Raw genomic sequence first — 72089 nt, 5'->3', positions numbered from 1 at the left:
CATAAGTATACAAAGAGATATCTGTACATCTTTTGATTTGACTTGATTTAACAAAACACTTGAATTGTTGATGTGACTGTACAAGGGAGCACTTGATATTTAGTTCAAAATTTTTACTGTCATACTGATAATTTTATAAATTCCACCTAACCTTTTGACTATGAATGAATTAAAAATTAGTCAGCATTAAAGAACTCTTAAGTTAGCCACAGTGATGACAAGGAAGTTACAGTTAACAACCTGAGAACAATGGAGGAAACAGGTAAAACTTAAATATAGAAAGAACTGACTAAAATTATAGCAAAAAGACTTCCTGGTCAATTTTGCAAACTTTGTAGCTTTTCAAACCTCCCACAATGTCACCTGAACATATGTAAATGTAAGAATAAGTATGGGTATGGCCAAACAAAAATTGCCATAATTAAAAAGGAGAAAAAATTTCCATAGACTGGAAATGAAGTAACACATTTCTTAACATTCTGGGCTAGGTCAAGTATCAAAGGGCTGGGGGTGGGGCTAATGTAACAGAATTTGTGATTTATTTGGGGGACTCTCATGAAACATACATGAAGGCAAAAACAGAAACTATAATATAATTCAAGTGAAGTGAATTTTTGTTGATTGAGAACTCAAGCAAGATCTCTTATACATAAAGCAGATCTAGAATTGTATAATGCATTTGATGAAATAAAACCAGAAATAAATTAACCACATGGAATCAGGGTCCAATAATAGGTGAACCATGGAAAATCTGTCTTGGGAACTTTGTGTCATAAAAGGTCAAGGCCAAACATCTTTAAGACAATTATGTATTCCCTGGATGTCTAATAAAAGAATATCTGTCTGAAGATGACCTTGCAACCAAGAATCACAAAGTACTAGAGGAAAACCAAAACAAAGGGAAGGTAACACAAACTGAGCAAAATAATTATAACTCAGGACATAGATAAAAGTAAAACCAAGAATTAAATTAATCAATTTAATGTCTTCTGCAGACAAAAGGAGTGAAAACAACCAATAGAGAATAAAAAGTTATAATACAAAATTGTTATTAAACACAAAATATTTTAATAGATTTACTATCTAGCTGACTGGAGAGACTTGAGAAGTAAACTAGTGAGCTGTAAAATCAGTCAAAACTTTCTTGAGTAAAGATCAAAGAGATAAAAAGTTCAGAATATAAAACAAACTTAAATACATTAAAGATAGTTGTAAAATAATATAAGTAAATTTTTTTAGTTGGTACAAGTACAGAACCCCTGGTACAGAAACTCCCCAGGGCAGGAAGCCCCGGATGCCTAGCAAGGGGCAAAACTGGGAAAACAAGAACCTTGTCCCCAGGGGAACCTATCCACCCCCAGCATGTAGCTGGTCATGCAGTTTAGACCCCCCTGAACATTCCTCCCTAAAAATAACATCTAGGCCTCAGTTGTATTTCAGCTCCAGGCCCCCAAAAGTGGCAAAACCAGACAAGTGGTGCCCTGGCTGCCTCAGGACCAGACACAATGACAATGACCCCCTGCCTTGGCACTGACCAGTCAGTGGAGACCAGGACCCTGAAAGAGCACACCTGGAAAGCTGATGAATATTCTATTGAGACACTCCCCTGAGATTTCCACCTGCAAGAAAGAGATAAATGTACTCAGGACATTTGAATGACATTTCAAAATTTCCATAAAGATTAACCAAAAATTTTCCAGAAACTATTTGGTTTTATATATATAATGATTCTGTATAAAACTCCCCCTCCTAATCTAAAAGTAGTATCAAAATCAATTAAGGCTGGATTCAGATATTATTACTACCTTAAATTATAAACTTTGAGAAATTTAATTATTAGTACTCTTGTGTTAGAGATGAGAAATTCATTTTTGGTATATAGAATAGTGGCTCCCCAAAGATGTTCATATCTTAATCCCAGAACCTCTAGGTATGTCATGTTACATGGAAAAGGGGAATTAAGTTTGCATTAAGGGTATAGTCAGCTAACTTTAAGATAAAAATATTATCCTAGAATATCTGGGTGTGTTCAGGGTAATCAGAATGGTTATTAAAAGTGGAAGAGGGATGCAGAAAATGAGAATCAGTAAAGACAGTGTGAAGACAAAAACAGGGAGAGGGATCGTCAATTTGCATAGTCTATTGTTCTAGTTCTTTCCTGAGACCTGATAATATCTCCTATTTTTAGTTTATAAGATATTGTTATATTCTTACAATAAATTCTCAAAACCCACATTCTTTTGTTTCAAAGAGCTGAAGTAGAGTTCTGTCACACAATTCTAAATAAGTCTGAGCTCTCACACAATCTAGAGGGGAAAAAATAAAAAATGTGTAAATCAGTGACTGGAAGAAAACATTTAGAAAATATATATCTGACAAAGAACTTGAATCAAGAATACATAAAGTATTCCTACAACTCAACAATAAAATACATTACAATTAAAAAATATAAAAATGGGCAAAAAAATCAATAGACAATTCAAAAGAAGATACATGAATAGCCAAGAAGTGCATAAAGATACATATTATTTTGGTTATCATGGAAATGCAAATTAAACTACAGTGTGATAACATTATACACCTTAAAGAAAAGCTACATTTTAAATGCTTGTCAATTAATTTCGTTGTTGGTTGCAGACAATCATGTAGTGTTTGTCCTTTAGTGTCTGACTTATTTCACTTAGCATGATGTCCTTTAGGCCCATCCTAGAAGTGGTCCCAAATGGTAGGATTTCCTTCTCTTTCTAAGGCTTAGTAATATTCTATTGTATGTGTATACAATACATTTTCTTTATCCATTCATCAGTTGATGAACATTTAGTTTGTTTCCGTATCTTGGCTATTGAGAATAATACTATAATGAACATAGAAGAGCAAATATCTATTTGAGATCCCAATTTTAATTCTTTTGGACGCAAATTCAGAAGTGGGATTGCTGGATCACATGGTAGTTCTATTTTTAATTTTTTTATAAACCTCCTTACTGTCTTTTATAGTGGCTATACCAATTTACATTGCCACCAACAGTGTATAATGGTTCCCTCTTCTCACATCTTTGCCAACATTTATCTCTTCATCAGTGATAAAACATATCAACATGTTATACTCCCTAAAATTATTTACTGAGAGAGAGTCAACATCTGTGGTATTCTGCCAAGACTACATAACCTCAATTTAACCATGAGAAAACATCAGAGAGTGCAGATTTGAATAATAATCCCAAATTATTCTACAAAATAATTAACCAGTACTCATAGAAAGTCAAAGTCATGAAAAGCAAGGAAATACTGAAGACTTTTCACAGACTGAGGGAGACTAAAGGGGCACAACAACTAAACGCCATGCAGAATTTTGGATTGAATCTTAAAACAGAAAAATGGCATTACAGGATAAAACTGGTGAAGTGCTAATGAGGTCTGTAGTGTAGTTAATAATACCATATCAATGTTAATTTCCTGATTATAAATTTGTACTGTGGCTATGTAGGTTGTTAACATTTGTAGAAGCTGGGTGAAGGGTATACATGAATGTCTTGTTCAGTTTTTCAAACTTTCTGTACATTTAAAATTATTTCAAAATAATTTGAAGAAATAACCACAGAACCTATAACATGCTGGATTTTCAAGCATTTATGCTACACATTTTTTCCCCAGCTCGTATTTCAACTTGGCATTTTCCTGTTCCCCTTTCTAAAACTATGGGACATTGTAAAATGGGTGAATGGCCAATCTTATTTTTCTTAGAATTGAAAAGCCTTAGCTGTTGCCTTATTGCTAATTCTACATTGAACTGACAAGCTGCTGTTCAGGTCCATAAATATCTTAAATTTCTACGTCCCAAATATGACACCTCTGTGTTGCCCTCTAATTTCCCCACCCTTCACCCCCTCACTAACCCTTCACCAAAAAAAAAAAAAAGGGGGTGACCACGGAGTTGGTAGAATTTGTTATCCTCTGCGGAACAAAAACATCTTCTATTGCTGGTCTAAAATTAATGTTCTCAAAATGAAGCCTAAGTCTGGCTAGAAAGCCCCTGAAGTCAGATATGTCCAACAGCTCAACAAACAAAAGAGCAAGTAGATTCCGAACAAGTCGATGACCTGCCTGAGGAAGTTACTTCAAAAGGAGCGACTGTGGCCTGAAACGCACCCCTTCCCTACCAACTGCTTCCAGAGCAGAGCCGACCCTGCTTCTTGAAGTTCCCATCACTGCCCCAAGCCCTACTTTGTAAATGCAGTTTAAAAAGTCGTCTGCCAACTACTTTGTAAATATAGTGTGTCCCTGCTGTAGCGTGGCTCACATGCTGCTGTGAACGATCATCATTATGAACATGCCTCTGGGTGTCTAGGATGCACCTTTTTTCTGAGCGGCCCCATGTCTTCACCCCTTGTTTCTGCATAAGTACTTGAGGAATTGTTTATTTTGGTTTTTAGTTGAAGTTATAATAAATTAGAATCCATGTATTAATTTTTAAAAATTCATTCAAATTATAGGGCACTAAAGACAGTTTTGAGCCTGTTTTTAAAATATCTTGGAGATTTTTCTCAGTTTGAAAGGTTATGAAAAAGCGGTCCTCCAATGAATGAGAGCAGAAACCTTCTCCTGATATAACCCTTTGAACAAACTGTACCGCAGGTCAATTAGCTCCTTCTACCGCAGGAACGTAGAACAAATAGCCAAATAAACTTTACCGGACAGGGCGATGAAAAGTGAACTATAGGTGACACATCACGCCCAGGGAAAGGGCTGTTCATCTTCAACACCAGTTTATTCCTCCCAGCTGTTAATTCTGGGGCCTCGTGCTGATTTGCAGGACAGATGACACTTCCAGGAAAGGAAAATGATGGATATAAATCAACCCAGAGGCGGGCGGAGGGCAGCATCCCCTCTGGGGCTCACCTGCAGGAGTGAGGGAGAGCCCGGGGGGGGGGGGGGGGGGGGGGGGGGGGGGGAGGTGCCGAGGCCAAGCGTGGCTCCTCCCACAAATAGTCAGCCTTGACGCCAAGAGCCTTGCAGTAAACAAGTGTTTTCATAATCTCAGTAACACACGCATTAAACATTAAATACTCATAGAATTTCTCTAGGTTTCTATGGTGCTTTATGCCCATTGTTCACATACTATTAGTGTTAATGGCCAATTAACCAGAAGGAAAAGAAATTCCAACATGAAAATGGGTAGTAAATAATACACATTTAAGACTTCTTAAGATAAACTACTGAGGCTCTCTTGAGTACAGAAGCAATTTAGGAAAAAGCAAATTTGTTTTTTAAAAAGTTGAGAATAAATGCCTTGAGAATTTTGGCAACTTGGCAAAATAAATACTTGTGTAGCACCAAGCCTGGATGCTATAAAAGTGATGTTCAAGAGAAAATTATATCCAGTGTTTGAAAAGGAATTTCTCTGGTATAGGAATGTTAATAGTTATACTGTTAAATGATCTTTAAACTTAAATAACTGGCATGCCTTTAGCTCTAGGATATTCCTAAAACTGTTTTGATACCTTTAATTTTATATCCAATTTATACAAAGAATAAACCAATTTTTACTAAGCTGTATTTGGAAGACATCCAATTCCAAGCAAAGGATATAGTCCAATTTTTACTTAAGGGCTGTGCTTCTTACACTTATTCAAATAAATTGCTTTCAATTTTGGAACACTCTAAATTAAACCCATAATAGGGTAGCTTTAAAATTAAAAATAAATAAATGACTATAATAAGAGATTTACCTTACATTTTTAAAAGTTGCTATTTTTTCATCATTACATGTAACCTAAATATATGTAAAAGTTTATAATAAATTATATCATTGTCAGGCACAAAGCTAAAGCTTTTAAATCAAGGGGAACATGGAAATAAAAAGTAGATAAAAATGTGGAAAAGTAGGATCAGGTTGGTAAATATCCATGGTTTCTTGATATTTATCTTACACTGCTAAAACCTCAGGTTTTGAAGAAAAGAGTGGTGACAGGTAATAGGTCAAAATGAAAAGGTATTGAGTAGTAATGCAAGAAATTTTAAGCAAAAGTTATATATCTCTTTATTTCTTTAACTTATGGTTGGTTGTCTTTCCAGATTTGAAAAATATAGCTTAAATAGCTTTTCATATCCTTTCAAAACATTTTTTATATAGCATTTACTCCTAAGTAAGCTTTGTTTTCTGTATCCTTGCTATTACTTGTATTTTTTATATTTGACAAGCACTGATATTAATTTTAAAGTTAGAGTGCTCTCAATAGTGACTTGGGGTGTTTGAAGGAAAGATAATTTTAAAACCATCAACTGTTGAAGGTGTGGGAAGACTTTTTTTCCCCCCAGGATGTCACTCCTCAAAGACAATAACTATTAGGTGGATCAGGTACAGAAGCCAGGTACAGAAATCTGAGTACAGAGACACACCAGGGCAGAGTTCCATATTGTATCATTTCAACCACTCCTCCAGGTGTCACTTATCATGAGGTTCCCTTCACATAACTCCAGCATGAGGCGTCCACGGTCAGGAATCACAGGCCTAAGAAGACTGAACAAAAAATCAGGATCTTATTATGAACTTTGTACTAGTACCATCTCCAGAATTAGTATCATGTAGAAATGTCTATGTAGAAAAAAATAGACTAGATTATTTCTAAAATTTCTTCTATTTCTTAAAAGAGTGTGTATATGTGAATATATATAAAAAAAAATGATTGCAGAAACTTGGAATGATTCGTTATTTTAAAAGGGCCCTGTGAGTATATAGTAGATGGCTTAAAATATGATAAAGATTGCCAAGTAAATGAGAGCATTCTGTGTGTATGTGTGTGTATGAGAGAGTGTGTACTTCTAGAAAGCAAAATTAGGACTAATGGGTTCAGATTACAGAGGGGTAAGTGATACAGATTTCAACTCAATAAAGGAAAAAAACTTTCTACACTCAAAGCTGCTAAATGGAATGGGATAGGATGTTTGATGACGCAGTAAGTTCCAAGGCGTTTAAAGTGCTGGAGCTGATAAATCAGTTTAATGGGTGTTACAAAGCGATATATGCATTAGAAAAAGACTGGATTGCTTTCGAGGTCTCATTCAGCCTTAAAGTGATTGGATTCTAGATAGATCTAAAAATAATGGTGTAAAAATAAAATAATGAGTTTGTTTTCTAATTTGCTATGCAAAAACAAAGAAAAGAAAAATACCAGTGCTGGTGGCAAAGTGCGATTCTCTCCGTGGTGTGCTTGCACAGGAATGAGGTCAGCAATCAGGTCCCATGTTGGAACCTTTCTCAGATGGCCTTAGCCCCCCCTCCAAGTCAGTGGGGAGCTTTTGCAGCTTCCCTCGCTTTTGGCACTGAACACTTGCCTGTTTTATGCCTAAAGAGAAGAAGAGAGCTGCAATCAGAGTCACAGCGTGAGAGGTGACTCCAGGGACATTAAACCACCCCTTGCTGTTTCACAAATGAGACTTCGGGAAGTTTTATCGGGTTCATCTGATCCTTAGATAAGCACCTCACATGCAAACTCCTTCACTTTCTCAGCCCTTCACCAATTCATGGCACACCAGTTGCACCATTTCTAAATGTCTACAAACTTTACAGTAACCTCTAGTGAACTTTTTTAAAGTGAGAGTGTTTTAGGACTAATTAATGATACAGGAGGAATGCCTTGATTGTCCTCACATCGAGATCTATATGAAAATGCTTTAGAACCCCTGGGAAGTCATCAGTGTCATAAGCAAGGGGAGCATCTTCATTCCCGGCCCAGTGAGTGAAATGAAGTTGGACTTGAGTTGAATTGAAAGTCAAAGGCAAAGTCAAAATGCCTGGAAGAAAGGCTGGCTCAGAGCAATATCTTACAACAGGGAAGATTTACCTTAGTGCTTTCTGCTCACCCTCTCATATTCTTCAACAAATACCTATATACTGTAGACTACATTTAAGGCTCTAGTCCAGCCAGTATTCAAACCCTGATTCTCCTGCTTCTCTCCTCCTCTCTGAGGACAAGGACCTGGGGATTGCCCCGAAGCCTGTTGTTTAGGGAATTCACCACATAAAAAGAATTAACACGGCTACTTGCAGATTTAGGTCTTTTTAATCAAAGCGACTTTTAAATGAAACCAAAGGACCAAATATCTAAGAAAAAAGTTTTACTGTGGACCACCTGGATTTGCAGAGTGTGTTAGGTAGAGAGGATATGCTTTCCTTCTAAAACAGTTTCAAGGATAAATATTTCAATAAATCTTTGTTGAAAGAATGAATAAATAAAGAAAAACAACAACAAAAAAAACTATATAGCTGCCTCAGCAATAATGCTTTTTAAAAAGCCATCCTTAAAACAAAAATCCCTCTGTCATTCTTCAATCACACCCAAAGCATTATGGGAGTAATTGCCTGCATGCTCTCCCAAGTTTTTTCTACAATGAAGCACAAAATTACTAGAGCTCCTCAAATATTGGGCATTTGTATGCAGGTAAGACTATGAATCCAGCAAAGAAATCTGTAGGGAGGAAGAATAACTTACTTTCAAGGGAATTCAAAATGCAATATTGTATTTTCTGGAGTACTTGAAGAGCAGATGGTAATGGACAAATTTAAGTCTATAGAAAAAGCAAGTCATCTATCAAGGGAAACCAGCTTCCAGCATGTAAAATGTGCTGCCCTTTTATTTTTAGTGTGAGCTGTAATGTAATTCCCTGAAATAGCAGGGCTGCTCTCATAAACATCCTTGTAATTATGGGGGTTTTCTCAGTGTGGATAGCTACAAATAATCAAGGGATGCTTGCTGCTTTCGAAGGTCCTTTGCCATTAAAGGGAGTGAGGGAAGGAAAGAAAAGAAAGTAAAAAAGAGAAAGAACAAAATAAGATAAAGTCAGATGGTGTTCAAGTCATGCATTATGGAGTAGGAGCAAAGGGTCCTTAAGCGTTTGGTTAGGATAGGTCTTCCAAGAAGGTGACCTTTAAGCACAGGCCTGAATGAAGGGAAGGAGCAAAAATCTAGATAAAGAGTTTATCAAATAGAGGAAATATCAAGAGGAAGAATCCTAAGGTGAAAATGCCTCCTTTTCTAAACAGCCAAAAGGCTGGTGGGACTGGAGCTGGGCAAGCAGTGCAGGCGAAGGTGTTTATCAGAAAGCCTGGCAGGGCGAGGTGGTGCAGGGCTTGGGAGAGAATGCTGTGGTGTGAAGGCGTTATTTTAAGTGCCATAGACATTTATTAGAGGATTTTAAAATGTCACTCTGGCTTCTGTGAAGAGAAAGATATTTGAAGGTAGTTAATATGCCAGGTCAAATGGGCTTCTTTAATTATTGTGGCCAGTAAGGCTCTATGTTTGTGATGGAATCACCTTTTGTTCTATTTCCATAGAAACTCTTCCTACTGTACCAGGTCATGGGAATTATTTTTAATTTTGTATGTGTCTACTTTTTCTCAGGCAAATAGTCATATTGTGCTTTAGTCTATTGAAACATAACTTCTTTATATACTTCTGCCAATGTCAATGAAATATTTTAATCTTTTTCCTCTAGGATTTAAATGGGGTTTTCTGCCTGGTGTTATCAACATACATAATATGTACACTCTCTATTGAATTGTTACAGCCTTTGATAAAAAATCATAACTAGTTTTAAAATAACATTTAGATAACACTACCCAATACTACTCTCACCCCATATATGCTGCATAAAAATCCAAATTTCTAGAGAAGAATTCAGTTCATAATCATAAACTTCCAACAAATTTTTTTCACATTAAAAAATAAAGTTTTTTTTTTTCTTTTTCACAACATAGAAAAAGATCAGTCTGACATTCTTCATTTGAGACATAGTAATCTTCTAGGCAGTGCTGAAAATTGGCTTTGTTATTTTTCCACACTCTATTGTTGGAGGTTGGTGTGGCTCAGTTGGCTGGGTGTTGTCCTCTGCACTGAAGGATTGCCAGTTCCATTTCTGGTCAGGACACATACCCTTGTTGGGGGCTCGATCCCTGGTGAGGGGGCATGCAGAAGGCAGCTGATAGACGTTTCGCTCTCCCATGCATTGATATTTCTCTCTCTCCTTCTCCCTTTCTCTCTCTCTAAAAATCAATAAAAAGTCTAAAAAAATGAAATAAAAATAAATTTGATGAATTCATATATATTCTTCATGCCTCAAAATAGCCAAAGGTGTCTTAGTTTACTCATATCAAATGGACAATTATCATATACTATGGCAGAGAAATTATTAATATTTTAAATATATCTTTATTATTTTCAGAAAGAGGAAGGGAGGGGGGAGAGATAGAAACATCAATGATGAGAGAGTCATTGATCGGCTGCCTCCTGCACCCCCCCAATGGGGACTGAGCTTGCAACCCGGGCACGTGCCCTGACCGGGAATTGAACTGTGAACTCCTGGATCATAGGTCAATGTTCAACTGCTGAGCCACACTGGCCAGATGGCAGAGAAATTATTAATCCATTTTCTGTAACCTCTAGTGTCTCATGTCTAGCAATATACTCTGAAATTCTGAAAATTAATCCAAAAATTACAATAGAGTATGATGCCTGTTTGTATATGGAGCTCAGTGAATGCGCACCAGAAGAATTATATTTTAATTCAGTTCTAAAACTAGGATCAGCAAACTATGACCCATTGTTGGGCCACCTGTTTGTGTGAGTTTCACTGGAACACATCAATGCACCTTCATTTACGTATGTGTGTGGCTGGTTTACTGCTAAAATAGGAAGGTAGAGTGGTTGTAACAGAGACTCTCTGGACCACAAAACCTAAAATAATTACTATCTAGCCATTTTTTAAAAAGTTCACCCAATGATGATTAAGACCTTGATTAATGAGAGAATAGAAATGAGGTGAAGAACCAAGAGGGAATTAACATTTGCAAAGGCTCAAAGAGACAGCCGGAACATCTATAGACTATAAGTTTTTCCATAAAGTAGGAGTCAGGGTGAGAGAGGGTCAGAGGGTAGTGAAAAGATTAGATTAAATTGGAGAGATAAGTAAGCAACAAAAGATAAAAATATATTCTGTGCACCATGCAAAGATTCTGAGGGTGACTGGTACTTAAGTTCTCTTGAAGTCTTAGGTATGCTAATTTAATACTTCACCAATGTTTAAATAAACTTTGACTTTTTAGCTATCATTTATATTCTCCCACAAAAAAGTATTATTCAATTTGATTGTCTTTTTGCACCTACTTATTTGTAAGAAGTAGAGAAAACTTTATTAATAAATGTCCACATCTCAGAAAAAAATATATGTTTGGAATTCTTATTTCAAAGTAGCATTTAATTTGAAATTTTTGTGTAGATAAGAAATGACATATCCTGAAAATCAAATTAAACTGTAAGAACTGCTATACTTCACTTTAATAAATTATGCCAAAGAAACAAGACACAAAGATGAAAAATTCATGGCAAATAAAATGTTTAGAGTGTTTTAAAGTTATAGCTACTTAGGAGACATTTGACATAGTGTATAAATAGTTGCCAGCATAGAAAACTTTAATACAAATACCCTCTGTTTCATATTTCATACAGGTGACATCTCAGACAAGAGCAGCACAGTGTAAAGTGGCCTGCCCTCCCCACCTCCAAGGCCATGGAGCCATTGCTCCCACGCGCCTTCCCGCCCAGACCACTGCGTGGCAGGTAGAGGAGCGTCCGCAGCCCTCCCGGGGGAAGCTCTTGGGGCCTCGGTTATCACAGTCAGCTCCAGTTGCCTGAGCTCTCACCAGGGTGGGGTCTACGGAGACCCTCCTCCTTTTGAAGAAGCAGAGGTTGCCCTGCTTAACTTAACTTCTTAATATAACTTTGCTCTCCTGCTGCCATCTCCAGGCCAAGCAATCTTTACGATGATGTTGGGTTCCAGCTGCTTCTTCCACAGACCAATCTAATTTTTGTTCCATGTGATTTGTTCTCTGTACAAAGCTCTGAAACTCAAGGACCTCCAGAGTCCAGGCAAGATGCATGAATGAGTGAAGCGGGCTGGGCAGCAGTGGGAATGGTGAGAATGAAGGCCAACTGGAGAGGTGAGAGCTAGCCAACACATACTTGGTTTCCATGAAAAACAAGTAGAATGTTGGCCAGATACTCCTCAGGCCTGAATTCAACCAGCGGAATATTGGGTGGTAGCTTCTGCTCTTATTCCATTAGAGTAAGCTTCTTAGGGTGCTAAAGTGGATTTGAAATAAGTAGAAGACTGGGGATAATTTAGGGCTATTTTCATTCAGATTCAGGATATATGGGAATCAAGTCAATGTACACTTCCTATCTCCCTCTTGCAGTGGTGGGACCCCCAAAAGGAGTTGTGATTTCTCCTCCTGCTTCTAGAGACTTTATTCTGTGGAGACCCAGCGCATTCCATCTTCTTCTCATGCTCACTCCCACTCATGCTTTCCTTTCCTTTCTTTCTTCCTTTACCCCATGTACCTCTCCTGATTTCATAAGACATTTTCTTCCTTCCTGTCTGAACGCAGCTATGCTTTAAAAATAAAAACACCTGGATGGTTGTCTAATGCGTCTTGCTAGAAATAACAGTTCTGATCATGGCTCTTAGAAATTATTATCATTCCCTTCAAAAGTAAACAGGTAAAGGAATTCTGCCCTGACTTTTGTGAGAAATGTGTGTGTCAATGTCACTAAAGGTCAACCATGATTAACATAACACACTGAAGGTAACTTTGTAAAATATTCTAGAAGTCGTTTTGCTTTCATTTTTAATTAAGGGTAATTTTGATTATATATTCAAGAGTTGATATGTTCTAAAAACACTAAATTCTTAACAGGAAGTTAATAATAGTAATTAATTTTTTCTACTCTTCTTGTTCCATTATTGCAAACTATTTCACACTGCAGAATATCAGCAAAACAAATGGGTACACATTTTCCTTACTCAGAACCCACATATAGTTTTAACTAGAGACATGTAAGCTCTCTTCACAAAAATACAACAAAGGAAGATAACTTGTATATTTTTAAGTCATGTTTGGGAATATAGCATTCCAATGTCACAAAACAAGGAATGGCAATTTCTGGATATGCTTATATTTCCAATAGTACCTATTTTCTTTCAAGATACCTAGATATTTCAAATAGTACCTATTTTCTTTCAAGATACCTAGATATTTCAAATAGTACCTATTTTCTTTCAAGACCAACAACCCATATTGAATCTATAATGTCAAGTCATCTTATTTTTCTTTCTATCAGTCTCCAGTCTTCTTATTTCATTTTTTATGTAAATGACAAGACAAACATCGCCACCACCTCACCAACACACTGGTGCTGCACACACCAAATAACAACAGAGCAGGGAGGTGGTTTGCTTAAAGCTTAATGTAGTGGTAATTTCAAAGTTTCTGCCTGGGAGCCTCAGATGTGCAAAAGTAGTCCCAAGTGCCATTTATAAACAGGAGGTAGACAGAGGTCACACAAATTTCCTTACTACAGGAGATGTGAGGATCTTTTCCTCATAAGAAACATGAAATTGGAAAGAGCAGAGAAAGGCAAAGTGAAAGGACCAAATTCTCATGATAGGTAAGAGCTGCTTCAGGGTAAGTGTGGAATGACCCTTCTCCCATAGATTCCCTCACAGTCTTCTGGGTCAGCATTGTACCCAGCCCTGGTCACAGCAACTAGCTTCACGAAGCTGTCCCCTGCAGCATCTGCCATCAGCTGCACCCTGGAGCTCTGGTTTTCTGCCCTGACGCTCCCCTGACTACATGGCTAAAATGCTTATGAAAACCTGCCAGGCCCTCATGCAAGTATGGTGTGGATATGCGTGAAAGTGAGCACGCCATGGGGCCACCCTTAACCAGTGGGGGACGGGACTGCATGGATAGAGCCTCTGCTCTTCTGCTACTTGGGCAGACAATTCTGAAATATATTATTATTCAGCACTCTTAATCCAAAGAGATGCAGTCCCAGGTGCCTATAGCAAAGACACCTGGAGAATGCACTCCTGTGTGCTGTGCAGGCTTCGTCTTCTTTCATTTCACTCTTTCTCAGTCCAACCTTACTATTCCCTGGTAAACCTTTCCCAAATAACTGGCACCTAAGCCCAACCTGTGTCCACCTGGAGCCTAGCATAGTTAGCAGATAGTGTTCAGGAAATACTTGTTGAGTGAATGAACAGATGAATGGAACAAGGTGGGATAATGTACATAAAATAATTGGATATATAAATGTATACTTACTGCTTGAAACAGCCCAGGCTCTTCTAATACTTGAGTTGTAAGGAGAGCTAAAATATTCAAACAGCATTTTTCAAAGAATTCTGATGGCATTTTATATAAGTTCAGAGTTAGGAGGGACCCTGAGTTTTTCTAAGGCAAATCCATTTCCAAGATAGGAATTCCTCTCTGACAGTTTGGACAGATGTAATCCAAGTTTAGGGGCGTGTGTGTGTGTGTGTGTGTGTGTGTGTGTGTGTGAAAAGAAATGAAGTATGGGACTTCATAAAGGAGTACATTCTATTTTTTACATATATGCACATAATTTTTGTTTCTATCGGTATAATTTGCCTTGTAAAACTTCCAACAGTTTGTCTTCGTTTTTCCCTCCGGCTAATAAGCTTCAGTTATCCTATAGTCTTCTATTTTGACTGAAAGAGCCAAAATTTCTACCACCACGTTCCAAGGCTTCTCTTGACTAAACTTTCCACTGAAACCTTTCTAACGCCCATCAGATGACAGCATATCCCATTGCACTCGGACCCTCCATAAACTTCGTTGTCTCCTCTGATCATGCACCCACTTGTCAATGTTCTGAATGTCCGTTGTCAAGAACAAAACACTATTTTAGTTGTGTTCTGGTTACCAGTGCAATGGGATTGTTCTTTTATTCTGGAAATGGTGCTTCTCCTTTGTCATCTTGAAAATAATTCACTTCAGAAGTCAGTAGGACACACTACTCTTTCCCGATCTACCCAAATGTTAGAGTTCTTTTTGCAGGATGCAAAACTACAGCTATGAACATTCCTGATGCAGACCATTTGCCCTGGTGGGGTATTTACATGCATATATAAGAATATTAATAACAAGGTTCACACAGTTTTAAATATACCTAAGACACTATTAGTATAATAATTATTAGTAATTATACATATATTTATATATAATATAATATGTTATATATAATTATATATACAGGGGTGACCAAAAGTAGGTTTACAGTTATAACACAAATAAATGATACATAATTAATAAGTAATAATATAAGAATAAGCTGTTTTGCATATTCACAAAGGTAGTCTACTTTTGTCCATCCCTGTATTATAAGATATATAATTACTAATAAAACAACTGCTATTTCAGTATGAGGCTTGGTTGGAATTTGAGGGTTTAAGTGTCATGTAGAACCTAGTTTTTTTTGTTATTTTTTTAAATATATCTTTATTGATTTCAAAGGAAGAAAGGGAGAGAGAGAGAGAGATAGAAACATCAATGATGAGAGTCATTGATCAGCTGCCTCCTGCACACCCCCTACTGGGGATCGAGCCCGCAACCCGGGCATGTGCCCTGACCGGGAATCGAACCCCAATCCCTTGGATCCTAGGTCAATGCTCAACCTCTGAGCCATGCCAATCAAGCTAGAACATAGTTTTTTATTTTTCTAGTCTTCCATTAGTTGAATCAAAACTGAGAAACTATAAGAAATACAAATTCTACCATAAGCTTCAAACCTAACTTTTATCAACTTCCTTTTGAAATCATTTTTCTCCTCACATTTTAAAATATGGATTTTCATTTTACTGTATGAATTCCAGCAAGATATATTATAGATGGATATCATTTTTATAGCAAAGTATCCACATGTTTTTCTAATGTTACAACCAGGGATCTAGCTAGGGACTTGCCAACGCATTTGTTCTCAAATTTTATTTTTTTACTCAAAAACAATCATGCCTAGAAGCATAAACAAATAAGACTGATAGAAGCAGACCTGCTCGGGTAGAATGGCATCGTGGGCACCATCTCTCTCTTTCACTGTGGGTGCTTATCAGGGAGGGACCTGCATACAATTCCTAGGGCTTTTCAAAGCAGATTTTTAAAACCATTGTTTCAAGGTAGTAGAGAGAAAATGATGCAGCAGCAGCCTTCTGGAGTCTCAGAAATGGGAAGGAGGGTCAAAGAATGGAAAATGGAAAGACTTCAGAGAGACTAGAAGGAGCCTGACCTGAGAGCATTCTTGTTAAACTAGAAGTGCACACCCACCTGACATAAAAATTATTTTGTGTGTCTTCGCTTAATACACTTCAAACACAGGCTTTTTCTATTGGAAGGAAAAGAGTTTGTGTATGTTTTGACAATTGTAATTTTCAATTAGCTCCTATTTAAAATATCTGTCAGCTTCACTAAAATTTTCCGAAACAGGCCTCTCTTCCTTGTCACCTTTATTTCATCTATGGCTTAGTTAGGTATGATTTGATTTTGGTCAATCTAACGGTTTTAAATGTTACTGTTTTTAAAAATTTGCGTTTCCTTGATTGCTAGTGAGGTTGAGCGTCATTTTAAATGTTTATTATTCATTCAGGTTTCCATTTCTGTGAATTGTCCAATCATAATTGTCGACTCATCAATAAATTTTCAGATATTCACTAATCTTTGCATTTCTGACATGAACTTTTTATAAAATGCTAAATTCAGTTTATTAGTTTACATAAAATGCTTAAATCTATGCTTATAAATGAAGTTCATGTGTAATTTTCTTGAATTGCCACTGTTTGATTTTAGTGTAATATACATATAATAGTGATACCATTGTAATTAACCTAGTTATTAATAACAGGGACAGAGCAAAAGGAAGGCCAAATATTTTGGGCCTGTCATTTGGGCAGCTTTGCCAGGGACCTGCAGCTTTGCACTTGCCACGGAGCCACCAGTTCACTCCCCTCAGATCGCTGAGGGAAGGGACTGGGCAGGGGGAGATAGATACATGCCCAGTAAATTGGGGGGACTAGTGAAGGTGCTTCCTGTCTGTCCCACCTGGGAACAGGCCATTAGCCAGAATGGGCATGTCCACTGCAAGAACCAGAAGATTTGGATAGTTAGTTCTCTTGGCTCTTGGTTCCCTTGGTTCCTCTTGGCTGCCCTTGGACTCTTGTCGCAGGGGGTGCCCCTTCTTGACTTCCCTGCTTTGCCCACATGGCCCATGGCCGTGTCCCCACACACAAGGGACTCATAGACCATAACTAGCCTGATGCTGAACTGGACCTGGCTGCAACATGGAATGGAAACTCTGGGCACTGCCTTTGCTTTTAGCTTTACCGAGGGAGTGAAATTTTATGGAAGTAAAGCTTTCAACCATATCTCACCCTCCGGAAATGCTTGTTCCAGCGGTACCCCAAGAACCCCACCCCCACTTACAACGGGAAAGACCACCCATGCACTTGAGGCTTCATGCCATTGCTCAGACACTACTGATTCATTTTTACCTCCTGTTACTCTTATTAGTATATCTCTTAACGGTTCTTTCATATTTCTATCTTTATCTTCTAACATGATGATGTGGCTGATGTAATGATTATCTTATTTTTATTACCTCATAATTTTAATTAGATACCATTTCTTCATATATGAACATCTTAAGTATGTTATTTAAGTTTTTACACACTGTCTCCTAAAACTAATTTAACCTGGAGTAAATTTAAATTGATTGTTGATTTTGTTAGCTTTATTTATGCATTTATTTAGGAATTTATTTTGGGATCTTGGTGTGCAGGTGCATTTTGATAGTAAGGTTTTATTGCTCGCTCGCTCTCTGCCCCCTCACCTTCCTTTCTTCTATACTCACCTCTCATTACTCAATAACTTTATAGTTGCCTACATTTAACCCCAGCGTTCCCTGTCTATAACCAGTATTTCTCCCATGTTTTTTTCATTGGAGAAATCATAGATCAGTTTGCTGAGCCAGAGAGTGGCTCGATTTTGTTCCTGATCCCCAGAAGTATGTCTGTATTTTCCACTTCCCTAGGCCCCCTGCTTCCTATAAAGCTGTCGATTCAGGGCATTCGGTGAAAAATAATGCTATGTCATTTTTAACTTTTATACTTTTGGAGACTCTACCTCAGTTCTCTTTCAGTCCCACGACCTGCAGGGAAAAGCTTTGTCTGGGTGGGTGTGGATCCAGCCTCACCCACTGCTCTGTTTCTCTTTTCTGTTTCTGATCTCTGGAGATGTCTATCCTTGGTTTGATCTCAGTTATGCCTTTTTAATTTTTCCCCAAAATTCTATCCAAGATTGCTCTGTTTTTATCAGTGAGCGTCAAGGATGCACTTACTGTGCCATCCCAAGCAGCCCTTCAGCAGCAGCGCCCTATGCTTGCTCTCCATCACGTAATTCAATGGCCCATGGTATTTAAATTCAAACCAGTGCAGGAACAACTGAGGCTTCCCTGCCCTCTCTGGTAAGCACGTTTGTCATGTGAAGTTTGGCAACTGTATTTCACATAACTAAAACATAATCACTTTTAAAATCATATTTCTGTGTTTCACATACACACACATTCTGGAATCCCTGCTTCTGTGTGGGGCATGGGTAAATAAGAATCGTGAGTTTCAGTCAGAAATAATTTGTTGTGCTTTCCTTTAAATTAAGGCATCGTGAAAAAAGTTGCAAGTGTTTGGCTCTGAGAATTGTGCCTGTTAATCCACTGCTCCTTGGGAGTTGCTTTCAAGCTCGGTCTGATTCATCTTTTGAGAAAAAATTCAAACACCAATACTAGTCACCAAAACTTTTGAACATTCAAATTAATTTTCTCCTATTTTCTGTAAAGAGAAGTTATGCTGACTTTTAGAGGTTTGGTTTTAAACAAATCCCAGTGCTTTTTCTTATGTTAATTAAACAGGAAAAAACCCTAAGATTTAACTACTTGAGCTTTTCTAAGGGAAAATATGGATGATGGAGTGGCTGTAAGACTTTATCTCTGAGCCTTATGCCAAGATGAAAGCCAGTGGTGCACCTGTAAGAGCTCAAAGTGTGTGGTTTGAATATGTAGGGACAGAAAAGGTCGTGGGGAGGTCATGAGCATATAGCCCCAAGGACTATGACCCTTGGAGCCTGGGTTAGTGATGAGCCCCACCACTGAAGGGTCTGATATTTTCAAGGGCACAGACAGACCCTTGTTCCTTAGAGGAGTGATTATAACCAGAGGATGTGGAATGGCATCAGTCCCATACGTGTGCTGCTGAGAGGACTTCTCTCGCATCCCCTTTGGTGACTGAACTGTGCGGTCTCCAGATGAAGACTGAACTGTTTCCATGAATACAGAAGCAGTGTGTGTGCTTAGCAAACATAATTTCCCAGAAACCTGGGGTCACAGCCAGGTTGGGGTACAGGAGGGAATAAAAACGTTTAGGAACCCCCAAAGTAAAGCATACGCTTGATTCTTAGAAGGAGGCAACCTACAAGGTTTAAGACAGACCAGTGGTAAGCATTATTATCTGTATTTTAAGGGAAGAAGCAAGATTGACACAGGAAATCAAATAACCAGTCTGAGATATTATATCTCAAAAGTAGAAAAGGCCCTTCGTTATATATTTCATAACAGAAGTATGACTTTTGGCAATAAAAGAGAGCAAGAACATTATATAGACCTTTAGAGGCTGAGCAGTGTAAGGGCTTTAAGTTATGTTTTCAGGGAGAAATGCTTTACTGATTTGAGATATGTGCTGTCTCTGCTGCTGGAATCAATGGTAACTCATTTTCATTTACCCAGTAGGTGTCCAATGGGATAAAGCAGAATATTGGAAAAGGGCAGTTACACTTTTGAAAAAAAATTCTTTTAAATGTGCACTTATCTTTAATAAAATGCTAAGTAAGAAAGGTAAGTTTTGCATTTCATATAATGATCATTTTGAAAGGAAATGAAACTATTTAAGTAGAATTTTATTCTCACCCCAAATCAAAGTGCAATTTGTATAAGCTTTATATTACTTTTCATAAAATACCTCTGTTATGCAGCACTTCACCTGTTTTTTAACACTCTTATAGGAGAAAAAAAGAAATACATTGTTGTAGAAGAGAAAAAAATAATAAATTGGTAAATATATGACCCTAATAATAACTATACTGGCCCTCCCAAACTCCCAAACACATAAGTACTTAACTCCAACTTACTCTATACTCAACTCACTTAATGTTGAAAACAAATTGCCTGACAGAAAAGCAGACGTTCAACAGTTCTGACTGATTGAATGAATTAAAGCATATTCCTGAAGGAACACAGGAAAAGAAAGTGTGAAAGTGAAGTCGTGAGATGGAAATTGCATTCAGCTCGGGGAGAAAGCCCTTCTGTGGGCACAGCGTGCAGGTGTCCGCCTGCCCACCTTGCTTCTCACACCCACGTCTGGAAAAAAGGAGGCTAATGTTTCTTGTTATTATTTTCTCCTGGAGGAACTTAAAACATCTCCTGTGCTGAACATTTGCCCTGCACAATGTGCTAAGAGAAGGACTTTGAGCGCAGGGACTGTACTGCTGAGTGGGCATAAGTACAACAGGGTGAATTATTCTGCGGCAGGTTGGAGGGGGGCCCTGCCCACAGCCTGGCACAGGGATCAGGGTTCATGAACCTTTGTCCTCAACTCGAATCACTGGGACGAGGCTTCTGGAAGAGTGTTTCTCCTTTGCTCTGGGCTGGGTTTCGTTCTCTAGGCGAGGAGGGGCCCTTTCGTTCTGTGAGCTGTGAGGCTGAAAGTAAAGCTTGTGCTTCTCTCTCTTACAGGAATCTTCCAGCATGCCAAGGCAAGTAATTTCCGGTGTCGAACTCTAAAATTTTATCTGATGGATTTCTCCACATAATGCTTACTCACTTCCCTTCCCTGATATTACACGCTCCCCTTTCTCTGCCTCTTATCACTTTGCAATTTTTCTTGCAAAGATTATTCATTCAGGACTTTAAAATCAGTCTGGATCTCTGTTGAGACTTCCAGGACAAGTAATCAATAAATCTTTAATATTTAAGCAGTTGACAAGCAACAATTAAATTCTCTGTGTTGTCATCGTCTTCAAATTTTTGCACACTTTTGGAAATCATAAAAAAAATCAACTCTCAGATTTTTAATGTCAGAGTGTTGTATGTATTACTAAGAGCAATACAACCAAAACCCATTTCAAAATACTCATTATATTATTTTAAAGATAATGGCAAATTAATGTTTTTCAAAATGTAGTGATTACATAGAGTTAAGCTTGATAAAAAACAAACATGGTTTACTTATTTTAGTCACATTTTTTAATTAAAAATGCAAATGAGAGCATGTAACACTTGTGTTTTCAGGGCCACAATGATGTACACTTACTTAGAGTAAAACTCAAACTCAACGAGGCTACAGAACCCTGCAGGTCCTGGCTTGTTTTTCAAATTCCATCTTGCATAGCTCTCGCCCTCCCCTTGTTCCTTTGTGAAACAGCCGTACTGACCTTCTGAATTACCAAACATCCCATGTTCTTTTCTGTCAGGGAATTTGCATTAAAATGTTTGCACAAGCTGCTTCCTTTGCCTAGAATGTTCTGCCCCTAGGTAGCTAGAAACTTCTTCTGGATATCAAATAAATGCAACTATTTAACGAGGCAGAACATGCTTGATTATGCTCTGCCCAAACCCAGCTATTATCTCTTTCATGTTGCATTATTTAATTGTGTTCATAGATTTTTCACTCTGGTCTGAAATTATCTTTCGTTTTTATTTATTTTTTATTTTATTTTTATTTTTTAAATATATCTTTATTGATTTCAGAGAGAGGAAAGGAGAAGGAGAGAGAGAGATAGAAACATCAATGATGAGAGAGTCATTGATGGAGCCCGCAACCCGGGCATGTGCCCTGACCAGGAATTGAACCCCGATCGCCTGGACCCCAGGTCGACGCTCAACAGCTGAGCCACGCCCGGCCAGGCTATCTTTCTTTTTTTAATTTAATTGATTTAACCATTTATTGATGGCTCTTATGACTAGAAATAAAAGTTCCACAAGAGTGGGGGCCATGTTTGCCTACTTTTCCACTTCATTCTCAGAGTCTAGAATAATAAATGGCTTCAGGGTGGCACATGTTCAATAATTAAACAAATTCTTCAACAGGAGAGTCATGCTGAGGATATGATAAAAAGAAAAAATACAAAATATCTTGGCTTTTCATCAGACCACACTCTGATTTTTTCCTTGAAGAAGTTAAGCAAGCTGTCAGTAGAAGATGAAATGTTTAAGTATTCATTACCACCATTTCACTCCCCCTGAAAAAGGTTAGCAAAACACAAAGCCAAGTTAGAAAATAAAGACCTCTTGCCTTCAGACTGATAAAGAGGCAGGGACCCATTTTGCTCACTCTAAACCCATCTCCTCTTACCTCTCAGCACAGTCGTCACTTGCAGAGCATAGGTGAGCTAGAAAACAATGTATGCAAGTGACTGAAAGATGAATCTCCAGGTAACAGAAGGAGTGATGTCAACCTTAAACTGATCATATTTTAAGGAATTTCAGTGTTTGACTCTGAATCAACTTAAAATAATAAAATCAACAATAAAAATGGGACGAATGAAGTTGACTGGGTTTTGTAAAATGACCTCACTTCCCAGGCTCTTTTGCCTGATGGGCTCTAATTTAGTTACATCAAGGCACTCTTAAATTTGAAAAGGACAAGAGGGAAAGAAGCCATATTCTCCTCCAGCAGGTAGATGTGGAGGTATATAGAGTAAGAGAGATTTTTAATGGCCTTCCTTGTGACCTCCTGCAAATGCTACATTTTGCTGTTACAGGACATTAATCATCAGAATCAAGTTAATTTGTTTGCATTTCTTGTGTTTCTGAAAACCAACAATAGTTCACTTTCTGAAAGCCAGTAGTAGCTCTTCCTACTCTAATTTTATTAGTGGAAATGCCTGCAGGAAAGAAAATGGGTCAAAGACTAGAAAGGCTGAGAAAGCCATTAGCCAAGATGGTATGACCCAGAGTCAAGGAGTGGAAAGGAAGGGTGGGCAGAAGTGTCCTAGACTGGTGGGCAGTGCAGGGAAGATTAAACACAGCCATTGGGGAGTCCTCAAATCAAAGTCAGCTATTCTGAGGAGCCTGGAGTTACCTAGGAATGAGCCTTCCGTAGCATTCCTGTGATAAATTTCCGAGGAAGCAGCCAGGACCCTTAGTCAATTATGCTCCCAGCCATTGGAAATCAGCCAGGCACATTCTTACAGACTTCACAGATAGTCACTCAGTTCCCTGTGGTTCCATTTTCTTCATGTGACAAAGGGAAATACAAACGCCTACCCTGTCTCACATTGTCCCTGCGAGGATTCTATGAGTGAGTTCATGTCAAAATATTAAAAATAAAAAAACTTGCCATAGACATAATAAAGAAAGCTAAAGGGAAGAATTAATGAGAAGAGAAAGCAGGTAACTTTCAGATATGATCCCACATATTGTGGTGAAATAATTCTCAATGGAAAAAGAGGTAGATTGAAACCAATAAGTACTCCAGACAGTGCTCGCTTTGATCAGTATTAAGGGATACTCACCAAGATCCAAAACAAGAAACAAAAACAAATAGGACCAGTGCCCATAGATCTACTCCATGGTCTTGCTCCCAAATCTTCCTTGGCTGACTCAGCATCTCAAACCAAGAAAAACTGAAGTAAAATGTCAGTTCTCAGAATATGTGTACCATTTGAAGCCATCAATATCCCTGTAACTGAATTAATAGCTAATCTATTTTAATAATTGTTACTACTCTGCTCATCATTAAAACATAAGGCCCTTTGTACTGAACTAATAACAGAATATCCCCAGTATGTAGAGGTACTTATTTCAGAATATAATCCCAAACTCTGTGCTGCTCTCCTTTTTTAAGATTATGAAAAAACAGACAAACCGTTGACGAAAATTTGCCCTAAGAATCAATAGTCTAGTCTCAACTCTATCAGTGGATTATGAGAAATGATCAGTGAGCTTCCCCCTGGATCTCATCACAATGTCCCATCAGGGAGAAAACGTCCATTCTATTGAAGCCACTGGGCAGTATTAGTGAGTGTTAACAAAGATCAGTGCAGTAACTCTGCACACTGACTCTACACAAGGATTTAAGATGCTTTCATTGCATTAAACAATAACCTTTCTATGAGAAACCTTAGGCTACATTTCCTCTCATCTTAATACACACAGTCCTCACCTTGTCTTACCGTAGGACTGTGAAAATGACAAAGCTAAAACTGCAAAATTCTCTTAATAATAGAAAATGTTTTTTATTGTTTCTCTTGTTCTGTAACCTTAAAAATATTTGTCAAAACATTAAAATTATTTTACTCTTAGGGATAAATGTATAGGAAATGAAAAAAATAGTAAAACTAATATTCATTAAGTGTATCATTAGAAACGCTGAGAGTTAAAGTGTTTTATTTCTTTGTTAAAAAAACAACAACAAAACTTATCAAGAATAGTTTGAACAGTGATTGCCTTCTTTTTGCCTTATAATGTAGGCTATGGAATAGGCTTCTTTTCTTTGCTTTGGCAAATTGTCATATTTCTTTAGAAATTTTCATCAGTCTCCAACATTTTATCGTTTTCATGCTTTCAGTGCTGTAAAATAACTTTAGAAAGTCCCAGGGATGTGAAGTTTTGGCTGTCACTTCCTCTGCATCTTTTTTATCATACTTTCCCCATTTAAGTCTATAAGTTGGCCTTCACTAAATGCCTCTGGCTGCATATCTGGATTTCTCAAATGATGGCAGTGCCTACATTTCTGCGATCACCTATTTCTTTTATGACTCCATATACATTTAATTAAAACTTCACTTCCATCGTTATCATTTTATCTTCATTTACTGCAGGTTCATGTTTGTTGGCCTATTCTCTCTTGATTTTCTATTTTTGGGTCATGTGAGTTATCATTCAGAGATAAGAAGGCGACACAACTCCATGCTTTAGTGCCCGTGCATGCTGACTGAATATCAGATGTGCAGTGACCAGTCACCAAGAGGCTGGGAAGGCAGGAACTGGCACAACTGGTCACTGATCATGATGTGCACAGATATTTGTGGAATGAATAGCTAGCAGTGAAATTTATACCTCATGTAATAACTCACAGTTAATATACCATGGTAACTAAAACTTAGATCATGTTGCTGAGGGCTAGTATTATTTAAACTAAAATAACACAAACTGAAATCCACACATGTCAGAACTTGAACAAGTGAAGACTGCCTGTATTTGAAATAGTGGTGCTTTCCTAGAGTAATGAAATTGTTTTTGCTCTTCTCTTTGGGACCAGTGCTGTCCCAAAGAAATATAATGATAGCCACAATTGCAAATCACACATGCAAACGGGTATTGTTTTGAAGCTTTCCAGGTGCTGCTACTGGGTAACCATGTTTGGGAGCCACTGCTTTAGGCCTCTGTTCTCTCTCTCCACCAGGAAATGCCTGGATATTCTCACATCTCTTCTCTCCCGCAATATCCAGCCACTCTGGCTCCAGAGTCTCTTCTTCTCCATGTTCAGATTGCATGCTTCTTAACTTTGCATTGTGGTGCCTTTTCTTTTTCTCAGTATCCTCGGCACTAACGGACATGCAATCCCTTGGGGCCGCGTAGCTTATTGCATGCGTTGCAGTGTGTACATCCTACCAAGGGAAGCCCCTGTCCCACTCCGCACAGCTTGTCCTAAACGAGAAACTATTTTCAAATTTGAATTCTTGACATAACATAATAAAGTTGGAACAATGAGCTTTCCTTCTTGCTCTTTCCTTAACTTGACCTAGAGGACCAGCCCGGCCACTCAGCTCCTGAGGCACTGTGACAGGAAGACACCATTGCTCCTGTAGTAATGTAGGTGCTCTTTTATTTTTCTTCAAACGCATTTACATAGATCTCTGAAAATGTGTGTGGAAAGAAGGCTGCAGATGATCTCAAAGCAGAACAGCTGCCAGAGGCTTCTGTAATAAACACACCAGGTCCATAATAGAAATACGGTTGCCACACTTCCAAGGCCTCAGTTGTAGGAACTGATCAGGTAATGCCTGACTTTTGCTGAGATTTCACAATCAGCTCTCCTATGGAAGGCCGGGGGGGGGGGGGAAGGGGGGGGAAGGGGGGGGAAGGGGGGAAGAAGGGAGAGGGAGAGGGAAGGAAGGAAGGAGGAAGGAAAAAGAAAGATTTTCTTGATTTTAATCACCAGAAAGGATATATGGTACATGGATTTGTTAAACCAAATTCTGCTAAATGCTAAGATTATAGTTCTTTCAAATTCAAGTGAAATAAATATTGGGCACAATAATTGGAAAAGCAGAAACTGCATTTTTCTAGAGTATCGTAAATGTACACTAATAAAGTCTTTTATGTAGCCATGGAAACCATGCTCGAGCTCTCCAAATTATTTTCACACCATTTTTTTTTTTACAGTTTGTGAAAGCATTTATACTATTTATAAAAGGGAAAAATGACTCTGCCATGCAGGGTGGAAGAAACAAGTGCAGGTGTAGTGCTCTATACATGTATATGTACTTCATATTACAGCCGTGAAGTGAATTTCCATGTTGAAATCATGAAAAAAATGGGGGCGTCAATGATCTACTTACAAGGTTTATGTGATCTTGCAATGTTTTTCTTCAGGACAGTAGTTTCAGAGCAGAGCAACTGATTTAAGGAAACTAAATTATTGTGCTTGAAAGAACCATGTCTTCTGAATAAAATTGTAGGATACTTTTTTGTCTAAGATTTGGGAGAAATATTAAGATACAAATATTACCTATACATGAAGGTTAAAAAGACTGACCAGTTATTAGTTCAGTTTCATAGGGTAGATAGTTATATATACTTTATAAAGATTTTATACTTCCCAAATTAGTGAATAGCTATTTTTCATGAGGTAAACAGAATGATCTCCAAACTTTGTTGGAGAGGGCTTCTTTCCCTATTGCACTTTTGCACATATGTTATGAAATAGGGTTCTCTGAAGAATGTTTCCTGCACTAGGTAACTCCTCAAGGCATACAATAAAACTATTTAAAAGCCTGGAATATTCCCTACTGGTTAAATGGACCCATAAAGCTCAGGTTAAAATAAATCATGGGGATGTGATGTACAGCGTGTTGACTATGGTTATAACACTGCCTTAAATATTGGAGGGTAGCTAAGAGAGTAGATGTTAAAAGTTCTTGTCACACAAAAAAATTGTAACTGGTGACAGATAATAACTAGAATTATTGTGGCCATTATTTCACAATACATACAAATATCAAATAATTGTTGTACACTTGAAACTAATATAATGTTATATGTCAATTATATTTCAATTTTAAAAAAAAGTCTTTAGTTTAGAAACCTCAAGTTCTTGCCTCTTCTTCCTTCTAGTCTCACACTGGACTCTGAGGCTCCACAGAGAAACCCCAGGACACTCTTGAACCCATTTACATTCACAATTCCTAGGTAAGTAATAGATTCATTGAATGGAAGAGTCTTTACATTTTAGGTTTTCCAGGTGATCCTTCCATTTAGAGCGATCCCTTTAGTAAATTTCACGGTCGTACTAAAATCATACTTTTAATTTATGGTTTTATTTTAAAGCTGAACAAAAGAATATATTTGTTTTTAAAGTTTAGTGTTGGAAAAATCTTATATCCTTTAGAGTCAAATTTGGAGATGATTTTAGAAAGAGTGTGGAGATTATTATATATAGAAATGCATCCTTTGTAATTAAATGATTCTCAGTAGCTTATGACTCAATTTTCTAGTTATATTTTATACCTTAGTCTCTCCTTCCTTGAATTATGAATGTCTCTAAACTTTCAAGACAAGTAATCATGGAAATATTAAAAGGCAGAGAAGTAAAATACAGGATGTGGCAAAAGTAGGTTTACAGTTGTGAGCATATGAAACAATTTATTCTTGTTTTATTACCTATTAAATATTGCCCTGTTTTCCATATGAACAACTGTATACCTTTGCCAAACCCTGTATAATCACTGAAAATTCGATGGAAGTATTACAAGAAACCCAAATCTTACTGAAAGGGTGTCTCATATGTGCAGATGTATATGTGAAACATTTTTATGTAAAATGAGAACTGATTTTGGAAATGGAGAGCAAGATAAAGCCAAATTAAAAATATGTATATAGGCATCACAGTAGGCCAAAAGCTGAACATTTTTTTACAAAATAGCAGTTCAAAGAGATCTTGAACAAAATTATTTTGGAAGTGTTATATATACTTTAAAAGTACAAGCAGTGCACCTGGAATCAGAAGCTTCAGTTGTGAAACATAAGCCTATCATCTGCCCAGGGCCACAAACTCAGAAAGTCACTTTATCACCCTCCCATTTGTAGTCACCATTCTTTCACATGTTAAAACTGTCATCATTAAACCTAACTTGGAGGTGTTGGGGAGGTTCAGGGAGGAATGCTTATGAAAGTAATGTATGGGCTTTTAAGTCTATACAAGTGTTTGTTATTAGTGAAAACATGCTTCTCTATTGATTAGTATGTAAAAGGCAAGCTTTCTTTTTTCAAGCAGAGAAATGCCTGCCACTAGAATGCCTATAAACAACACAGAAAAAGCCAACCAGTTAGTCAAAACATAATGCATTTAGCAGATGGAGGCAGAGTGGGAAGCTATTTAAAACCATTCAGAACTGTGTATGCTAAAAGATCAGTGATTTTTTTAACCTGAAGTCTGGGATTAATGGAGATAAAATTATAAAAAATTAAAGACCAAAGGTTTCTTTAGAAATGCACAGAAAAATCCAAATGAAAATTTAAAATTATTTTATTTGTCTGGTTAATTGCATCAAGTTCTGAATATATAGATAGATCATGAATTTTATTATGCAGAAAAGATTCTGTAAGAGTTTAAAAGAGAAACTACCATTAAGAATTTTATGACTTAGGAAATACATGATATCACTAAGGAAGCAAAGGTTACACAAATAGTATAAAATGTCATTCTTTATTAGACTGCAGACTTGGTAGAAAATATAACTAAAGATGACTTTTTCTGAAATATTAAAATTTGCATTATAAATATAATTTAGAAACTCTTAATTAAGTTCTCTTCATTCAAGCTGTTCTCCAAATGTCTACCTTTATTCTTTTGTATATATTACCAATTATACTAAAAAAAAAGTCTAGGAATGAAATTTATGCAAATATTAAAATCTTTAAATTTCCTCCCCAGAACCAAACTATAAGGAGATAAGCTCCTACATTATGGTGACATTATTGGAACTACAAATGAATTCTTAAGGACTGTATCCTGTTCACTTTTACAGTTCCAGTCTGTGATAAATAAGCTCTCTTCACTGACCTTCAGTGTCCAGTTTCACTGCCTCATAGGTGTGCATAGTGCCCGTATGAATCTTTATCAAAAACAAAGCACCAACAGCATCCGCTTCTGAGCAGGAAGGAGTGGAAGGAACCAGACTTACCTCCCTCTAGAAATAAGTAAACACCAGACAACATGTATGATACTACAGTCTTCAGGACACTATACATTAGGCAATAAAGGCTAGTCGATTTTTGAGAGGCAGGAGGCACATGTGATGAGCCCCACAACTGCCCCCAGGTTACTATGGGACAGAGATTTTAGGTGACGGAGCAGGGAGGAGGACCTAGCAGAGACTGTTGGTCTCCCTGAATTGAGGAGATAAAACTGGGCATCTGAGATGGTCGAGCCAACCAGAGTACACAGGACAGAGTACCTGAGAGGACACAGATGAACAGACAGAACCTGTCAATCTGCAGGTCTTGCTGAATTTCCTGAAGAGTACTAATACCATATACCTGAACGGGACAAAAAACATCCAACAGGTTAGAGGGACATTTTCAGAACTTACACAGGGCAGGGAATATTTATTCCTACCAGCTAAGATGGAAACTTGATGATTCACAGTCACTGGGGAAAGTACTCAGAAATATTTTAATTCTGTAATAAAACCAAGTTATCTAGCAAATCCTTTAAGCAAGACCTGGATGTATCAAACTATTTCAAAGCAAATTAACTACGTTCCTGAACAAAGCTCAAGAATATTTATAGAAAAACAAAAATGTGTATCATACAAAAGGGAAAAATCACAATGACTGGCATCTAATAAACATTAGCAGGAATGCAAAAAGTAAGAAAAACAATCCACAATGGAATGGAAAACCAACCAACCAACCAATCGGAATTGATCCAGATAGGATACAGATGAAGGATTTTATACGCAAGGTCATTAAGACATTTCTCATAACTGTATCCTTTGTGTTCAAGGAACTATAAAAAAAAATCAAGTACACAGAAACATGGAAGTTTTTAAAAAAAATACATATTAAATGTCTGTAAGGAAACCAAAATATTTGAGTTGAAAAATACACTGGATTGGAGTAATAGCAGATTAGACATTGCAGAAGACTGGTGAACTTGAAGATTTAGCAGTAAAATCTACCCAAAGTGGAGCACACAGAGAGAGGGGGTTGAAAAAACGTTATTAGAGAAGCACTGGGCTGTGGGACAATTTCAAACAGCCTAAATATGACCTCAGAGTAGAAGGGACCAAAGAATATTTAAAGAAATAATCCCCCCAATTTTTCCACAACTATAAAACCACAGATGCAGTTTGCTCAATAAAGTCCAAGTGTCCAAAGATTTCTCTATTTTGGACTTTCATATGATCCAAGTTTGAAAGTAAAAGAAAATTAAAAAAGTGAAAGAAACATTTAAAAAAAGCTACACCAAAGCAGATCAGAAGCAAATTACCATGAGAACAGCGATAAAGATAAAAATCTAAAAGCAGTCAGAGAAATGAGGCACCATGTCTGCAGGAGAAGAAAGGTAAGGATGGTAGATTTCTCCTGGGAAACAAGGCAGTGAAGGTAGCGAAACATTTTTAAAGTAATGACCAAAAACTAAGCCATCACCCTAAAATTTTATGTAGCAAGCAAAAACATCTTTCACAAATGAGATTGGAACAAACCCACCTCCACATGCAACGAGCTAAGTCACGTGGGTGCCCGAGTTCCCAGTTACCTTCAGCGGGCTCTTGCTGGTAGTTGAAAAATAAGATTAGGCTCCCTTTAGGGCCGAAAGGCACCCCGATTCCAGCGGCGTGGCCACAATTTGCATGAGGAGCGAGGCTTGAATCGATGTTATCCTATTTGCTGGGTCAGAGGGCTCACCAATCAGCAAATAAAAATAAGTGTACTGCAAACTGCTGTTTGAGAGACTATAAAGTTGGGTGCCATGTTATAAAGTGTTAATTACTCCTGTTGGGGATCAGTTAGTGTTAGAAATAGTGTACTTTCCAATGCAGCCTCCCTCGCTATGTGCCCCATATTACAGGTTTGCTTTCTAATCCCTCCCAAAAAGATGTTTTTCTCTCAAAATAATTTCCATGGCCTATGTAGAGATACACACATACAGACGCACACACACACACCTGTGGTTCTAGCTATTTTACCTCACCCTAAATAATACTCAATTATGTGCTACAGGGTTTAACTAAAGAGATAGGGGGAAAAGACAACTTCTCTTTTTAAGGAAAATAAACTAAGAATTGGAAGTAAGTAAGGGATGTGGAGGTTATATTTTCTACATGTTTTATTGGCCCTTCCTTTTTAATGGTGAGACATTTTATCACCTCATACTTTCCAATCAATTTCCCTGGGACATCAGTTAAGGATCTTGTCACAGAGCATGATTCAAAGTTTTAAGTAAAGCAGCTTGATCTCTTAGGACAGACAGAGGTTCATAAAAGAGGTTTACTGAACCCTTAATAAATGTTCCCCCATTTCAAAGATAAAGGTAGAATCTTGATGTCAAGAATGCCGTATCTAAAGATAGGTCTCATTCTGATGTGGAGTAGTGACCACTGGAACATTTGGAATTTCATTTCATAAAGACATTGGTAATGAATGGCAATGCTATTTAATTTCCATGATATTTTCTGATATTTCTCAGAGCATAAATTCAAAACCCCATAACACATTTTTTCTGTCATATTTTAAAATTAATCTTTAATTTAATTAATTAATTAATTAATCTTAAATTAATTTTTTAATTAAAAATCTGAAAGCATTTGGTTTCAGGTTTGCAAACAACCTCATCATTTATTTAAAAATTCAGAATATTATTCAGCTTGCTCACTAGATGTTCTCTCCAAGACTGATATTGAGTCTCATGGAAACAATTCTAAGTGAACCAGTTTAATCCAGAAAAAACCTAATGACAACAATTACAACACCAAGTTAGACAAGCCATGAATGCATTTAGAAAAAGGTGGTCCATTATGAATTAAACATAGTACCCAACTTATTTAACCTGTGAGCACATTAGCATCAAGCAGTAGTAACTTCCCCCACAATTTCCTCAGCGCCCGAGTCCTGTTTTCCTTCCTGATACAAGGCTCCATAGCATTTGTGCAATATTACCGGCAGCACCTTCTCCCCTCAAAGACAGCTCTAGAGAACTGTGTCAGATCATGATAAGAATTTATTTCTGAACTTTCCATCCTGTTAATTCTATAAATGTCTGATGGATTTTCCTTGATAAGTCTTTCTCTCACAGAGTTTATGTGAGGCTGCACTTGGGGTGGTACCTGGTCTCCTTGGTGCTCCCTGAGATACTGGGCACATACCCAAGGTTCCTCACAGCTGTCCTCTGACAAAGCCAGAAAATACAATTCCAAAATGAATCTACAGAGAGCCAAAATCACAGGCCAGAGAGGCCAATTTCAAACACAAAACTTGAAGGTCAAATAAAAGATTGTAAGTCAGTTATAGAACCAGAAGTTCAGCATCATAAGATCAGATTAGAAATGTTCAGAGTATCTGTGCCCCAACCTGCCTTAGCATGATTAGCGGGTCTCACCTGTTCATGGCCACTCATCAATAATCTCTCCTACTCTGCTCCCCCCCATCCTTGATTTGATTTTGCATATATTTCCAATTACCATGTGAGTTCATATTTTTTGTTTATTTGTTTACCTTCCTATTAGCCACACAAAGGACGGGGTTAATCATAGGCCTTAACTGGGTCCTACATGCATGTAGGGTCAGGGTTGCAGCCCTGGTATCCAACAGTATTTGGTTGAGGATTTACATTTAATATTTGTTAATAAAAAGAATAAATGATGGGAAATGTTAAGATTGATACTTTCTGTTTAGAACCAGCTTGTCTTACAAACAGAGGAGGTAGAATGTTTGCCTATAAAATTACTCAAAACAATGGGTTCTTGTGTGAAATTAGAATCTCTACTATCTGTTATTAAGATAGTTAATTATAATTCAATAACATTTTACCTTTGACATTTCCAAGCCTCAAGAAGTTCAGTAATGAATAATAAGACCTTTTAAATTTGTTTATCATTCTAATGTTTCTGCTTGTTATGCAAATTAAATATGAGCTTTGGTCCTTGTGAGCTTAATTGCCATACAACTAACAGTGATACTTAAACTGAATGATTTTTCATTACTAACCACTACTGCAAACTGCTGCATTAAAATATAGGAATCTATAGTATCTAATTTTCACAGCATCAACAAGAAGAAATAATATTACTGATTTTGTCAATACTTTAGGTTTCTAACTAGACGAATTATAAAAACAACTTTATTGATGCCTCTGACCTGAGAAAAGCAACAAACATCACTCCACTTCTCCCTTTTATAATTCTAAGTTTAGAATATCAGTATTACACTACTATTACTGGATGCTCAACATTGAAATGTTTGTGTATCGGGAAGGCATAACTCACTGGAAATGGGACCATAAAATCATCTCTTGCTTTACTGAGCTTGTTATGATATAGATTTAACTCTTGCAACATTAAAACTATGTAATTGGTACAGAAACATTCATGTTAGAAAGACTAATATTGACTGAGTCTTTAATACAAGCTAGCACTATTTCTGGGTAGTTTATATTTTTATCCAACAATTTTCAAGATAAAGTTTGAGAAAAGAATAATTTCCTTCTTTTTAAAACTGAATAAACTGGGTATAGTGACAATAAACAACTTGTTCAAAAGCACATGGAAAAAGAAATCAAGTCTTTATTAAAAAACAAAACCTAAGCTCTTTTCTTCTTATCATTAAGCAAGAAATAAAGCCCATCGAACTAGAAAACAGCTACTGATTCTAGCAATTAAAACTAGCATGTGATGGGAGCCATTGTCAATAATTGGGACATATCTTAGGTTTTCAAGCAACACGTCATAGAAAACAACAGTGGTTTCACATATAAGGCCCAAATCATTTATAGTCAGAAGTCTATTCTCATTCAAGTTAATGTCTGAAACTTACCACTCACCACCCTTGCTGAGCCCAAAACTGGAAAGGTGAGAAAATATATATTTTCTATTCGAACGAAGGTCATGGAGTGGCCAATTATTGAGCCTCCAGGGCCACTGACATTTCTTCTAATTGAGCAACATTCAGGAATCAGGCTTTTAAAAAAATGACCTAAAACTCCATTTTTCCAGCCACCACACTCTCTTCCTGTTCTCAACACATATTCTCTTGAAAGTGGATTTTACCAGACACTGTTATTGTTAGAGCCTAGGGTGCTTCTTTTAACAGAATCTCCGGCTGCCTAATGCTTACCTGCTGAGGTGAAACTGTCGTGTGTCAGCGAGGGAAGCGTGGGAGTTATCTGCTATGTCGCCGTGTGCTGCAGTAGGGGACGACGGCATTGCCCGTGCCAAATCCTCACATCTGTGAGCTAAGCTTTGGGACTATAATGCACTAAATTTCTATTGTGCTTTTAAGGACTATTTTAAAAGTTTTCAATAAACCTAATGTTCTTCTTCTAATTTAACCTACCGAATCTCAGGCTATCCTGCCAACCCTTATTTTGCATTCCCCTTCCCTTCCTTTCTTGGGTCATCCCGAAATGTCCTTACCTCTCTTCTGAAACCTGTCCCTCTGGTCTCTGGAAATTACCTCCTGTAAACTCAACATGTCTACACACGCAATTTGTTCTCATAAACTCTCTTCTTGCCTGAAATGAAACAAGGGTCCCTGTTTTATCCCTGGAAGCCCTCTCAAGGACAGGATTATTTTCTCTCCCTCCCTAAAACATCTCAAGTTCAGGAGGTATCGTTGGTATTCTTGCTTCCTACTGCCTATTCCAGATGTTTTCTCCACCCGTCTTCTGGAAAATGTCCTTCTCTTTGATGTTGGAATTATCTGCCTGTATCACTTTCTCCTCTTGCTATTACCAGTTTACCTTTGGGTAAATTCTCATTTATTGAAGACTTAGTTTCTGGTTTACAGATTTCCATTCCTTCTCTATTTTGTTATTTTCTTTGTTGACTTCAACATCTAAAATAGTTCATTTTTTCAACATTCTAGCTACTAAATTTCTTGACTTTCTCATCTTCAACAAAATGTCTTCTTTTCTCTACCTCAGACAATCAATTCCATTGTCTCAAGTTGGAATTTCTAATAGCCTCTGAGAGCTTAAATTCCTCTTGAGGATATTTGGGAAATACCATCAAAATTTTTTCTTCTAAGCTTCTAAGGATATTTTCAAACATGAGGTAAAGAAACTAAAGTTTGAACTCACATTCTACACAGAATATGATACTTGATCTGTTCTGTAAAGTCAATTTAAAAGAAAATACTTTCCCTTAAGAGATTAATCGAGTAAAAATTAGGTAACTTATTTTTAGCATTAAATCATTTATCTATAGCTATATTTTTGCTCAACCTATTTAGAGTATAAAAAGTATTAGAATTTGCCCTTTGAAGTGCCAGGCTTATTTTTACTCAGATATTCAAACTTATTTGCTAAATATGCTGGGTTCTGCATAAAGTTAACATTCTTCAATTTTTATAGCATTTTCTGGTTTTATTTCTGTAGAGCAACAGTTGTCTTCAGCTTATAAATTTGACCCAGCATTTTTTTCTTAATGAAACAATCAAATTTTGACAAAATAAGGTCCATTGTCTTGTGTCAAGAAACACTTTCTTTATAACTAACTATTTTGGGCAACATCATCCTAGTATTGAAAATATTTAAACAAATATTTTTTTTAACTTAATAACCACCACAAAGCCAATGTAAATGACAAAGACATATGAGAAAAAGCCACTCTGACTGAGACCTAGCAAAAACAACAGACAAGGAAAATGGTAACATATTTTACAGCCCTTCAGATACTGAAATTACCACACACAGGCTGTCACCTTGTTTCTCAAGTTCTAAGATCCCTGAGTTTCTTCTTTGCCCCCATATATCCTGGACAGGGCACTAAGAGGACTTTGACACAGAAGAGCCAACAGGCGCAGATAAAAGAAGCTTCATGAAAAACTGATTCCCCTACTCCTCCTAACTGAACAAACAAACAAAAACTGGAAAAAGAGTCTCTTATAATAAATAAATAAAAAATTGTCAATACTAGCTATTCTCCAGTGAAACACCAATGGAAAAACTGCAGATACACACACACACATACACACACACACACACACACACACACACACACACACTCACTCACTCACTCACATCCCCTGCCATGGGTCATGGTTCCACTAGGGCCCAACAGAGAGACCTCTGCTGGGTGGTGTCTAGCAGTTCTGGGAGTGGAGCTAACTTTCAGGAAATAGTAAAGTGTTTAAAATAAGTGCATGATGATGGGAATATGTCAGTGAGACCTGGAAGACAACCGACAGATCTCCCAATGTGCAAAGCTAGAAATATCTGAGCAACAAAGTAAACTAATAACCTAGATGGTATTCTGAAACAAAAAATAAAATTAGGTAAGGAGTAAGGAATTCTGAATCAGGTATGATGTTTAGTTAATAATAATGTATCAATATTGGTTCATTAGTTGGTTCTTTTTTAAATTTACCATACTAATGTGTGATGGTAATAATAGGGAAAACTGGGTGTGAGATATATGGGCTCTCTCTGTGCTATTTTCACAGTTTTTCTGTAAATCCAAATCCATTCTTAAACGTAGAGTTTACATTTGAAGAAATAATCAAATTGAAATTATAGACCTGAAAAATACAATAACCAAAATGACAGTTCACTGTGTTTGTTCAATAATCAAGTGAAGATGAGATAGACTCAGTAAACTCAAGAACTTAATATATAATTTACCCAATCTGAAAAAGATAAATAATAGACTGGGGGAAAAATCAACAGAATTCCATGGACAAATTTAATACTCTACTAAACATAGCTGAGAGAAAAGTAGTGAACTTAAAAAAAGATCAGAAACTATTCACAATGAAGGACAGAGAGATTAAAAGTTAAAAATTAAGACAGAGAGGACAGGATACGACAAAAGCAGCGAGGATACCGAACATCTCTACTTGAAGACAAGAAGAGAAGAAAGAGACACAAAGGGAATGTTTGATGAGAAAAAGCCTGAGCAGTGTCCAAAATGAATGAAATACATCAATTCACAGATTCAGCATCCAAATGACATTAATTAAAAGGAGCCCATCCCTACAAACATCATAGGAGAGCCATAAAAAACGAAGAAAGAAAATCAAGGGAAAAAATCAAAAGAGTGAAAGAGTGACAGCTGACTCCTTAACTGTCATATTGGAAGGCAGTAGTCGGTAGTGGAACTACATAAGTGGTGTGAAAAACACACAACTGTTAAACCATAATTCTATAATCCTCCAAATACTTTTAAAGAATGAAGAGAAATAAAAGCCACAAAAACTGGGAGAATTTCCAACCAGCACACATGCCCTAAAGGAAGGTAATATAATATCAGATAGAAGATTTAATAAGCCAAAAGGAAGAAACAGCACATTGATGCTAAATATGTAAATAAGCACACATATTTATTGCATAAAATAAAGTGTTGGTGGTAAATATGCATATACACACATATATTTACATATATGAATGTACACAGAAAAGGCATATAAGTCAGCAGGAGGTGAAAAATAATTAAATTTTCTAAGTTCCTTGCATTTTCCATGAGAAGGGTTAAGGTAACGATAACCAAATGACATTAGATTTTGATAAATGAATCATGCATGTTGTGAAAGTCCTTCAGTGTGAACACTAGAGTGAAAGAAACAGACTATGGCTTCTGAACTAGTAAAGGCAAAAAAGTCAATGAAAATGAAGTCACAATCAATTTAAATAAAGGAAAACATTTAAAAAATAAAAGACAATACAAATAAAGCAAAAAGAAACTCACTATAAATGATGCACTATTACTGTCTAGCAGTATTTAGATTTAACTTTAACAATATAGAATGGTCATAAAAGAGCTTTTCTTCTTATTTCCATCAAGATCAATATTTATGGGAAGCTACATAAAATTGGATCTGAACTAAACGCAAATGATAATTTATGGGCAAAATTAGACTTTTCATAGAAAAATATGTCTGTGTAATAGGCATAACCAATGACATTTGCCAAATATATGGATAACACATCCAAAATTAAGATGGATCATTTATGAAAACCACCAAATGTGCTTTGAAATCAATCAACCATACATCACATCTCATTAATCAAATAGTGTTCCTTCTGTTGAGGGCTCTAGGCCACATGCTTTGCACTTTATCATCCCTCCAGAATGCTTAGACAGAGAGCTCCGCATCAAAATAACAACACCTCCGAGGCTGAGCAACAATCTCACCCTCATCCCATCTCAATGGTAAGGCTTTTGTCTTACTCTCTTTACTTCTCTGTCCAAGAAAATTAATTACAATACATTAAAACATCTAGTAGACAACCAGGGCTGTTATATTAGAAAGGTGACCTATTAACAGTTACCTAGGAGTGACAAGCAACATCACATGGAAGCATCTCTTTCCTAATCATTCACAAATCAAAGGCTATGTTTTTTCATTTAAGTGATATAAATATTTAAACATTTAATGCTCTACTGTAAATATTGTAAATATTGTTAGAAATAACTTTCCTATTTTTATTACTACACAAGAAAGTTTATAAACCTTTCTATTTCTTGAATTTTATCTCTTTAGCCTCACCTCCACCTGCAAATATTCCTGTTATTGTTTAATCATTGCCGAATGTGTGTGGGATTTAAAAAAAAAAAATTTATCCATAAGATTTGAGAGCCTCTGATGGATAGAAAAGTTTCCTATGATAACACTAATTAGATTTACAAACCAAAAATTGTCTGTCATGGTTCCTTTATGTACAAATAGATCACTTCTGTCATTAAAGATTTAGTATGACTGTTATATAAGAGAAAATCTTAATAACACTAAGTTAGCAAATAGAAATGTGCTGTTCTTTTTTGAAAAAGTCCAGAGATGTCGATTCTGGAATTAGTGTTGGCCACACAAAGTTTTTAGGGTGCTAGGTCACCACTCTCCCTGAGATGGTCATGAGCCCTGAAACTTGGAGTTCAAGTTGCTGCCAGACCCAGGCAGCAGGATGGAAAAAGGGCAAAGAAAAAATGGGCAAAGGACTGAATTAAACGTTGGACGCACAATAGATATTCAATTTTTGCAGATGGACTAAAGATAACCCGTGAAATTAGACAGAGAAGAACATTTAGTCCATGACTCCTCTTCCTCCCCCTCTTTGTTTCCCTCCCCCCTCGGCCTCCCCCCACATCCATCTCTCACTCCCTTTCTCTTCCCTTCCCTGCCCTTCCCCCTGCCCTCCCAGCCCCCCTCCTCTCCCCTTCCACTTCTCTCAGCCCCTCTTTCTCTGCCTCTCACCCAGTAAGTCAACTGGTGGCTTTGTCTTCATGACACAAACGATGAAGCTGATTCGTCTTCCCACTGGCTGTTCCGACCCTGGAGGGCGTTGGGCCTTATGCTTTAGATGTGGGAGAAACTCAGGCTTCCTTCACTCACTGACTCTGAAGCCACATTTGCTTCTAGCAGTCAGAGCATCGTGTCTGAACATAAAAAATCTTGCCAGGCAACTCTTGGGGAAGTAATTCCAACTAGTGTTTTCATAGGAATTATTATCCAACAGAGACATAGTCATAAATTTTATACTTATATTTTCCTCTTTTTTTTTTTGCACTGGCTAAGTAAGCAAAGCCATGTCCTATTTTAGAGCGAGGACTGACTATACTGATGAGCAAACTCGGTGTTTCCCCAGGAGGGGACCAGATGACAATCCCTGGGGGAGGCGATTAGAACTAATGTGCCACCCACACCTCCTGCGCCTTAGATGCAGATCCAGAGGAACGATGCACGTCTTCTAGGGTGAGATAAAGGGATGTAAGTCTGCTGTTTATATTTGGATACAAACCCCGAATTACGCTTAAATACTTTATTCCCCCTCTTTGAGAACCACCGCTGTTTGCTTCTGGGGACTTCCAAGTAGCCTTTGCAAAATGTTCCTGTTTCAGGAACATCTGTGGTCGCTGTGAGCAGCACACGAATGTTTTCCTCCTGCTGTAGCTGCTATGGCCCCATTTGCCTGCCAGGAGACACTTTCCTTTCACCTCTTGTCGCCTTCTCCATGTGCTGCAGGATCAAACTCATAATTTTAATAGTGTCTCATAACTTTAATTAATTTGCTTTTAAATGCCACTGAAGAATTGTTTCCAGCACATCCACAGATAAAAGTTTAAAAGTGCATAAAAATTTCAAAGGTCCTTATCTTTTCAAGGCAAGATAAAAGTAATTCCAAAAAGACAATGTGACAGTTATGCCACCTTAATAGTGAGACAGGTTTATTTTCCAACAATGAAATTCTCCTTGCTTTTCCCAATCTTACCCCCTGAGGAACAAGAATATGTGCTTTTTAAAATTACCAAATTTCACTTAAGACCTGATTTTCTCTAAATTTTCTCTTAATTTATTAGGAGGAAATATATGTATCTTTGGTGATACAGTATCATTCTTTCACCTGAAAACCACAAAAACTGTGTACCTTGCAACTAGTAAGGTTAATCAGGTTTAGTGGATACCAGATTAATTTGAGGGCTCTGTCCAGTTTAGAATTTATAGTAAAATTACTTTCTATCTTATGGGCAGAAGTCTAGCAATGATTTTATCAGAATAGAATGCCCCAAATCCAGGACTGGCCAGGAAAAGGAGTGCTAGTTAGGCCGTGTGTTTTCATTGTTCACAACTTACCACCCCTCTTTTACCCTGTGCGAATTGATTACCCAGAGCTCAAGGTGACCCAGTTAGTTACTCCTCACAGCACTTAGGGCTTTAGGGATGAATCATAAATTCAATCCTAAATTCATGACAGTTTCTTAATTTTGTCCAAATAACACAAAACATAGCGGTCCTATTATGAGTGAAAGAAACCCCTCTTTTGTCCTCGGTGAGTATGAACCAAAAATCATGTTGCCCTAAAACTAGCAGTAGTCCCCTTGCTACTTTGAAAGGCGGTCGCCATAGGACAAAGCCAGCACCCCAAAAGAAAAGAATGTAGAGAAGTGGGGTCTCAGCCTTGCAAACATGCTAAACAATTAAACCCACTGCTTTATCCGTAGGTGGTTCAGTTATATGAGCCAATAAAATAGTTACTGCTTGTGCCACCTTCAGCAGGGACTTTTGTTATTTACAACATGAAGGGTAAGATTTGTGTAGACCCTTCCTTAGAGTGACAGTGAATCAAGCTCCTGATATTTGGTACAACCAGGAAAGTTCATCTGGTGTCACAGATGAAAGAAAGATTCTAATATGTTGTAATATAAATGGCAGTCACTTATTCAAGAGGAAAATATGTTTCTGAAATCTCTTGGTGGATGGCTTATTTACGCTCTACCCCAAAACACAGGGGGGGAAGCAGGTTTTCTAATCTCTGTGTTTGATATTATATGTTCTGCATGGAACATCTTTTATCTTTTACTTTGAAGGTTTTAAAAACATTGCTTGGAATGTGGGTCACGGTTATCCTGTCAAATCAAATATTTCATTGAGTTATAAATTATTTCAAAGAAAGATCTCTTCAACAACCAAAACAAAAACAAAAATGAAACACAAGAGAAACATTTGGAAGCATTTCCTCCCTGCACCCTGCTAATGGCGAAGATAAAGACAAAATGCAACTGGTATCCAAGCAGGGACCAAATTAAACTCATTATTACACTCTGTTTATACTTCAAACATGAATTAAAATCATTTACTTAGCTAATAGGCTCAACCTTGATTACATGTCATTGCTGTGCATTACAGTTTCAACTGTGCTTGAGTTTCATAAACCTGCTAGAAAATTACGTTCTTATATTTTAGAGCTGGAAATAAAACGAATGTGGTATTTTGGCTATTTGTACCTGTGATCAGCTTAGTCATTTCTTGAAGAATCTAAATATTTCATTTTCTACAAATAAAACAGGAATTAAAAGTAATTCTTCAAATCCCTAATCAATTCTTGACTTTCAGTTGGTATCAATAATAGCGAGCTCCACGCCAATTGGCTAAAGCTCTTTGGAAACATAATTATAATTTTCTTTTTCCTATCTGTAAAGTGTTGGCTTGACTACTAGAGGAGTGATGTCCTTACTCCACAGCTTATTTTCTTCATTGTTTGAAGCACTTTATGGCACTTAAATGAACACTTAGACTTATTTATTTCTAGGATCCTCTTATAGTTGAATGTCAATAGAACTACTATATCAATGTTTTACTCCTGCCATTTCTTGTAAAATGTGTAACAAAACTTAGGAGTGAATAGAAAAGGGGCACTAGAGGATTTATGAGGTCAGGGAAACCCAACCTAAATAGGACTTAAAGTTCTAATCAAAACAGTAAAAGCATTAGACTCACAGGAGAAAAAAGATTCCTGTTCATCAACAGGGAATAATTTTTTCTTTCGCCAGAAACTTCAGAAGGTTTTGCATGATTTTCTCTATCCTGTGACACTGCTGGAAAATCTAGACACACAATTGCTACTGTAGGATATGTGGCTTCACAGAAGATGGTAAGTGGAGGCCCCCAGTCATTTGTACTGGGAGTGAGAGTGAGGAGAGTATTTCCTCTGCTCAAGACCCTTTCCTAATTTCCTAGTAACAGTCATTTATTTTTAGCTCTCAAACATCATTCAGGAGTTACATAAGCCCTCTTGTGATATTATTTAATATAGCTCACATCCCTCAGTAATTTCTTACATACTACATATCAGCTTTTAGAATTATACTTATTTCATATCACTCTTTGATTAATATCTGCAACCCCCCCGAGTTCCATTGACTAAGCTGTAAGTTCCAAGAGGCAAGGATCATGTCCATTTTGACCACTGTGTGTGTGTGTGTGTGTGTGTATGTGTGTGGCTTTATACACAATAGACATAAAACATATATTTGGGGGGGGGGGGGAATTAGTAAATGACACAGAGACAATATTACTGGACAGATCTCTTTTCTCTGAGACAGAGATGAAGGAGGATTCCTGAATACTTCTGAACCTCAAGGTCCTGAAGTGCATTCCAGGGAATTGTGGGAGGCTGAACATAAATGCAAATTCTCGCCATGCCTGCTCAGGCTACATAAGAAATTAAGTATTATTAGATAAGGGAATACGAGAGAATAGTGTTGGGTGGATGCATTTTTTAATACATGAGAAGTCCGGGGTTTCTCAATGCCTATGTACATCCTAGAAAACTAATTTTTGATCTGCATTTTAGGTATGATTTTGTTAATCAAACGACTTAAAACAATGGGGCAGAAACAACTTTCTGTTTCACAAAATCATTTTATCTTCCTACTAGGAACACAAAGTATCTACATTTTCCAACCTTGTGCATTTAGGTCAAGGCCATGCAATTACATTCCAACAAATGGCCCATGGATGAACATGAGCCCTGTAAAAATCTTTGTTTTCATCCTCTTTTCTCTTCACCCAGGGTCAGTCTCACAGGGCCCATGGAGGAGATAACAGCACAGGCAGAAAGGCCCGGAGCCCTGGGTGGCTGAAACAGGGCCTCCCGTGGTTCCCTCTCCCGCTCTGCGCGCGCCACACGCGAGACAGGAGTCTGACCTGTGCTCGCTGGCCACGCGGCGTGGGACCTGTTTGTTAGCCGCCCGAACGAGGAGAGCCTGCACTTTGGTCTTGCCGCCGAAACTGCAAAAGCTCGGGGCAGGCAGAGAGAGGCGGGGAACGGCGCTTCCCGCCGCGGGGAACCGGCACCGGGACGCATCGGGGGCAGCGGGCTGCGGCTGGCTGCAGACGGCGCGTGTTCGCGGCCGCCCCTCTCCCGCCTGTCCCCGTAAGTGCTGTGCAGAGAGGCGCTCGGCGTCGGCCTGTGGGGCGCTCCCCGCCTCGCCCGCACGGCGCTGGGCCTCGGGGGAAATCAATGACTGCTTGACGAATAAATGAATGACTCGCCTTTTCATACTCACTACTTTACAATGTAACTGAAAGGTACTGTGGTATCGAGGACTAAACATGGATGCTGAAGCCAGATAGTCTCGCCATGAAGCCTGACGTGCCCCAGCGGCCGGAGCGGGGCTTGGCCCGTGGCCGCCGCGCCAGGTGCCTGTGAAAGCTGAGAGGCCGCCGGGGAGGGCTCCTGGGACTCAAGGGCACACTAATTTGTTTCGATCTGTTGCTCGAGGTCAATAATCTGGCTCTGTGGCTAATACAAAAAGGAAATGACAAAATTGATCAAATATGCCACTTTTTCCTGCATTCTATTGATGTACAGTGACAAGAGCCAAAAGGGAAGCTTTGCCTAACCATCAGGTAGAAGAATCTGTAGTAACAATTAATGATGATAATATTAACAGCTGCCCAATTTCTCCATCTCATTCTGCTTTTCAGAGACCCCAACCTGTGAGGATACACGAGGAGGGAGCAGCAGACAGGAGATCAGGATGAGCTGCGTGAGCTGCGATTTTTCCTCCCCTTCAGGAACGGAGCAGCAAATCCAATGTCCAACTCCAGGGTGTCACTTTCTTAAGGGATTTATTATAACCCAGGGTTAAGCTCATGATTTTTCGAGGTTCCATTGTCGACAGGCCGAAGGTGGATGAATCAGGTTAATTGACTTTATTAATTTGAAATAATGGAGAATCTGACTTTCACTTGACCACAAGACTCATGTGACAACCAGGATGAAACACTCCTGTTACCTAACAATTCAGTATATTGAATTAGTAGACTGAAGGCTTGAATAAAAACAAAGAAAGGTGAATACCTGGCGACTTGATTAATTATTTCTGACCCACACAGACTGTAGTTTTCTTGTGAGTGTATTTACGTTCCCCAGTTGTGCGGTCTCTCCTGCAGTTACTCATAGGTCCACGCTGCTCGCTTCTGGCTCTTTGGGCTTTCCTGGGACCCCACAGCGGCTCCAAACTCAGGCTCACAGAAAAGGCACCAGGCTGATGCATTAAGGATTTGGTTTAAATACAAATTTTTGGCAGCCATCCCAACCCTACTAAACCAGAATCTACAAATGAGGAGCGCTGGCATTTTTATATTTTCATAATCTCCCAAGGACACACTGATAAGTAGTTCACTTTGGGCCACTCTCTAGACTAAAATCTAACTGCAATCATGTAGTTCGTCACCAGAGTAAGATGTCCTTGGATAGATTTCCATATAGTAAATTTAAATCATATATAGTGAATAATCACTGAGATTAAAACTAGGTCACTTTTCCTTGGTATGTGGTAATAAGAGGTACTGATAGTTTCTAGACACTTTGCCCACTATTTCAGTGTTCTGATTTCCCTTTCGCATATGGCTGATCATATCACTTGTGGATAGATTTTAATAGTTTAACTTTAGAATCCTTTTCCAAGTTTATAGTGGTAAAGATTAGAACAATAATACATCTGCTATTCTTCCAATTAAAATTATGATAAGCATAAGTTTTTCAGTTTTGACAGTATTGGTGAAGACATTAATATCCCCCTTTTGTAGAAGAGCAAGGCAAACCAATTATGTTAAATTGGACATCATTTCTGCAGCTAACAGCCTCTTCCTGAGAGAATACTAATATGTTCTACCCTCTGCAAGTTTATATTTTGTCAGTTGAGAATGCCAACTCTTGTGAAAATATTTGGAAATCTTAAGATATAATGTATGCTATGTTTCATAAGCCAGGTCTTTTATTAGATTCATGATTTACAAAACAAAGGAACAGAACAAATCAGTCATAAATTGATTTGGAACCTTTTATACTTTTGTTAGGACTTAGAAGAAAGACATTTCTCTGAGATTTTACTACTCAAAATTATAATCTATTATAACTTAGAAATGGTATAAAATTAAGTGACATCTGCATTAATTGTCTGAATATCTAGACCCACATTTTCCAAAGGAAATCCTATGGTACACTCATCTTGCAGGATTCTCTTTCACAAAGAAAAATGTCTCCATGGTAAAATATGCTACACTGCCCTGGCTTGGAGATTCATTTGCACATTAGCAAGTTAAAGAATCTTGAAAATACTGTAAGAAAGAAACCTACTTTACTCAGCATTTCCTACATATATTTTTTATATAATATTTATTAACGTCTGAGGCCCAGAGAACACAGGTCAAAACACGTTAATGTTTAGGAGATAAAACCTGATTGTTAATTATTAATCATCTTGGATGAATTTGGGGTACTTATGTGGAGGAGAAATTTTTCATGGTATGATATGAACAAGGCCGTATGTCTTTTCCAAAGTGGCCTTTGTATATTGTCACATGAAAATATTGTTCAAGTCCATAATGACAGCAGAGTGAGAGCTTGGTAGCCGGTTAAATTAAAGAATGAATATAGATAAAAGATAACAGAAAGTATTTAACTATTTTATTCATTACCATGAAAATCCACCTCACTATTTATGAAAATTATATACAAATTTTTTCTTTAACTACCAACTACAAACATGAAAATCTAAAATTTATGTTTAATTAACTAAACAGTTTAGATGATTTAGAAAAGGCAGTGACCCTTGAGATTGTAAGTTCTCCCTAGGAAATCCAAATGAAATAGAAGTATAATTGAAGAAAATAAGCGTAAGTAATTCTGATAATGCTGTAATAGTAGTATCATACAGAACAGTTTAACTGTCCTAAAAATTCTCCACGCTCTGCCTATTCATTTCCACCTCCTCTCTGACCTCTGGCAACTTGGGGTCTTTTTACTGTCTCCATAGTTTTGCCTTTTTCAGGATGTGCTATAGTTGGAATCATACAGTATGTTAGCTGCTAAGATTGCCTTCTTTCATTTAGTAATATGAATTTAAGATTCATGTCTTTTCATGGCTTGATAGCTCATTTCCTTTTAGTGCTAAATAATATTCCATTGTCTAGATGTGCCACAGTTTATTTCTTCATTCATCTGCTAAAGGACCTCTTGGTGCTTAATGAGTTAATCTGAACCTCGCTATAGTCCTAACGGGCAGAGGGAGCAGAGAACATGGATATGATTAGGCTACTAAGAGTCACCACATTATTTTTTACTTTTTTTGCAACAACATTCCTTTCCACATAAAAATAAATCGTGAAAAGAATAAAGATTCTGTGAGCCACATTTAGAGCCTTATTATGTACCTAAGTAATAGATAACATGAATGTACACACACACAAATATCACATTATTGACATAATTCAAGTAATACACTTATACAATTCAATTTTAATTCCCTAAAATTGTTACTGCCACAAGAAAATTTATTCTACATCCCAACCTTGTTTCTGCTTTCCTTTGCTTCTTAATGAGAGTGATGTGTCTTTTTTGTGATTAAAGAGACAATAGAATGTTTCTTTAATAATTTAATCAAGCGATTAAGGAGTAGCCTTCATCTGACATTTCTAGCATTCTGTGATTTGATCAAAGGATCAAAGTCAAATTAGTCTTTGTTTACAGGTTATAAGAAATATGATAAAATGAAACAAAAAAGACTTGAGTCCCTGTCACCTAAATCATAACCTATGAACACTATTTTTAAAATCACTTAATGAAAAAAAGTTTAGACTAAATTTCTACTTGATAAGAAATGTTTGTTTATGTGATGATAGTCATTAGATTTGGAGTAGAAATACGTTTTTATAATGTTTCTTTCCAGCAGACATTCACATGTTTGAAGACAAAGATCTAATCAGTTTGGTCTAACTGGTTTTGAGCCTAATTTTGAGAAATATGTTCCAGTGCACAAATAAAACATAAACTGAAAGAAAGAATCTGTTAGCAGGAGTATACAAAAATATGTACTTCTGAAAGGTCACAACATAACAGGGTTTTTTCTTTACCTCTCATTCCAAACAGCCAAGACATGAAACATCATTGACATAGTATCTTTTTCTAAGAAATTTTCAGTTCTAATAGAATATATTAAAGGATTAAGGGAAGACTTCTTTTGATTTCCTTTGTATTTGTACCTCTGAAAACAAGAAACATTGAAAGTAAAGTTTAGGCAAGATAGATATTTTGGGGCCAAAGTGCAGAGTGAGAAGATTTAGATAGAATATCTGAGCCTATTTATCTGAGGGAAGCTTAGTGAAAATAATCAGAGAGTACTCTACTAAAGGAAATTGAAATCCTTTTATAACTTCTCTCTACCCTTTCTCCCCTTACCATTTCCTCCAGCGAGATGGAGAGGGAATAGAGCTACTTGGAACAAGTTTAATGTTTAATAGAAAATTATTTTTGGTGAGAGATGAACTATACTGTATAATAATTATCCTTTTATGAATAAAAGGAAGCAAAGAAGACATGCTGGCAATAGCCGTCATCACTTTCTCATGTATCTATCTGGCCCAATCATTTTCTCTTTTGATTAGCTTTGATGTTCACTTATTTTTGCTCTTATTCTAAATTCATGAAATATCTTTTTATCTTTTATTTTATTGATAGTTTCCTTCAGATTATGAGGTAATGAAATATATAAATATATATTTTTATATATAAAGGTATATATAAATATATATATTACTATAAATCTATTTATCCTGGGAGAAATGTGTAGTGGTTACCAGGATTCTAATTACAAGTCCAGGTCTTTGGGAGAGAGGAACGTGAGTAGTGAAATCCACTTGCTGAAGGCTATAGCAGGAGCCTGAAAGGGAAACAAGACTGAGCCGCAGCAAGTGAAGCAGAGGAGCTAGACCAAGAGATAGCGAAACTGAAATAAAGAGCCAGGCAGACAGCCAAATCTATGTCATCAATTTGAAATGGCAAGTGGTTTTCATCTTACATCCTAGTGCTTATCAGTTGCTAGAAGCTGCTTGGACTCCGGTGAAGAATGTGAGGTTACAGCCAAGTTCGGGGTGATACCGTATCATGTGACTGACTAGCGATCACTCTCATGGATTTAAGAAGAGAGCACCATGACATGTGCTGAGTGCTCATGATCTCTTACCTAAATAGCGAGAGAATATGTTATGGTGACCAAGCAACCTTTGGCTTTGCATATCGGAAGTAATTCTGATCAGGCAATAGTTCCCCGTGTTCTAACAGGTTGATGAGGAACACTGGGAATGAAAGCTCTAATTTCTGTGCAGGTAAGTTTTCTGGAGACATAGTGAGAAAAGACAGGTAAAGCTTACTGTAGAAACTCCATGCTGTTGCCCAAGGCCCCCTTAACACCAACTACCTAACTGGTGTGCTTCCAGTCATTGATCGACAATAAAGGCCCAGAATGTCAAAACCAGAATAAGTGGGGGTGCAGTCAGATATTTGATGTCCTGAAAGTATACAGTAATATAAGGTCTTACTGATAAACAGAATGATGTAAGTAAACTGGTCGGCAAAATTAAAAAGCCCAGCCTGGCTGGGCGTGGCTCAGTGGTTGAGCATTGACCTAGGATCCAGGAGATCATGGTTCGATTCCTGGTCAGGGCACTTGCCCAGGTTGTGGGCTCCATCCCCATTCAGGGGCATACAGGGGGCAGCCAATCAATGACAATGGTGATGCTCCATTATTGATATTTCTATCTCTCTTTCTCCCTCTCCCTTCCTCTCTCTGATGTATATATAAAAAATTAAAAAGCCCAGGTCCAACATCCAAATAAATCACCAGTCCCAAAAGGCCAGGCAGAGAGAAAGAATTCATGTGTGATTTCATGGGTGGAAATTAGAAGAGAATGCAGGTCTCAAGGCATGCTAAAGAAGAAAGTTAAAAGGCTTGGGCAGCATGACCACCAAGTTTCACAAATCATGAACTCAGTGAGGGTTTCATTCCCAGCGTTGCATAGCATAGCCAGGAAATACACCCTTAATGTAAGTGGTCAGGGATTTAGGAATGTGCTATTACTATATATACAGTTATGTGAAAAATCCCTTCTAATGAGGGAGTCCAACCCTTACCCATTTCCATGCTGACTTTATTTCACACTAATAAAGTTAGTGTGAGAGTCAAAACAAGTCTCCCATCCCCTTTGTCTCTGTGTCTCTTTGTCATGCATGACAAATTTGAATTGTAGAAAATAATTTCTACTAGCACTACATTATAAAAAATACAACTAGCAATGAATGAACTATTGCAAAATGTCACAAGATGTGTGAGAAAACCACATGATTGGGAACTCGACACCACATCATCATTCTCGGTGATAAACCAATTCATTGTTGTCACTGTAGGATACCAGGCAAGCTTGTTCCAAGTTATTTCTATCCATTTACGATGTGAAGCACAGTCATAGTACTCTGTCAAGGAAGGGAATGCAGTAGATAAAATGCCAACTCAGATGGGGCTCAGTCCTAAGGACAAGTGCTGATTCAGCACACAAGAAACCACTCTACAGTTAATTCCAGAACAATGAATCAGAACTACTCAAAATGTATTATGACTAGTCCATTAATCTCTAATTTGCAATGATGAATAAAACTGCATCAGAGTGGTTCTACTGTGGGGTTGATTTAAATAACAAAATTTTCCACTCAGACAATAACAAAATCACCCACTCAGGCAGATGCAGATTTCCCTGTTTCGATAGCAGAAGAGTAACACTTCACATTGTTCTTCACAGCTAACGTTGAGCTCTTAGAGTTTCTTTGTTGAAGGTTCAAAACAAGATAAAATATTAGAAGCATTCAAAAGCACTTTATTTATGAAACATCAGTCTTCAGAACAAAAAGTTGTTGAATTCCTGAAATATCTTTCAGCAGGAAAATGGACCAGAATTTAAAACACATATTAAAATGCTCTAATGTATGATCCAATACCACCAGGGGAACTGTGCCTAATAAAAACCAGTAGGTGGGTTTTTTTCAAAATTGTATATGAAAGGATTTTTTCTTAATTAGAAATATATTTTTCATATTTGAAGAAACTCAGAATGTACACAGTGGACAGGCAATTTCTGACTCTTAAGCCTCCAAATTAGGGGACTTAAAGGATCCACTGTTTTCAGAAAAAGATTGGCCATCCATTCCCGTGATATCTGATGTCCATTTAATAGCAGAAGACAAGTAGGCTGGGAAAACACTGCAAGAGCAAAGCAACAGAGGAATAAATGTGCTATAAACACATATTTCTCAAACTTTAATTTGAGAAACATTTGAAACACTTGAGGTTTGTGTTAAATGCAGGCTCCGATTTGGTAGGTCTTAGATTCTGTCTGCATTTCTAAAACACTCTCAGGTGATGTTGATGCTGCTAGTCTGGGGAACTCCTAGACTAGCAGTTACAAAGAAATACAAAAGACAATCAGCATCACAATCAGTGTTTTTATATTTATCTAAAGGCCCTCTGGCCTACATCAGTGGTTTTTAACTTGGCTGCATGTGGTAATCACCTGGGGAGTTTTCAAAACTCCCACTGCACATGTCACATCCCAAGTCAGCTCAGTAGGAATCTTGAGGTGATCCAATGTGTAGCCACGAGGGAGAATCACTCGCCTAGACAGCTTTGTAATGGCCTAGCAAACAAAACGTAAGCCCAGCTCTTCCGAACTTCAGCTCAGTCACCAAGTACTTGAACAGATGCCATCCTTGCTAAAAACATCAGCACAGGAAAATCAAGAAAAACCCTTAGCTATTTTGATTATTTTCCCCTGAGGCAATTGTTAAGGCAATTTTATGGTGTCCTTTCAGAATGAGGTCCATAGATGCCCTCTCCTCAATCTCTCAATGCACATTTTGCGGTCCCTATCTCACTATAGTGTTCAGGAAAGAAAAACAGAGCTTTCTGAACACAAAATGCCATTAATTGACGCACACACATAGTATCTAATAACCCATAATGTAGCCCAACTTCAGCTTCATATTGAATATGGAAACAGCTTGGTTTTCCCATTGGTACAGAAAAGCAACACTTTATGTAATATCCATATCTGCAAAGGAAAATATACTAATAGCAGCCTCAGCAAAGGAAAACAAGATTATAATTATAATACTCATCAATATCTTAATCTGCAAACAGTGCAGTGATATGGAAATAAACTTCAGTTAGGCTGAAGTGATCCACACCACTGAACATTATCATAATAAAAACCTATTATGGGTCTGAAACATTTTATATACTCATGTATGTTTCTCTATTAATGTGCATGATAATTATAAAGCAAAGATAATCTTGTCCAGTGGTGTCTACAACACAAAATTTTAAATGTTTACATAACAATGGCAAGTCAAAATTCATTCTTTCAGAATTCCTCCTGGTACTGATATAGCAAAAGACATTCTCCCATGTCCTAAACATTTGGTCTCATTTCTTTCAAATTAATATTTCATTCATTTCTTAATTCCGTTATTTGGTACCCCTTTAATCAACTGATTGGATATAAAGTGGTAAGCAAAACCCTAATAGTCCCTGCCTTGTTAGAGTTTACAACATAGAGAGGCATACAGACATCCTTAAAAAATCGATAGTATCAAACATAAAATCATAAAAAGATGGCTATGAAAAATGCTTTTAAAAAAAGCAAGAGATGCTGTGATATGAGAATCTAAAACAGGGAGTTGACCTACTCAGGAAGGCAGGGACCATTGTCCTGATGAAGCAACACTTGAGCTACAATCTGAAGGATGGTCAGGAGACCCCTGGTGTGATTACAGCTGGGCAGAGTTAGTTTGACTAACTGTGCTAAATCATCCTTTATATTATATTTCTCCAAAGATTTTAGAATCTCCTTTTGGAGAAAGTTTTCAAGAAAGTAAATCAATTTCTCCAGTCCAGAGACTGTTCCTGTTTGCCTGGGACTCCTGGGTTTGCCATTGAAGGCGCATAGCTGGGGAAATCCCTCAGTTTGGGGGAACCGGGACAGCTGGTCACTCTACCACAGTCCTAGAACTCTAACTAGGCGGCAGCTTACACTGAGACTCTTGTGAGTGGAGACTGTGTTTCATTCATACTTTTTGTTGCGTTCCCACACCCACCTCTAACACAGGTGCTGTTAGGAGAACTCAAGCAATGCTGTCAAATTAAATTATGGAACGATAGACCACTTGCAGATCATGCCTAAAATATAAGTCCGCATTGAAAAGGGCCCTTCAGACTGTGAGGATCATATCCATAAATGTAAAAGTGTTTTATTTAACAGCTTGATTTCTACTACTAAACAAGAAGAGCCAGGAAGAGCACTCATTTACAAAGACCACAGTTCACTGCTTTGTTAGAGATTATATGAGATGAAGATTAAAGCAGCATTGCCTGCTTTCCCCGCTTCCTTAAAAGAACACAATAAAAACCAAACAAACAAGAAAAAGCACTACTTGGGTTTAGAGAGAAACTACAGGCCTAGTTGGGGTACAGGCCTGGGAGCCATCTCAGGTCTGCGGCCCAAGCATGAGGGTCGCCAGCAATTTCTAGAAGCAGCATAGTGGGAAAGCACACTACATAAAGTAGATAAATCCAGGGTAATGGAAAGTTAGAGAGATTAAGAGAACAGGTTCATAATAAATGGTGGGTGTCGGGGGAGAGGAAGGGAAGGGGCAGAGATGCCTGAAACAATTTCTGAGTGCAAAGATCTGTGAAGGTTCATGGTCCAGTTTCCATGGTTCTAAGGTTGGGTGAAGCAAGAGGTGCTGAAGGGAGACAGCCTCAGGGGAACATCTATCATTTTAAGCATGCCAAAATAATTTTGTTGGTTTGTTTTTGTCAGCGTAATTTTAGTTTTTATTCTTCAGTGGTAGCAGCTGAAAAACTATCTCAGTTTAAACTGAGGATGTAGTTGCCAAGTGTTGTTTTCATCTGTGTGTATAATTCTGAGTAACCAATTTATGCACAAACACAGTGGGGCTTGTTAGAAACTGTTTTGGGTCCAGTACCCCAGATGAGATACCTGCCTAGAATAACTTTTATAAAGCTACTCAGGCACAGGTTCTCACATCAAGCAAGAAGCATTGCATCAGAAAAGATGGGGTGTTGATTCCCAGATTTGCTAGCGCTCCATTGATAATTTTCCATCAGATCTGTGAGCTTCTGATAGACAAACTGGGACTTTAAAGCAGGGAAAGTGTACATTAGCCAATAGCTGCCCAGGGAATGGCGGACTAGTCCTCAGAAAGGTCAATAGCTCTTTCGCTTTTTCTTTGCTCAGTGGGAGGAACACTTTCATAGGCATTCTGGTTATTTCATTAAAGAAAATATTTATTCAGAATGGACATTCAAGACAACCAGAAAATAATTCTGCGTAATAATGTGAGAGCCTGACTTCATTGTGGCTACCCTTGTATCATTGTGGGGGTGATTCTGAAGTTGATGGGAGTAAGAACATGTCCTCATTTCTTTGGGAAGAGCAGGGGTTGAGGTGCCTGGATTTGGGTAAAGGAAAGAGGCATGGGAGCTTCTGAATGGGGCCCCCAGCCCTGAGCTCAGGAGAACAAGAAGGGAGGGCACCCCAACCAGAAAAGCATGGCCTGTGCCTAAGGAGAGTATTATATCGGCAAAGATACGCTTAATAATTTTTTTTGGTACATCAAGTTTAAAAATTTGCCTCTAAGTAAAACAGTTAACTGGGGCATCCCAAAGAGAGAAGCCTGGCCCATGACTGAGTGAAACAGAACTCTGCTTGACATGTGTTTGCTTTCCTGTCAGTTTTATAATGCTTCAACTTAAGCATAAGCTCTCAATATCTAGTTTTTACTTTTTGTTAAATAATGATATGTGCATATCTTATGAGCGTGCAACTCCATGGATTCTCACAAATCAAACATACCTATTAGCCCGCGCTCAGATGGGGAACAGAACGTTGCCTCTCCAGCACAGCTTTTCGCATTAGCCACCATCCTAACTTGGCCTCGCACATCTTCGTTAAATATCACTATTTGGTCTTAGCCGTATTTTTGTCTTTAGCCTGGAGCTCATGCCTCCACTGGGGTGAAGTCTAGGGACAACTGCGTGGTTCTGGAGGAGCTGCGAGGGGCCAGCACCTGAGGCCTAGCCGTGGGGTGGGGTCCATAGCACAGAGCACAGGTCAGCAAACTTGCTCTGTAAAGGGCCAGATAGTGGACATTTTTGGCTTGGTGGGCCACCATGCCCTTGTGGAAACGCGAAATGAATGTCAGTGACTGTATTCCAGTAAAACTTTATTTATTAAAACCAGGCATTGGTTTTTACTTGGTTGACCCCTAGTATAGAGCAAGCAAGAACTGTGAAATGTGGTATAGTATATTACATGAAGAACATAAAAGATATCTTCTCCCATTCAGTGGGCTCTTTTTGTTTTTGTGTTGGTTTCCTTTGCTGTGAAAAAACTTTTTGGTTTGATGTAGTTCCATTTGTTTATTTTTTCTTTTGTTTCCCTTGCCCAAGGACACATACAGAATTTTTACTTAATCATAGTGTTAAAAGTGTTTTTAGCTAACACCATTTTTTTCTCCTACGGATGGGGAAAAATAATCTACATTTAACTGGTTCTTGAAGAAACTTAGAAAAAAATGATACATGATGTACATTCATAAATGGTGAGTGTGTAACTATTAAATAAAACACTGGTAACTATTAAAAAAAATACTTCAGGAGGAAAACCTTGTAAAATCCTAGACCTTGCTCTAACTAAAATGTAGTTAGCTCATACATTGGTTATCTGGAACTCCTCCAGGCAGCCTTATACTTATATTTGCTTATTTCTATCTATCCTTGGTCTAGTTTCTAACTTTCAAAGTAATGCAGTAGTCAGCAGCAAGTTTGGAAATGTCCAGGAGCAAGACTATTTCTGTTATATTTAGCAACATTGCTTAAGGAAAAGCACTCTGGATTTCACACTATTTTCTAAATCTCAAATTCATTAAAAGCAAAGTTTTGCTCTAATGAAATATTCTATAAACAGTGGAATTTGTACAAATTTTGAGTGTTTCTATATTTGACAATTTAACCATTAATTTAAAGTCCATTATATTCTGTATTAAAAAGAGAGACCCAGTTAAACATAGCAGCACGTTACTGCAACTTTTTAAAACCACTGGTCATTTTAACGTGCTTCCACTCAATTCTGTTTCCAGAGAGCTAATCTTGTTGGGGACTCGATGAAATGGTTTCTACCATCTTTAACTCAGTGTGTTAGATCCTTTATGGTCCTGACAGAGGGCGTCCTAATGTCTACTACAGAAATGCCAATCATGAGAGAGGATAGTGGAATTTCTATGAAGTTCCTGTTTAATCAAAGGATGCTGAACGTGCTTAATCTGCTTTCTAGTATTCCTTAGGAAAACATGTAGGGATATCTGAAAATTAATGTGATTTGACAAAAATCAAACAACCATTGTGCATTTACCTGACAACATTTATCGAGTATCCATTGACTTAATTTTTGTGATTATCTTTTACAACTGGGAAAGTACCCATATTATTTTTTGGTCCCTAGAATAGGTTAGGCATTCGTTGTTTTGTTTGGTTTGGTTTGGTTTATGTTTTGTCATAGCACTAAAAATCATAAGATCACTCCACCAACATGTATGTCATCTTTGACCCCTTATTTTCTTTTTCCTGTTTCAAACATATACTATATATTCTCCTTATTAACCCTACTACCTACTCTCTAGTCCCCAAAAAGGTCACTTCTCAATTGGATTATTGCAATAAACTCCTACCAGTCATCTTGCTTCCAAAGTCACCCCCAATACAGTCTGTCTGACACGGCAGCTAGAGAGATACCTTTAAAACACAGACCAGATGTTGTTACTAATCAGTTCAAGACCCTCCCACAGCCTTCATTCTCTCCCTTATTTCATCTATATGTTCATATTTATTTGGTATATATTTTGTTTTTCCTACCAATGAGAATAAGTTCAGTGGGAATAAGGGAAGTGGGTATGCAGGGAAGAAAAGTGAAGGTGGGGTAGAAAAATCCTCTTGAATTATTAGATAGATACACACTTCTCTCCTGGTTTAACAATGTTATTGTTAGGATGCAATCTGCACTCCTTATTTCAAAGGACATGTATTTGAATGGGTAAATACAAGGCTCTAAGTAGAATGTGCTACAATTGACACATTTATTTTTTTCTTGGAGATAGTTCCTAACAAGAAAAAACTAACCTAACCTCCCTTCCACACACACATACATAACCGTCTTTCCCCAGGTAAACTTCTGCCTCTGTCCTTAAGTTCACTGGTATTTTTAGACTGTATGGAGCTCAGAGCAGGAGAAGGTGGAGACTGAATTTGGAAGAATAAATGGAATAGTTGTATCATATGCACCCAATCAAATATAATTGGAATTTGCATTATCTGTCTATGATATTGAGCAAGTAAATACCTGAGTGTCAAATCATTGGTCATTCACTCAAATGAGCTTGAAAATGTCAGCCAACTGCTCCACAAATCACTGGAAATGTGTGTATGTGTGTGTGTGTGAGAGAGAGCGAGAGAGAGAGAGAGAGAGAGAGAGAGACAGGGAGAGAGACAGGGAGAGAGATTATTACTTTCATTAATAATGAGTTTTTTGGTGGTGTGAACAGTATAATTTGAAACAGTGGCATATAATGAAATGGGGAGTAGCTAACAAGGCTGGCTGGCCATCTTCACAAACTTCCAGAAACAGAAATTGTTCCCTGGTAGGACATTCAAAATATTAACACTTTTCTTGAGTCAAGTGTTTGGTTCTCCCTGCCTGCAACTTAGAGTATTGTCCCAAGTGGAATTCATTAGCTTAAAATCAGGCCTTTGTGCCAAATTGCTCGCTTCCATGAGCAAGCAATCCTGCTGTTTTGTCATAAATGCTTGAGGAGCAGGTAAACATCTGCAAGTTCAGAGGATGCTCAGAACAAATGACCCACACTAATCGGCAACTCCGGGCACAGATAAATCCGAACTTGTACTATTTTTCCAGGAAATCAGGATAAGCTAATCAGATCAAACCCTGAACTGTAGTAAATATTTAATGAATAATTAGGTTTTAATTCCTTTTTGGTTTTGTGATACATTAATGGCATGTGATTTCTAAAGGTTACAATTTCAGTCTGTATTTTTCTTGAGGCCTAAAATTAAATTGATGTTGATATTTTAATTTTAATTTCAAAAGGAATATTAAACTTAGAATAAACTGTAAAACATCTCAAGACAGCATTTTTAAAACCATAAATTAACAAATTCTGAACCCTTAGGACTCTTTTCTGCCTAGAAATCAAAACCCAGTGAATTTAACACTCAGACAAAATCATTGGTGAGCGAATAGTGACGGCAAATATCGTCACTTCGCAGAGCACATAGCTGTGCGCGGGTTGGCAGGACCTGTGCCAGGGTGCAGGGCCACTGGATAGTCCTGCATCAGCACCCACACCATCCGCATCTCCGTTGTTTAAAGTCACTTTCGGAAAACTACCTCCACTTTTTGTCCGTCAAAATATTACATCAGATTGGTTTTTTCTTCAGTATCAGGTATTATGTGTAAAGATCAAACTCTATGCAGTGCTATCTTTCCTATATTAAAAATTTGTTATGTTTTCAGTTTAGTGATTTATTGTTTTATGTCTACTGTATTCAATAAGAAAAATAAATTTACAAGGCTGTGCTGAACTTGACAAAGTTATATATTTTATTTGTGATTACTATTTGATTTGTGTAGCTTTATAATCTAGCCTTTTGTGTTCTCCACCAGGACAAAATAGGTTTTTATATTTTAAAATGTATTATATTCTTCTATTCTAAACTTGATTCCTAATTTACATAGTGAAAATTTGCTCACTTAGATGTAGATTTAATATATAATTTTCCTTGCTTGCAAAACATTTATAAAAGCTTTGAACTGAAGCAGAGACAAGAAGCTTGACCAAATTTTAATAGGCTCCCTCCAAATAATGTGGGCTTCCTAATATGACATATAAGTGTAGTAAGACAAATGGCTGTAATTGTATTGACCTGTTCACCTGGCAGAGCCATTTAAACTCGGTTGCCATGGAAAACCATGCTGAGAATGAAAGAGCAGGAGAAATCTAATTTAGTGCTAGTGCTAGTCAGTACTTCCAAGACTAGTTTCTAGTGCCTTTTCCTCAGTATTGTTTCCTAGAGCCCTCAGTTGTATCCTCACATTTTCCCCAGAATAGCACTTCAGAGTTTGCAATTAAACAGCTGCGGAAACTTTCATGCTTCATTCATGTTATTGGATAGTTCACTTATTTTCACTGCTGTAAAATATGTTACTGTAGGAATAAAATTCCAAAATTATTCATCTGTTCTCCTATGTATGTACATATTTTTTTTTATTATGAACATCTATCCTAGTACATATATGCACAAGTTTCTCTGGGGAATACTTAGGAGTGGAATTGCTGTTTCAGAAGTTATGTGAAAGTTCAACTTTATAAAATAATGCCAATCAGCTTTACAAAGGGATTGTATCAGCACTAATGTTTAATTGTATGTATACATATATGTATGGTTTGGTACTATCTGTGGTTTCAGGAATCCACTGGGGGCCTTGGAACATATCCCTAGAGGTTAAGAAGGGACTACTGTGGAAGGGCTAAAGATTTATACATGCACTTCCCCAAAGATACATGCAAATGGTCAATTAAAATATGGAAAACAAGCGAAAACCCATTAGTCAGAAGAATGTAAATTAAGACTGTATGAGGTCATTACCACCACCCACGGAACTATTAAAAAATAAAAAGACCCACAACAAGTGTTTGAAATAATGTGGATACATACAAGAAAAATAAGGCCCAAAACACTGCGTACAGTATGATACTATTTATAAAGCACCAATCACACTAAACAGTATAGTGTTTACTTATATATAAATATGTGATAGGATAATTTAAAACAGGAAAGAAATTGTGTTTGTAGAGTGTGGGAAAATGATTAATCCTGAAGAGGAGAAAGGGGTAGTTTAGGAGACAGCCACAGAGGTATGTGAAGTAGATGGTCACGGTCTAGGTTCTGGGCTGAGTGTTGGTTTACTATTCCATGCTACTACTGTGCGCTAGAATTTATGTAACTTATATATGACTTCAGTGTTATACAAAAAGAGATGAAGAAATGAGTGAAGAAGTAACATTCTAGGCTAAAAAAAGGACATGTGAGACAGCCCCCCCCCCGCCCCCCAAGGCAAGAAGCAATATGAAATATTAAAGGAATTAAAAGAAGGCAACTGGACAGCCATGAGCAGAGAGAGGAGGGGACCAAAGTCGGTTGGAAAGGTTAGGGGAAACTTTCAAGTCTATTATTTTAGTCCATGTCTAGAACCATCCTGGGAAGAATTCCAGATGGCCATTATTCTTTGTGTTTTGCAGATGAAGAAACAGAAATAAAAGAAGGGGGAAAAGTAGATGGACTATTTAGTAGAGCTGGGAAAATCGAAAATGCTTGCTAAGAAGGAATTCAGCCAGAAGCAAGCTGCATCTGGCTGGAGAATCTCTTGACGATGAGTGTTTGAGCTTAAAATAAGCAGGTGTATAAAGCCTATGCAAGAAGTTAAACTAGCCAGACCCTTTCCTCTAATGAAAACAGTGGGGATAAGTGAATGTCCGTGTACTGATTAAGTAGGCTTCTTGCCCCTTGTAATTAAGACCCAAAAGGGTTGTCCTTCAGGTATGTATCCCCCTCACCCAGGAAAGAGATCAGAAGATTCCTCTCGGAACAAACAAAGAAGTCACAGAAAAAATCCTTGTAAATGCTAATATTTAGAACTGTCCCAATGTAAAATCCCGATCCTCATCTTATCAGCATACATAAATAATTCACCAGTTTACTTAACTACCATTAAGTGTTCAATGTCTCAGTCTGAAGTAGGAAGAAATAACTTTTGAGGAGATGTTGCAAAATGAAAGGCAAAAGAAAGTAAGAGTAAAATATATGCAATGCAAGAAAGACAGGAAATATTTAAAATACATATATCCTCAGAGGGGAGAAGACATTGTGCGTGAAGTAAGAACAGAATGTTATGTAAATGGAACATTAAGAAAATAAGAAAGAGTTCTTGGAAACAATGAAATATTATAATGGAAAGAAAAAAATCCAAAGAAGATTTGGGAGTGAAAAGTTGAGAAATTAACCTATACATAAATGAATAAGCCAACCGGAAAGATTAATAGGAATAATCTTCCCTGAGAAATGCACGGAAATGCAGGGAGCTCAATCTTTACTCTCTCAGGCCTTTACTGGGATGGCACCTGATGAATGTAACCTTCTCTGATGAATCTACTTGATGTTTCAATTTATTCTCTTCCCTCTGGCACCCTCTGTTACTAAACCTTGCTTTCTCCCCTCCATCCGTTTTATGGCATAATATATATTATGGTTATATATTGCTTGTATCCACCCACTATAGCATGTTTCTTTTCTTTGCTGTTGCTTTGTTCACTGCTACATCACCAACAACTGGAACACTGAATAAACTGAACGAAGGGGAAAGACAAGCAAGGCCTAAGAATATAAACTATCAAATTTAGATTTGAAAGGGAGGAAATGGAGGTGAGAAAAAGTAGATGTATGCATCATTATTCATATCAAAGAATTGTGCTATAAAAAGTAGAAATGTTAATATATGCCACAAAGGAGTTATGACAAAGATAACCAAAATAATAATTACAAACCTTAAAATTTTCAGTAAGAAAATGCATGTACAAATGGAAATTATAATGGTTTTATTACAATTAGTTTTATACTGATAGGCAATAATCTCTAAATGTATCTTAGTTGAAAATGGTAAAATTTAAAGTGTGTATAATATGCTATGTTGCCATTTTTTAAAATCCACATATACAGGCTTAGAGATGCAAAGAATATTTCTATGACTACTAAGAGGAACTTTCTGGGTAAAAATCTGCATAGTCTTTGAATTTAGTACCATAGATGTGTGGGGTGAACAGCACCCAAAAATGGTCACTACATGGGTAAACATATTAAAATTTTCCTTTTATTGTTTCATCTATTTAAAAGATACTTGAGAAGGTGAGAGGAGATTTTCATTATTTCATTGTTTAAAAATAGATTTCTATATGTCATCATATCCCTCCTGCTTGATGAACTACCTTTAAATTTTCTTAAAGTGAATGTCCACTAAGAATGAATTCTTTCAGTTTTTGTATGTCTTTAAAACTTTATTTTGGCTTCAATTTTTGTAATTAAGATATAATCCACATACTATAAAATTACCTCTTATTGTATAAAATTGAATGGTTTTTAGTATATCTACAAAGTTATATAATCATCACCACTATCTAATTCCTGAATATTTTCATCACCTGCAAAAGAAATTTGTATTTATTGGTAGTTTTTCCCCATTCTTTACTCCCAGCCCTGTAACCACTAACTTTCTTTCTGTCATTATGGTTTTGTCTATTTTGAGCATTTCATAGAAACAGTATCATACAATATGTGGCATTTTGCTCTTACTTCTTTCATGCAGCATAACAATCTCAAGTTTCATCCATCTTCTAGCATTTATCATTACTTTTATTGCCAAATATTATTCCATTACATGGATATACCACATATGAATTAGTGGACATTTGGGTGATGTCCACTGTTTGGCTATTATGAGTAGTGCTGTTATGGACATTCCTATAACAGTATATGTGTGGTCATATATTTTCAGTTCTTTTGAGTATATAACTAGGAGTGGAATTTCTGGATCATATGGTAACTCTAATCACATTTTGGAAAACCACCTAACTGTTATTCAAAGCAGTTGTATCATTATATAACCATCAGCAATGTATGAGGATCCAATTTTTCTACATCCTCACTAATACTTGTTATTGCCTTTTTTTTTATTTTTTTATTTTTTTATTATAACTGTCCTATGGGGTGTAAAGTAGTATCTTATTGTGGTTTTCATTTGCATTTCCCTAATGGCAAATGATGTTTAGCATGACTGTGTATGTTTACTGGACATTTCTATATCTTATCTGGAGAAATATCTACTCAAATCTTTTGCCAACTTTAAAATTGGGCTATTTATGTTTTTATTGTTGAATTTTAAGAGTTTGTTAAATATTTTTGAGAGCAGTCTCTTATTATATAGGTATTTTGTACATATTTTATCCCAGTCTGCGGTTCATCTTTTTACTTTTCTATGGTGTCCATTGAAGCACAAAGCATTTTAATTTAGTATTTCTTGTAAGTTAGGTCTTCCAGCATCCAATTTTCTCAGTTATTTTTAATCTGAGAATGTATTCATGTCTTCTTAATTTTTTAAGGCTAGCTTGCTACATATAACATCTTTGATTGACAGACTGTTTCTTTCAGCACTTTGAGCATGCCATCCAGTGCTTTTTGGTCTTCCATATATTTTGGTGAGACATTAGCTGTTAATCTTATTGAGAATCCTTTGTACAAGTTGAATCATCCCTCTATTGTTGTTTTCAAGATTCTCTTTGTCTTTGTCTTCAAAAGTTTTATTTTGATATTTCTATTGTAGGTCTATTTGAATTTATACTACATAAAGTTTGTTAAGCTTTTTGGATACATATATTAGTGTTTTTCATGAAAATTGAAAGCTTGCATGAATTATTTTTTCAAATATTCTTTCTATCTGTCCTTTCTCTTTCTCTCCACATACACAGACTCTCTATATTGTTAAACTTGATGGTGTCCCACAGGTTATTGTTCATTTCCTTCATTCTTTGTTCTTTCTGTTTCTCAGATTGGATAATCTCAATAGACCAAATTAAAAGTTTGGTACTTGTTTGTTTGTTTTTTCCTGCCAGCTCGAATGTTGAGCCCCTTTAGTAAATTTTTAATTTCAGTTATTCTACCTTTTAAATCCAGAATTTTTATCTGGATTATACATTTTATGTATAGGTTTTATACATTTTATCTTTTTATTGATATTCTCTTTTTGGTGAGACATCATTCTTATATTTTCCTTCAGCTTCTAGATATGGCTTTCTTTACTTCCTTGATCATATTTAAAACAGCTACTTTAAATAATTTCTGTAGCAATTTTAACTCTGGGCTTCCTTAAGGACAGTTTTTATTGACTACATGTTTTCCCCTAGGAATGGAATATACTTAATGTGTCTGCATATCCTCTAATCCTTGCTGAAAACTGGAATTTTAAATAATACAATGTGGCAACTCTGGAAATCAGATTTTTCCCCACTGCCAGGGTTTTTCATTCTTGCTGTGTGTTGCATTGATTTTGCTGCTGTTTATTTTTTTAGTGACTTTCTTGAAGTAATTCTATAAAGTTTACATTTTTGTTGTTGTGTATGGCCACTGAGATCTCTGCTAGCTTAACTCAGTCATCAATTAATCATTGCACAGAAGTTTTTAAATGACTGAAATTAGTAACAAATAGCCATTGCTGATGGGCTTTGTGTGTGTTGGGGTACAACTTCAGTTATCAGGCAAGCAGTTTACAACTCTGCCTTAGACTTGACTTTCTGCTTCAGCAAAAAATCTCAAGGTCAGTCAGAGATGTAAACTTAAGGTGTTCTCCAGTTTTCTCTAGACATGCATACAGCCCTGGCCATGTGAGCTGCCCTGTGTCTGTGTGTGGTCTTCTAGATTCCCTGGAACATAGCCATGATTTTCAAAGACCACTATAAATATCACATTATTCAGCTTTTTCTTTAAAGTGTTATATTTTTAAGCTATTGCTTGTCCCAACTATAATCACTATTATTAGGCAGATGAGATGTTAAACAATTGCCATGGATAAATGCCCCCAGGGAAAAATTCTTCGTTCAGAGCAAGTCTAAATAAGGTCAAATAAAGGCAAAATTTGTTCATGAGAACTTTCCCAAAGAACTGCCAGAAAGTTGAAATAATGAGTTTTCTGTAAAAGGTGCTTTTGGGAGTTCCAAACCAGCTCTGCTCCCTTCAGTGGCTGCCAGACTTCTGCTTTTATTCATGTTTATGGAACTGTTGATTTTCAAAACTGCTTTGGAGCTGGGAGAGGGGTATTATAATACAGCAAGATTAAATACCACAAATCTCATTGTTCTAACCAAGATTCAGCCAACTTTCTTGAATAAACACTCCCCACATTGTTCAAAGACTTACATTAATTTCCAGAGATCTAAAAAGTTGATGTTGACTAATTTTGTCAATGTTTTCATTACTTTTATGAGAGTTGGATTTTGGAAGTCCTTGCTCTGCCATTCCAGAAGACATCACTCACCTCAGTTTTGAGTGTAATACTGCATATAAAATCATGATGACAGGATATTTTCTTTTGTTACTTATATGTATTACTCCATTGTTCTCAACCTTGCATTGTTTCCAAAGAAAAGTCTGTAGTAATTTATGTCTTTGTTCCTTTGTATATAATTGTCTTTCCCCCTCTGGTTTCTTTTAAGATTTTCTCTTTATAATTGATTTTAATCAGTGTAATTATGGATATTCCTATATAATTTTCTTCATATCTAGTGTTTGTGGTTCATTGAGCATCTTGGACCTATGGATTTATCAAACCTGGAAAAAAAAATCTAACCATTATTTCTTCAAAGAATTTCTGCCTGTTTGGGGCTCCAATTACTAATTATTAGGTTGTTTTAAGTTGTCCCACACTCAGTGGTCCTTTCATCATTTTCCCCAGTTATTTCTTTCTATTTTATTTTCTATCACTTCTATTACTGCCTTTGTTCTCTTTGTAATATAACTTTTTCCTGGACACCTTCAGTATTTATTTTTTATTGTTGGTCTTTAGCAATTTGACTGTGATGTGTCTGATTGGGGGTTTTTCTTCTTATTTGTTTTTATTTTGTTTGTCTTTATTTATTTGTTTTAGTATTTATCCTGTACAAAACGCACTAAGCTTTTTGGACTTTTTGCTTAATGTCTTCTGTTATTTCCTGCATTATACATCCTAAGCAGTTGCCACACTCTCTATTTAAACAACCATTGAACAAACATAATGTTTTTCCTTTCCAAAAAAATAAAACTGAAGAACAGTTTCAAGGAAGAAGATGGAGGAATAAACAAGTATTACCTCTTTTAGGATCTTCTACAGCCAGCTCATCTCAACTGTGGATCAGCTTTCTTTAGTAATGCCTTATAAATAAAAATATATATCCCAGTGTATGAAAGCTGAGTCCAGCTTTCATCATCTCTAGGAGTAAAAATGGGATGCAGGGGGAAATTTCCATTTTTCATGGTAGCCAATTGCATTCCTAGCAAGACGGAAATTAAACTCATGCTTCAATTTCCCATTAAAATTGTAAAACAAAAGCTAATAGCCTTTTAATGTGGATGAATTTCACATCTTTCCATGTAATAGTCTTAAATTATAATATACTACTCACAGGGGTAAAACTTCCTCACAAAGTAGTTCCATTATAAGCTAAATAGTCTTTGTAAGGGTAATACTAAAAACTAACCTACAATTTTAGCATTATTTGTCCCCTTCTTTCAAGTAACATATAGGATAAAAAAGTACTTTGGAACATGTGAAGTGGTATATGCATTTATGATGATAACTTTGCTGTTTCAAGTCCTAAATACCCCATACACACCCTCCTTTATACATCACTCACACTGATTGCAGGTAACAACTGTTTGTAGAACACCCAAGGTTACACAAAAGTAAATTTCTACAAGGAAAGTATGTTTCATTTTATTTTACAGATTACATATATAAATTGAATTAGTTAGAAAATTAATAAATCTCATCTTCTCTTAATGCAGTTTAGGTAGAACTACATTACTAATTCATGCCTGCCCAAAAAAATCTCCTTTGCAGTAGAAGAGAATTAGCCTCAAATGTCACACTTAACAGCATTAGCTCTCAAAATACCACAGTTGGTTATGGAAATGAAATACATCACAGATGTTCACAAAATCTACCTAATCATACCAACACTGGAGTTCAAAAGAGAGAACAATTGATTTCCTGAAGTAAAAGGCTTTTGGGAACAGGATGAACTTAATGAAATGCAAAATCTTTACTAATAATTAATAACCCAAAGGTTCTCAACTCAGCTATAGCTAAGAAACAAGAAAAGGTCAGTTTTAACAGAATATCTGCCAGCTGCCTAATAATTCCCCCCAAAGAGTTATTAAAAACCAATAAATATTGTTTAAATTGTAAAATGTAGAGAACTTCAGAGCACTTGAGAGACAATATGGGATTTTCTTCTTGCAGTTCCATTTTATTAAAAATATTATAAAGCAGGGGGAAAAATCAAAACATAGCAAAGAGTATATATTGCCTCATTTTCACATATATATATATATATATATATATATATATATATATAATATTCCTATGGGTGCAGCTGCCTGTGTCATTTTCAATTATATAGCCCAATCTGACCATTTTGCAATTAAGTCAATAGCTTTTATTAATGTCAAAATCAGATGGACCCATATAAATGTAATAAGTCATTTTTCAAATCCCTCAAAACTATATTCCTACCACATATAGAAAATGTTTGGTAACTGTTAAAATAATACTATCATTACCTTTTGAATTTATGCTAACTTGACCCCTGACTACACGATAGACTTAAAATTTGGTCAAAATTGGTTTAAGTTATATAAGTGTCTGCTGATTTGGGGGAAGAATGCCTGATAAAATTGACCTGATTTGTACTGGCAACTACTCCGACTGCAATAAGAAACATTGGAATATCAAATGATTTGCCAGTCCTCCAAACTTCTTACAGTTAAATGAGAAGAGCAGCATCATAAAATTGTAGCTCAGAGGAAATAGCTCTGGAACTCAGCATCTTCTTGGATAAACAGTTGAGGTGGGTGATCAGCTGATCTGAAACCTCCCATCCAGTTAGGTGATAAGGAAATTTAAGAGTGTGTTAGATACAGCATATTCTACCCACTCCAACAACTTTCTAGTTAGTATCATTCTTCAATCCATCCTCTATATACCAGCCCAAATTATGTTTTATCATGAAGCTTAATGATCCCACTTTGCTATTAATACCTCTTAGTGCACTTACCATTGCTTTAAAGATTAAATTTAAACACTTAAATAGTCTACAAGAACTATATAAAAGCATTCATTACTCAGGGTTATAGGCATAGCTTATGGAGCTAAATGGCCCAGATTAAAATTTTGGTTGTTCCCCTTTCTTAGCTGGATGAGTTGAGGAGCTACTTAATTTATCTGAGTCCCAGGTGTTTCATCTGGAAATTAGGATAATAGTAGTAATATCTGCCTTGTAGACTTGTTTTATTAAGTGAATTTATCATCTATCTATCATTTATCTATCATCTATCTATCATCTAATTTATCTATAGATTAGAGAGAGAGAAAAAAAACTTGCTAGAACAGTGCTTGGCACACATTAAGCATTCTGTAAGTTTTAGTTCTATCATTCCAATTGCTATGGTTCCTGTCTGCCTTTCCAATCTTCTCATGCCACTCTTATCCCTTGCTTTGCCTTAGTGACACTAGAATTCTTTTTGCTCCTCAAATATACCATGGTTTCTCCTGTTTCCTTTTCCTGAGGCACACACTCCCTCTTATAGGTGGTTAACATCTCACCTTCAGCCTCATCTTCTATGATTCTTTCTGATGGAGGCCTTCCATGTTCTTTTCCTTCACAGAATTTTTCAAAATTATTATTATTCAACTACTTGTAGGATTATGTGATTTCTGTCTATCTTACTAGCTTGACTGAAAACTCTTATGACTGGCACTGTATCCCCTCTGCTAAATGGATGAATGATGAATGGAAGTCATCATATGGATATGTTTTAAATGAATAAATAAAATAAAAAAGACACTTATAAAGATGGTTACTTTAAGAGAAAAAAACAGAGGCTACAAGAAAGGTGAGATAAGCTTTTAAAATCACAAGCTTTGCCTATGGCGTCATCTTATTGACTTCAGAACATTCCCTGGTCCCCTAAAGATCATTCTTGCCTTGACCCTCCCAGACTCTCATCCTAGTCCCCTAGTTTAGGACTTCTCTGACCCAGCTCTTCTCATCTGCTTGCTCCTTTACTTTAAATAATTTAGCACCCACTCTGACTTCCATATCCTAGAATTTTTTTCATCCTATTTCTTTGGCAAACCCTTCTGGACAGCATTTTTGCTTTAATGCCACTTAGCTATTTACACCCTTGGCAAATCTTGCACTGTGCTTTTGTTTGAACTTCCCATGTTCACATCTAAACTCGCTCGCTCTCTCTCTCTAGGGAAATCAGTTCCAGATGTACCAATACATATTCTGATTGCAAAAGGGACATGAGAATAATATCAGAGTTAGCAAACACAATCCGGCTACCAGGTCTGAGGTAGGCGACATAATTGTAAGCCCCAGAGGACCAGCTTTCATTGACATTGGCACAGAAATGGAATCTGACTGTGGACTTCCAGTGGAACATACGAGGTAGACTGAGAAATTTGGGGGGGCTTATGTAGGTCAGGCTGTGCCCCAGCAAATGACACCAAAGCATAGAGAACACAACATTTTTCTCCCTTACAAGTTGGTCTACGGCTGACCCTAAATATTTCAACTTCAAGCAGTATATTGAGTAGGAAATCCATCTCTCTCATTGTCTGAAGCATATATCAAATTTGACAGTAAATGTAACACATGGAAATAGTTCATGACCAGAGATTATTCCTGAAATTTTTAATTTCTGGTTATTTCTCCTACTCAAGTTGTCTGGGGAGTTTTGGAAGCTCTATTCTCATAAACTAGCCTGCCAGGCTCTGCACAAATGATTTTTGTTTTTAATATTAGAATTTTTCCTAAGCCTTAGTGGGATGAAGTTCCTAACATGAAATAAGCCTGCTGAAAGCTCTTTCCCAGACACGTTGACTCTATTGTTATCAGTGGGGTGTCCCCACCTGTTACCAGTGGAAGTGGAGTTCTTGGGGTGCCACTGGGAAAATAATTTCCTGAAGCCCCCACAGGAGGATGAGGTATCATGGGAAGCTTTATTGATGATGTAAAATTAAGGAGGTTCCCCTCCAAGTTGTAAGACACATAAAAAACAATAGTAATACTAACAATAGTTATTATACCTAAGAATAGTACTGAACCTTCAAAAACATAGGGGCCACTTCCCCACCTGGGACTGTTGGGATTTTGAACATGGCTTATAATTATGGTAGCAGGAAACAGCAAAAATACAGGAAATGCAAAATTAAAAAATAGGTTAAACAGACATTGTGTAGAATAGTTGGTGTTGAATAACAGTTTACCCAAAAGAGGAAAATTAGAATTATGGCTAGGAACCCAGTTAGGGCCATATTGTGGAGGATTTTGGATGCCAGACTAAGATATTTGGGTTTTATATGCAGGCAGTGGATGTCAGTGATGGTTTTTGAGTAGTGAAAGGGTATGTTCAGAAGTTGTTTTAAAAGATTAGACTTCTTATTGAAAGGAAAAACTAGAGAAGGAAATCATAGTGAGGGGTGTTGTTAGAAAGCTGAGAGGCATAAATGCCTGCATCATAATGGAGATAACAGGAATAGTGACATAAAATTGCCTGATTCCTTTTTCATTTGTATTATCTCAAGATAGCAAAGCACTTGAGAAAGTTTACACTCTACTCCAAAGAGTCCAAGAGGAAAATGGTTAGGCTGAGAGCAAGAACTTCTACATCAGTAATATAGGAGGAGAGTTTGACAGCTGCCACTAAATGACCCCTGCTTTGAATGACTTTGTCTCCTTAGAGTGTTGTGCTATTTAGTTGTCATATTTTCAGAGGCAACATCTTAGATACTTACACTTTATTGAGAATAAGGTAAATATTTTAACACATTTAGATATTTTCCTTCTTCAATAAAAGAGCACAGGAGCTTGATAACATGTTACTGAAAACTTTTCTGCTTGGTTTGTGATACAAATGAAGAAACTATGAAATCGAGATGTTTAAAACTTAAACTAAAATGCAGAACAGGACTTAACACCAGCTCTATCTGAAACCAAAGTTCATGCTCTTCACCATAAAGTATCCTAAGAAATAATAAGAAATACTATATGTGAGAATGGATTACACATTGCAAAGTGTTATGCAAATATAGAGTTTAATAACATTGGCCCTTCTGATGTGCTCATGGTCATGAGTTCTATCTCCCCGCTGGATGATTAGTTTGCAAGGAAGCCTGCATCTGAGTTTCTGTTTCTTCTGTATTGTGCCTCTCAGAGTGAGGACTCAATTAATATTAATAACTAATTACACTATGCTATTGCCACTCTTTCATATTTAACCTCAGGATCCATTCTATATAATTAAAATCATCCAGTGTAAGTTCTATATGGAGTACAATCCTTGTAAAGTATAAAAATTTAGAAGAACATTAGGATATCTTTGCTAAAATAGCAAGATTTTATCTGTATCTCATTATTATTTTCTAATTATCTTCTTTATCATTAAAGGTAAAATTTTCTATTGCAGGGATTTAATGGCATATGAAGCCAAGTAACTATTTAAAAAGAGGAAAATTAAGGCACTGAGCTACTTTCCTGGTTTATTATACATTATGTAGATATTCTATGGATCAAGGATTGTTAGTTATTGTCAAATCCACATTTGACTAACTATGGAGCCAGTATTGCCTCTCCCTTTCAAAATATATTATTTAAATTTGTAATACATTTTAGTTTTAAAAGTCAGCAATTCCAACAAATCCCTAATAGCATACCTCCATTAACTAGTTACCTTTAAGAAAATATTTTTTTACTATCTCCTTGGTGGAATTACTAAACAGGATAAAAGAGATGAATGTTGTAAAATTATTAAATTTTAGGTCTGGAGCCAAAGAGCTACTTTGTAAGATTATTGTAAGTGATAGAAGGGAGAATAGTTAGGGTAATAGAAAAGGCACCACGTACAGAGGAAGAGTGGGGATCTAGGAATAGAGAAAACAGTTGAGTGTAAGAAGGAATGAATTCTGGTACAGATATTAAAGATCGCGAGTCTTATTTTCACACTTCCTCATTTCATAGCACTTATGAAATGATATTGATATAATTTGACTCCCTGGTTTGAAAAGCTCTGCAGATGCCATCTCACACACATATTGGAATGAATCAGGTAAATGGCAAAAGCCTGAT

The sequence above is a fragment of the Miniopterus schreibersii genome (genome assembly GCF_964146895.1).
Source record: "Miniopterus schreibersii genome assembly, chromosome: 13".
Taxonomy (NCBI): domain Eukaryota; kingdom Metazoa; phylum Chordata; class Mammalia; order Chiroptera; family Miniopteridae; genus Miniopterus; species Miniopterus schreibersii.
This window is presented reverse-complemented; position numbering follows the sequence as displayed.